General features: G+C 49.8%; 2 protein-coding genes across 7 annotated transcripts; one reads left to right on the top strand and one right to left on the bottom strand.

The window, feature by feature from the left end:
* Nucleotides 1–541: 541 nt before the first annotated feature.
* On the bottom strand, nt 542–9,666 carry LOC122377826 (cationic amino acid transporter 4-like). Its single transcript, XM_043358279.1, has 10 exons — nt 9,246–9,666; nt 7,867–8,115; nt 7,428–7,622; nt 6,915–7,121; nt 6,505–6,650; nt 6,111–6,266; nt 4,555–4,734; nt 2,569–2,782; nt 2,131–2,289; nt 542–1,780 (listed from the first exon to the last, which is right to left on the bottom strand). Exons 1-10 carry the CDS (start codon nt 9,376–9,378, stop codon nt 1,056–1,058), a joined length of 2,364 nt encoding a protein of 787 aa, XP_043214214.1. The 5' UTR covers nt 9,379–9,666; the 3' UTR covers nt 542–1,055.
* A 3,500-nt stretch (nt 9,667–13,166) lies between these two features.
* LOC122377827 (transcription initiation factor TFIID subunit 4-like) lies at nt 13,167–39,493 on the top strand. 6 transcript variants are annotated; one of them, XM_043358284.1, is made up of 11 exons: nt 13,175–13,197; nt 19,968–20,018; nt 20,244–20,385; nt 23,760–23,934; nt 31,707–31,869; nt 32,860–32,986; nt 33,265–33,427; nt 34,709–35,098; nt 35,144–36,046; nt 37,331–37,372; nt 38,307–39,493. In XM_043358284.1, the coding sequence occupies exons 1-11, from the start codon at nt 13,194–13,196 to the stop codon at nt 38,469–38,471; spliced, it is 2,325 nt and encodes a 774-aa protein (XP_043214219.1). In that variant the 5' UTR covers nt 13,175–13,193; the 3' UTR covers nt 38,472–39,493. The 6 variants fall into 6 exon arrangements, with proteins under 6 accessions (XP_043214218.1, XP_043214219.1, XP_043214215.1 ...); XM_043358280.1 differs by having other exon boundaries at nt 34,709–36,046; XM_043358281.1 differs by lacking the exon at nt 13,175–13,197 and adding an exon at nt 19,153–19,293 and having other exon boundaries at nt 34,709–36,046.
* Nucleotides 39,494–62,283: the final 22,790 nt, after the last annotated feature.

The raw sequence follows: 62,283 nt of genomic DNA on the forward strand, positions 1-62,283 counted from the left end.
AAAAAACAAAAAAAAATAGATAATCAAACTCAACTGTTTGATTATCAGCACAAACAAATTTTTGAATGCGGTGGATCAGATATTCAGTTGGCAGACTAACATTGGTTGACTGGCTGCAAAAGCTGCCGATAAGCGGGCCAAGAGTCAAACGTATGTACCTATTTATTATTCTTCATCTTTCTAATAATCGTATGTACCTATCTAAAAAAGAAGTGTAGCATACGTTCTAAAGCGGTGACCAAAATGTCCCGTTTAGCCCTTGGTGGCCTGTGGGCATCTCAGAAAGATTCGTTACAAAGACAGTCACTGTGCAATAATAATTCTTTGATTAAATGATTTGACAACACAAGCATATTTATCCATTAAAAAAAGTTTTCCATGCATTTTACAGATAATTGCAACTCTATTTGTGCCTCTAATGTTGCATGACATACAGCCTACAACAACTAAAGTGGGTTTCTGTTTCTTTTTACCCAGCGCTCCCGTCGCCCTGGTTACTTGATAATATCTACCGTAAATGTTGAATCGTTACCATAACAACCGACATGAATAAACCAAGAATAAACAGGTGTGCTAGTTGATGAATGGAGTAGCGGTAATGGTGCGTATTGATTATCACACTGGCATGACCCTCGTTTATTCGTGCAACTGCGAGCCACTCGATTGCCGTTCCATTGCAAATAAGGTCAAAGCGAGGGTATCTAACTAGCAACAAACAATTTTTTTCAAGCAATCTTTTTTATCTTTTTTAAAATAAATTGACAAACTTTCTATGTATTGAATGACACTTCACGTAACACACTATATTCGAGGCATACTTACATCGTTTACCGAACACTCTAAACACTGAATGCTCAGCGGACACTACGAAAACACTCAAGACGATCGAAAAAATAAAAGTTAGACTGTAATAAACCCAATATGCACACAACTTACTTCTGGCTTACCCTAACCAAGCCGAGTTAGAGGCATCACGTCGGTAATCCGCCCTTCAAAAGTTTGTCAAAACACTGCTTTTAATCAGCTCTCAAACCATTCCAAAGAAGCGACTGGACTTAGTAGGCGGTGCGGTACATTTCGTCATACTGCAGGCTTGGAAGGCTTTCTGTGTCCGTAACGCTCTGCCGCCTCAGCTCAGGTCGAACATCCGACTCCTTCCGCCGGATGTCGGGCGTTTCCGCCCCGCTCTGTGCCGCCCTCTGACTCCGAATCGGCTTTGGACTCGCACTGGGACTCGGAACTGGACTAGGGATTGGACTCGGGTTTGGACTCTGTGCTGGACTCGGACTCAGAGTCGGCAGTGGACTCGGTGTCGGGTTTGGAATCACACTCGAGTTAGGCAATCGCCAGGACTCCGCGGAGGGACTTGGTGTGCGACTTCGGGGAGGCACCCTCCACTTGTCGCCAGCTCTTGGTAGACTATCATCTATTCCAATATCCATTCTACTCTGCGTCGATCCCAACGACGAGGTGTCCCACTGCTTTCCTGTAGAAAACTGACTGTATCTGCTGTCCCTTCGTGAGTGCTTTCCCTCCAGAGGGTACCGCTGGCTGTCTGGAGTTTCGGGACAGTACTCCAGGGTACCCGGACGGAACTCGGGTGTACTCGGCGGGTACTCGGGTACAGATGGCGCTGACAAACCGCACGGGTTCGGAGTGGTACCCGGCGGAGCGGTACCGTACCACTGAGGTATAGAGTCCGTCTCGGAGAGGGGTCGAACACGCCACGCCTCATCCACCGTGCTGTGGCGCAGGCCGTAGCTGAAGTAGGTCAACAATCCTGCAGAAAAGAATAAAACAGAACATGCTAAGTAACGGATGTCGGCGGTTTTTCGTGAGACATGACTGGGCTTACTCGAAAAATAATTGCACAATTAAAAACAACAATCAAGCATGAAAAGTGAATGAAATCATGAAAAGCATGAAAAGCATGAAATCAAGCATGCATCGAAGGCCGTAAAAAGTGAGCAATCCATGAAAAATGATGTAGGTATATACATACGTATTACGTACATACCAATGAAACATTCATCCTAAAATTACGATTCATTTTGATAAACAGCTGCGCTTTTCCACTAGATGGTTTCGACTATATCTCTCTCTGTTTTACAGCCCGTCCCACAGACGTACCCAGTAACATCCAGATGAAGAACCCGAGGAAGGTGCTGGGTCGGAGGAACGTCAGCAGCAGCATGTTCAGCCAGATGGCCAGCAGCGGCACCATCGGACAGAACGGCACCGCGAACGAGTGGGGCACCGTCTGCTCAAACGCCAGTAACGTCGCGAGACCTGCAACGACGAACGATATTAGAATTGGTTATATGAGCTCCATGAACAATACCTTTTAGGGCTGTCTAATATCATGCATAATTGTCTTAATAATTCTAATGAGCTACTATGCGCCCTTTGTTACTGTCGAGCAACACATGTTGCATATAACACCCGAACGACGTTATTTGCTTTCTTGTATGCATTTGTGTACCTGATATGCAGTTCAAGAGTTAGCAAATATATGTTTTTGCAATGATGATCATGCATAGATCATGCATTATCTCGTTATTCCCTTACAGCAGGCCAGGACAATGCTGAGCAGCAGTATGACGATGACCCCAGCTGCGCTGGCCGAGTCCGACGTATGCGCCACCAAGTAACTCAGCAGAAAACTGGCTGCCGTGAACGCATAGATGGCGCTGGTGGGCACGGCGCCGTACGGCAGCCGGGCGATGAACGGGTCCAGAAAGTGGCAGCTCTCCTTGAGCTCGCCTCCGATACAGTCTGTGGTCTGAGGATGGAAAAAGGTAGTTAGTTTCAGAGTTAGTCGGTAAATCAGTAGGTCAACCAAGTCATTGAGACCAAACTTAGGTTGATACTGGATGCATTGTCAGTTTACGTTGATTCCCTGGCACCTTTTCATCGTCATCAGCAGGGTCCCGGGAACGATTTTCAAGTTGGGGGGGCGAGCCTAAAATACCTGACATGATGCATATGAAACAGTGGCGTAGCTAGGGGTCTAGGGGAACACGTACCCCCCCCCCCCCCCACCGGTTCAAAGGGACCTTCGGGTCCGAGTGGCTCTGCGGCGCCATTTGACCGCTGAAGGTCAAACCGCTGACCGCCCCATGGGGCTCGTTAGAGCACCTCATGGGCCCTAAATAGCCACACTAAGATCTCCATAAGGGCCCCACGCCGGCTTCTGAGCGCCTCTTGCGCCTTTTCAGGGCACCTCGGTGGTCTCCAAAGTCCAAAGGCCCGTTACTGGCCTCTGAGAGTCCTTACCGGCCTATGAGGGGCCAGTTCTAGAGGCATTTCCCGCCTGTGATGGTCCCACACTTATTTTTCTGAGGGCCCCATAACGGCAACTATGGGCCCTCATCGGCGCCTATGAGGGCCCACACCGGTGTCTCTGAGGGTTTCACACCCCCAACTCTGAGTGCCTACACCAGTGCCTATTAAAATTAAGCCCTGTATCGGCGGCTCTGAGGACCCAACCAACACCTGTGCATCTGAAGGCCACCCACTGGTGACTTTTGAGGGTCCCACACCGGTGAGTCTGAGGGCCCCACCGGCGTCTGACAGTATATACCATGCCGGTCTCTAAGGACCCCACAGGACTTCTTCTACCGGCCTAAGGACCCCTTGCCGGTCACTGAGACCCCCTGCCGGCTTGTAGAGAGTTCGCGTCAGCAGCTTTAAAGCCCCCACACCCGTCTGTAACGGCTCCACACCAGCTTCTATGAGGGCCCACAGCAACGCCTGTAAGGACCCTCATCGGCGCCTCTGAGAGAATCACACTAGCACCTCTGAGCGCCCACACCGGCACCTGCATAACGGCCCCACACCGGTGCCTCTAAAGGCCCCTTACCGGCGGCTCTGAGGGCCCTAGGCCGGTGATTCTGAGGGTGCTGCCGATAACGGAAGGCACCACATAAGCCCTAAGTGTCGCTGAGCTTTAATCCCATACCGGCCCTCTAATGTATCCCATGCATCCCATCCCATACCGAGGGCGCCACGTCAGTGCACTCATTGCCCGGCCCACACCCCTCCCTCACACCCGGAGGGGTAAACTGTGTTATACGAGTACCTATAGCAACGATTTTACCACCGTTGTACGTTATGCATTTCTCACAGTTGACTCAAAATGGTCCAGTATAAAACTGGTCTGCCAAGCTTATGGCCACGGTCAGGCCCAAATCAAAGCGGGATGACAATAGCAGATGTCAAATCGTTACTGTATCAGCAGAAACCATTCAGATGGCAAGGAAAATGCCGAGTGTTAATGTTTAGATGTATAAAGGAAACAAGAAGGAAAGAAGTCCGGAAAAGGGAGGAAAGACCTTTTCTCGCTGCCTCAATGTTGAGGGGGCGCCGCCCCCTCGGCTCCCAAGTTGGGGGGGGGGGGCAAGCGCCCCCGCTGCCCCCCCTGTTCCCGGGTCTATGGTCATCAGGCTATTGATCTAACATATCTGATATTGTCAAACTAAGATGCTAGGTAAGCTCTACGTTGCTCTAACTGATTGTCTTCAATCCATCCAACTTTCAATTTCAACATCTTACCTCCGTGCCGTCGCTGTTGAGAAGAGTGGCCCGATAGCGAAGATGAAGCACCGCCAGAGCGACCATGCTGTATCCGACCAGCGTGCCCATGGCCAGGTAATCTACGAGGCGTGCGATGTCCATAGACAGCGCTAGGAAGGCTGCTACGCCGCCGAGCAGGAACGTGTTCAGGACGGGTACCTGAGGCAGGCGAAGACATACAGTGTGGATATGAGCTTGAACGAATACCATTCTTCAACCTGATATTGCAGTTGCAGGCCCGAGTCATGTCCTTGGTGAAACGGTGCCAATGCTCAAATACATTCGAAGTTAATTACAATAAAGCAGCTTAGGAAAGCATATAATTTGTTTTGCATTCTGCATATAGCATATGGTTATGATCGATGTTTTTTCTTGCTAATGAAACTACAAAATTTATGATCGATTAAAGTTCTGCTATATTTATAGTACCGGCATTTCATATGTAATACAGAGCTGACATTTCTGGGCCATAGCTGACAATCGTATTAACCCGCGCACCGACGGGGGGCGGATATCCGCCCCCCCCTGAGGTTTTTCGCGAATAGCGGGAAAACCGCGGCGCGTAGCGCCGCAAAATTTGGTATGACTATTCCCTCATTAATTTTACACATGGTGTGCAAGTTTGAACCTCCTACCTTTTAAGGTCAGGTCACCAGGTCACTTTGAATGACCCAACCTCAAGTCACTTTTTTGCAACTTTGTCACCGTGCCAGAGCTACAGTAGATGTCGGAGGCCTTTGAAAGTCGCAGGATGTTATAAGGCCATTAGTAGCTACAATTTGTATATCTCGGAATTTTGATATCGGTGACCTAAGGTCAGGTCAATTTCGCGACCTCCCCATTATAAGTCAATGGGGGAAAAATCAACTCCCTGTTTTTACCACTAAAACGGGTCGGAATGGCCACATATACCATACATGACTTCATATACGATCAACCGACACTACCTTGAGGTCTGTTTTGCTGTTGGACAGCTGTGAGGTCATGTGACGTCATCAAAGGTCACCAAAGGTTTTTGGCCAATAACTCCGTACAGGAACAAGATACAGCCACGTGGATGGTCTCATTGTGTTCAGCTCGTCAAGACGCATCGAATGATATACATGATGACCTCGAGGTCACGTGACCTGCGGTCAACCTTTGACCTTGACCTTTCTAGGTCAACATATATATCATTCGATGCGGATTGACGAGAGGATCACGATGATGCCCTTAGTTTGTTCCTATCTTGACTAATTCGAAAGTTAGTCGAGAAAAACTCTCTCCATATCTGGCGCCGCCATTTTGACTTTTTCGACCCCTGTGACGTCATCTTTGACCTGACCTGAAAATGACCGTTGTAAAAATTGTAGATCTTGACCGTGCGTATCCGATGCCGTTTACCGCTTGTCGCTTTTTCGCTTCGTTCTCGAGATCTCAGGGGGGGCGGTCATCCGCCCCCCCCCCGTCGGTGCGAAGTTGGCGCAGACCCCCGTCGGTGCGCGGGTTAAAAGTACTTTATAGGTTAGTTCATTTTACATCCGCTGACCGTTTACCTGGTTTCGATTGCTGACTCTGCCGAAGAATCGGAAGACCAGTCCGTCTGTCGCCATGATACACATGTACCGCGGTAGGGAGTACATGTGGGCGAAGAGTACACCGCCCAGACCGGAGAGCGATAGCACTGAGAGCAGGTACTGCGCCCAACCCACCTGTGAAGTACAGATTACAGAGCTAAATTGTCGCTTCGGCAAAAGGAGGAGAAACGTATTTAAAACGGTCACCTGAGCTGATGCAAGGAGACATATTTATCCTTGGAATGATCGCAAGTGAATAGCCAGGCTACTTCACTGAATTTTTACTTTTTCAAGGTGATTACCGCGCTTTATTTTATTAGCGATTGATCGGAAAAAATCCGCTGCCCAGCCTATCGTGGAAGTTGACACCTACGTTGTGGAAGGCGAAGGCGGCGGTGAGCGCGGCCCTGACGCTGACCAAGTTGAACGGAACCATCAGCGTTAGAGCCACCGAGAGAGCCACGTAGCCGAAGGTCACGATGCCCAGCGCGTAGAACGCCGCTCGTGGGACCGAATAACCTGTAAGAGACGGGCAGATTTTAATCTACCAATTGATGAAACAGACTGTTTTAATAACCGCATCAACAAATACATTCGATTGAAGTCATTATATCAAATATTTTTCTCGTGTACATATCTATCGACCATAACCGCTAAAAACCGATCACAACTCAAATTACGGCCACCATTACTGAAAAAAGAAAAGAAACTTTTATCAAACGTTTGTATGTTTTTACAGCAAATAATATTATTCAGGCTATAACAAAGCCAGGCGGGACCAACCAGGATCTTTGGCCTCCTCAGCAGCGATGGCCATGCTGTCCAGGCCGGCGAAGGCGAAGAAGCAGCTGCTGGCTCCGGAGAGCAGGCCGGACACGCCGTACGGAGTGAAGTCGTTCCAGTTAGAGAGGCTGGCGAACCACAGGCCGTACGTGGACACGAACAAAATGACAGCGACGTTCACCAGTGAGAACAGACTGCAGATGTTGGCTGGAATGGGGAAGGCGCATATGAAATGAAATGGGATCGACAAGGTTGTTTTCCTGAACGTAATGACTTACTATGGTCATCACTCATCATCATATCACTCAGCTGGAGCTGGGGAAATAGCAACGTATTTACATAAAATTCTACTTCTGTCAAGTGGTGGGAAACACTATTTTATTCACATTTTACGACTACGAACAACAGCAAGACATTATAACGTAAATAGTTATAATGACAATGCATAAGCAAGCATATACAAAATGCGTGATATCATACACAAAAAAGGCTGTCAATGGATAGTTCACGTACTGGAGCACCTGGCCCCGATGGCCTGCAGCAGGGTGACCAGGATGACCACGCCGGCGGCCAGGAAGTCCAGCTGGTCGGCCCACTCGGCGTGGTGGGAGCCACTGCCGGACAAACTGCCGGACGTGGCGTTGTGGATGGCGCCGCGGGCCAGGCTGTCCACATAGCCACTCCAGGCGCGGGCCGCTGCGGCTGTGCCTGGAATGATCATGGGTGGTTTTGATGGCTACCGTTCAAAAATGCCTTTAAATCAATCTGAGAGGAAAAATAATGGGAAAACGCCGAAATACCAGTGATAAAATGAAATGACTTTTTTTCTTGAGTACCGTGAAGGTGTTAAAATTTGTGACCATACGATATGTGCGTAAAATCACCTCTCTCCCTCTCCCCTCTCCACCTCTCCCTCCCCTCTCTCTTTCTTTCTCTCCCTCCCTCCTCTCACCGATCAACTGCTCGAGCACCATATTCCAGCCGACGACGAACGCTGGCAGCTCTCCTAGCGTGATGTATGAGTAGACGTAGGTGCTGCCGCAGCGGGGGACTCGCGAGGCGAACTCGGCGAAGCAGAGGGCGGCCAGCAGCGCCACCGAAGCGGCCACTAGGAAGGAGATGATGATGCTCGGCCCGGCGACGTCGCGGGTTACAGTGCCCGTGAGGACGTACATTCCCGTGCCGATCATGTGGCCGACGCCTGAGGGGTGGAAGAGTGGGCTGAGCATATTTTAACTCTACAAGTGGACAAGCTGCTCATGTATTTGAATTAGTAGATATGGAATCCCTGGCCCTAAGGGTGCCATATCATGCATGCGATGTACATAAGTAAGGTTAGTTGTGGACTGTGGACTGCGGCATAATGTAACTTTTCATACCTGTTCTTCTCATAGATTAGAAACCTACTCTAAACCTGTTCTTCTCATACTCAGAAACGCTCATCAGCTTGCTTGCCATGGCTAATTTTATAAGTTGCGCCCCAGTGACTGAATCCATCTCGCTTTGGGTTAGAAATGTACCGTTGTCCCTAAGTCAGTGGGCCACCTTTCGTGGCAGAGAAGCTTTTCTGATTTTCCCTTTATCGATGCCCGAATGAGGCGACCGCCAGATCTGACCGAAAACACGGGCAAAATGTGACTGAGCGTCTTAGGATTCGAAAGACGGGTGGTAGACTGAATAAAAATCCGACGACAATGTTGTTAATGACAGGAATTTGGATGCGGGATCACTTGATAGAGGGAATAATTTGGCCCAGTTCAGGATGCATTTCCAATAACTTTGACACGACGATTCCATACACCTTTCATGGCGCGCCAAGGTCGACCTAATTTACATGCACTGAGCGTTTGAGCTCAGCGTTCGACCACCCAACTGCCTCGTTCCGGCAGTATCTGCCTTGCGGTACAGTATACCACCCAGGCGCTAACGCCTGCGACATCTATCGGCAAAACTGTAACTAGGAAATACAGGCTCTCCGCCAGGTGGTTGCGCGGTAAAACGCCTGAAGTTATGCTGTACCGCATTGCTTTGGCAACTCCGAAGTGTTTTGTGGCGAATAGCACGGTGACGAGGCGTGCCAAACACATAATTTGAGTTTCATAAATCAAAAAAATGTACATTTTTAGAGACATTGTGCCCGAGTGGGTGAATGGGTTACTGGGCCTGTGAGCCCGGGCGTCCAGCAAACTTATTGCGTGGAGTAAATGGCACGCCTAAGTTGTATGTGTAGCAGGCAGGATAATAAAAGAATGCCCATTGCTGTTAACCCATTATTGAATTGTGCGGATTATAGACCCCTCATCGTAATAACGAGAGCAGCAAGTACCTTACCAAGTAGGGTGAGGTCGAAAGTTGTAAGATTCCTTTTCAGTAACGGATCCTCGCGTGAAGTTTTCGCAATAACCGGCCGTTTTCGCGTTATTTTGTACCCAAGCTCCGATAGTCGTGTTCCAAGTCCCTCCATGGTGTGATGGGTAGCTGATTTCAGGAAGTTCAGTTGCAGAGGTCAACCTGCCGTGCTGCACATCATGAAGTCACCATCGTCTTGGCATTTGGTAATGTAATGCGGCATGCTGATCCGTTGAAAATGTCTCTCGAATCATCAGCATGAGCAACAGCGGAAGAAGATGCTCTTTAGACACCGTCTTAAACACTGCTGGTTAACCCTCGCCCGCACATGCCATTTTCCCATCCTAGAACGCACATGGGGGGGGGGGGGTGGTTGCCACCCCCCCCCCGCGCCATTTCGTTCCTGTTGGAGATAGAGCTTAGCAGTAAAGACCAAAAAGATTCTTTGGGAAGAGACGAATCCAATGATACCCAGTTTTACCTTCTCAGGTCAGTCATTGACCTTCCAGGTCAGGTCAAACTAAAAAATGTTGCTGTTTTGGGTCACCGTTGGATATCAAGTGCGCTGCTTATCAAATACCGATGACGATGCTGTTTTCTGGTGCCAAGCCAGCTAGAACCTCTTTGTCACACTATCCGACCAGAATTTTGCTGCTGAGGTCATTTCAGGTCAAGTTAGGTCAAGGTCAATTATATGTGTTTGTATGTCTGTGTGTGTCTGTGTGTATACTGATGTGTGCACCGATTGTTTTTGGGTCCATATCACATGAAATCATGATCTGAGAAGCTTTTACCAAAAATGCAGTCAAAAAACTTCACAAAAAGTAAATTCAGCTTGCCTAAAACGCAATTATCTTAGATGACCTAGGTTGACCTTGACCCTGACCTTGACCCCTGTACATCGTCGAACAACATGTTCCATGATAGGTGGGAGGTAAGACTGGCAAAAAAGGCCGAAATCAGGGTGTCAAAAGCTCACAAGGCCCATGGCAAACGCAAGATGTTGAGAATTGGCCATTTGGGTCATGACATGACCTGAAAAACAAGGTCATATCTCCGAAACCAAAAATCACAGAAACTTGAAATTTTCAGTGGACATCAAGAAAGGACAGACGAGCAGCTATACGAAAAATCAGCCTTCTAGCTCTAAAAATGTTGAGTGCAGAGCAGAAAGACTGCCTGGGGGGGGTGGCAACCACCCCCCCCCCATGTGCGGGCGAGGGTTAAGGCTGGCACATAAAGCAAAAATATTTTCGCCTATACTTATTCCACTTCTCACGTGTACCTCCACGATACCACCACAACGCCAAAGTCTACATGATCTTCGCCTTTTTTCTCACACCGTGTCGTTATTCCTCTTTTTCTCTCGTCGTTCTTCGATCTTTCACCACTCTGTCGCCGTCACAAGCTCCGAGCTCCCACTGGCTGGCCGCAGGTCTCTCGACTTCCCCACAGCTGTGGCAGCGGTGAGGACAGCGGCGCGTCAGCACCGCAGACGCAGCCGACAATCCAACAGACTGTTCACACCTGAACGCCGATCGATATCGACCAAAAATGCGGCGTCGACAGTGGCGCAAATGTGGCCGACAGTGGCACGAATGTGGCCCATCGTGAATAGGTAGAGCGGAGACGGTGCTTTGGGAGACGTTTGCATCGATCGATGGGCATGATCTGTGACCACCGATCAAGTGATATTGCATCCTCGTATATGGCTAATATCGGGTCAAAATGGAACGGGATGTGATAAGAGAATTCCAGCCATCAATATGGGCAGGCTAAATGCTAGATCATTGTTTTGCTAGTTACATAGGTAAAACGTTCCAGAAATGTATAAATATTTGAAATAGCTGTATAAGCCCTCGAGTCGTACATAAAGGTGTAAGCCAACGTTGAACCAACGATGAATAAGATCACATCCTCTGATAGGGACACTATTACCTCCATTATCATGAAATGTATTCATCCAAATTCCAATAGTTATCAAACGGAACGGTACCTATCAGTTGTCGCATTTTCGCGAAGTGACGTTGTTTCTCCGATGCCGCATGGACGGCACTCGAGGGAGGCATGTAGTGTAGCTTCATTGCCACCTATACGCCCCTGGAGACGTTCAAATGACTGCCTTCTTTTTGCATATTGTAGTGTTATGCTCAATACGCAGGCTCATGCCATTTATGCAGTGGGCTATCTATACATTCGGGCACCTGAGACACATTTTCATTGGGTTGCCACTTGCCAATCATGGACCGATTGGTCCAATCCATTCATCTAGTCTTTGGTCAATCTAAACGGGAAGGGGGGGGGGCTTTTGAGTAGTTGCTTCTGTCGCATGATCGAGAATCCGTGTTTATTTGATGAAGCTGAACATTTTTCCCCGAGGGCAGTCTTTTCTTGCTTAGCAGCATGCATTAGCAAGTGAAAGCAGAGTAGTTCACTGGAAATAGGGAATATTAGGTATGTCCCAAAAATAATGTCAACCCTTCGCGCCCATTGCATGAAAATAACAAACATGAGGGTTTCGCTTTTTTACATATGTATTACCCCTTCTCCCTGATACAAACAAGAATACGGTCCGGCACGCCAGACTTCAACTTGTCCAGCTTGTACGGACTGATCCTGGAACAGGCAGATCGAACGTTCCGGTCAGCGTGCCGTCGAATGTTCGGCCGTGCCATTTTGTTCACCTCTCACCGGACGATCGCCCCGAGCTTTTCTATCGGCGATAGGTCTTGGCTAATCCCTGACAATTTGTCCTTCTCCCATAATGCCGGGAAGATGATCGACATTGATCCTGCGTCGTTCTAGCTTGATGAGCTGGGGTACCGTCCTGTTGAAAGATGGCCCTGGACATGTTCAGCAGAAGTTTTCGGCTAGAGACGTGGCTTGGTGGGCTTCAGGTTTAGAGGCAACCTCAGGTATCGATGGACTGTTGACTTGGATACTAGATGACCGTTGGCAGTCAGCCTTCTTGCCAGTTTCCATGAGCCGATTGGCCCGTCTTTAGCACCGTGCTTTGCGATGACTATTTGCGCTATACCCGGCCGACGGAAGTCTTCCTGCCGCGACCCAGCTTGCTCTCAAGCGTCTATCCGCCTCTGTCGCGTGATAGCCAGCGCCAAATCGTGCGGCGACTCACGCCCAGTGACTCGGCGTCGGCGACCTGACCGTGGGTCATGCCGCCGGCAACCATGCCTACTGCCCTGCTGCGGGTCGATTTGCGCTGAGGCTTTGCCATCCTTGACACCTGGTACGTGCGCGCCGGGTACTGCCCTGGAAAAGACCTTCGTGACCGGTCAGGGTCACAAAAATTCGAAGGTCACGTGACTAGAATGTAACCAATATGGTTTGGGAGCCGTTACCGGCGAAATTCTATTGGTATTGCGCCGTAGAAGGCAAAATGAAAGTTGTGGAAGGTTCTGACATTAATTTTGGGACGCCCTGTATGTACCGTCTCAGCTCCCAGATCCTATTCAATGGTACCTACTTCTAGATTCACCAACCAGTCAGTGGGTGGTGTATCGTACGTGGTGTGAGTGTTAGATAAGAAAAATTGTCAATAGTTACATCTATGGTTACATCTATAAGCATGCAGCCAAGTTTTTTTGCTTCAGAGTGTGGAAAAAGCCAGGTGTTGTCCATCTGAACTGCACAGTCACGTGACCCATTTGACCTTCGGATCCAATTCTGGTAGTCAATTCTGGCGCTTTTGTTACCGTAGCGAAAAATGTAGCCCCGTGTTCACAGTTTTCCTGACGACGAAGATTCTGCGTAATCTGGCCAATGGCGTTCGAGAACCGCGGCCAAGCCCCGCTGATCTTAAACGTGATTGGTCGAACGGTGTATAGAATCTTCGTCGTCCGGGAGACTGCAAACACGGGGTAAACCAAGAGGTAAACAATCTGTGCGTGGAATGGGGATTGGGAGTGGTGAATGTGTAGGGGCGATGATAGGTCGATTCGTCGATTTTTATTTATACTATTATCCTTATTATTTATTCTGATCATTTTGTTTATGTTCAGGAGTTTTTTTTCTGTTGATTTAACATCAAAAAACGGTGTGTTTTATTGTCAATGCCAAGTGCCATGTTGATATCAGTAGGCGGAACTATGGTCATGAGTACCCAAATATAGGAACGTTCCCATTTTTGGGAACGGAGTTCCCAAATATGGGAACGGGCGTTCCCATTTATGAGAACGGAAGGCAATTTTTCGGCCGTTCTCCCACTAAAACTCAAAAGTGCATCACGTCTCAAAAAAGTGCACGCTGATTTAAGTGTCTACTAAATCTCCATAAAGTTATCTTTAATCTGACCGTGGAACAAGGAAATTGACCGTGGAATGATATTTTTAATGATTTTTTGAAAATGACAGAATGGTGGAAATATGGGTTATACGACATTTAACATGCAATTTTAAGGAAAATGAAGCATTTTTTAGTTTGAGGTAAAGTATAATAATTTTCGCCTGGTTATGAACTTTCATACTATCGACACCAGATGCTGACAAATGCAAGCGAAGACGCGGACGGTCCCGAGGTAATATTGTTGACTTTTGTGTCGGGGCGGACGACCGCGTGGAACGTGAGTGAATTTACCGAGCTACTGTTGTAAACTCAGTTTAAGCGGTTGAAAATTATCCAGCTGTATTTTATCATCCCGGAAAGACATATTTTATTTGGATGCTAGCTGTTTAGAGTTGTTTTATAAGGAGCGTCATGAGCGTGGTTTTGTCTTCCGTGTTTCTAAGCGTGATCGTTTTGGGGGAATTTCTCTTATATAGCTCGCTCTGTGTGGCTTATTTATAATTTTTATGCTGATTTCGATAATTCCTCGTGCTCATCCTACCAGGCCTTTTGCCACTTACACTCATCAAGAAAGGAAAAAACTAGATTTTCATTGGGACTAGGTGTTTTGAGGGTGTAACATATTCAGCGTTCCCATTTTTAGATACTTCCTTGTACTCGTCAACTATCGGTGATAAACAGACAGGTGCTTGACATGTCTCCACCCTCAGCGCGGACGGTGGATATAGGTATGGAAGACCTTGTTGAACATCGCTGAGCGTTGTGAATTACGAAATCCTGCAGAGGGGGGCGTGCCCGCTGCGAGATCGACGGGAATAAAAGCGCAGAAGACCGGGCGAAACATGCGACGGTCTTGCCGGAAAGGTCATCTGATGATTGTTGCGTTAACAATAATTTGCGGCGTTGGACGTGATGCTTGTTAATGAAAAGAGCCCCTGAAAGGCGTCGGTGAAATCGTTCCCAATTTTGGGTACGCCGTTCCCATAATAAGGAACGCTTGCAGCGCCAGTGTACGAGAGCGTTCCCAAATTTGGGCTCGCGGCCCGGATGATGGACTGCTTTAGAAATAGGGGAACGATTTGAAACTACGATGGGCCTTACAATATCAAACTCTTTCCCAACAATATTGAGACAAATATCAGGCGGTTCACGATCGTTTTATATTTTTTGGACGTCATTTAACGGTTCTTTTTCTTGTTTTAAATAATGCCTACATGGCGTTCCCATATTTGGGTTTATCGTTCCCAAACATGGGAACGAAAATGCGTTCCCGAAAATGGGTACGCTTGACCATAGTTCCGCCTACTGATATTGAAATTGGGTTACAATTCAACATTCACCGGTTTTTCTATGGCCTGTTGTGCATCATATGGTAATGTGAACATAGGTACTCCATACACTGCCTCTTTTGGTTATATATTAATGTTTGACCTGATTTTACTTCATTTCACCTTATGTGTTCTTGCAGGAACAGTTATCACACCATTTTTGTGCAAAAATAAGGGTGGTGTTTCGCGGCACTCTGCCAGCCATTTTTGGCTTACATAGAGACATCAACAAGCCTATGCCTCCGACACTACCAGAGGTTGACGCTAGCTCACGGAATGCGCTGGCAGCGGCTGGTAGCACGCCGGTGAAACACAGCCAGGGATTTCCTCTGTAACGTCATTGTTGTCTAGGTAGATGGGTCTTCATCAATTTTTAACAACTACAAAAATTGGAATGAAAAATGTTGAGGTATTATGAGCATCAGCTAAACAGGAAAGAGAATTTGGCTACAGCCCATCTTGCAACGCCTCAATGAAATTTCACGAGAAACTTAAATTAAGGGAGCAGCTACATAATTGAGGTGAAGTCGATAAATCCTTGTGTATTTACCTACATAACTGGGGTAAATCCACAAGGCACCTTGAATTCAAACTATGAAGTGACTCCAAACGAAATATAGCAGAAATTGGGACTTAGTGGAGGTTAGAAATAATCTGCTTAGTGCTGGATGAATGTTTTCACTTAAAATGAACACCACCATATTCGAGTCATGAAAAAAGTGTTGAGTAGGCATAAGCTTGTAGCATGAAAGATGTTTGTGAAAAGTCTGTAGATTTTACAGTGTTAGTCTTTGCACATTGATTCTCTGTTTGAATGATGAAGTCTCTGCACGGTCTCTGATTGACTGAATGAGCTCTGCAGTCACAATAGTGAAATTCATGGGATTTTATTTGTAATAAAAGAAGGTAATATTTTGAGTTGATTTTTCGTATTCTGAGAAGATCATAGCATGTTTAACAGCATTCCAAACAGGGCATGTCAAAGGTTGGATGGATCTTGGCATTTCCTTGAATTGTGTTTACCATATGTTGTTTTTTATTCAAAGTTATTGTAGAAGCCAACCAACTTTTACAACATTGAGGATCATACTTTAGCTTTGGAAACAAGACATATGTAGTCTACATATCTATGGTTATGCTGATCTTCTTTTCCAGAGTCTTTGATTATCACTTAATTTCATTCACTTTTGATGTAGTGAAATCCATGATCATTTTAATGCAAGCTACATTTGAAATGTATTGTTGCTCCCTTTTTTACCATGCATATTTTTGTGTCTTGTGAGGTCTCATATAGGAATAACAAGAGCAGTAACATGCATTGTTTGCTTGTATTGTCATAACTTTGTACAATATTTCCAGCTTTATAATATGCAGTTACCAGTCACTTGGGCATCACACATATATTTTTCCTGCAGGAGGAAAGACACAGAGCTAACAAGTGACTCATGTTTGTGCTCCTATCACTTCACCCCTGGGGGATCAGTGCCTACACCCCTTGAGTATAATGGTCACCAAGTGGTGCTGTCCTGACATGTTCACTTTCTGTTGAGAAGGTTAGAACAAACACCATGTGTGTCATTTAGTTGCATATATAATATTTTAATGTTAAGTCTGCATAAAGTCTGAAGTCTGTAGCCACTCTTAATCCTAGTTTGTCATTACCTTAATCTAGCCTGGGTGGATATTTTGCTGTGCTGAAAGCACGGACTGCGCTACGCCCCGGCACGGCGGCCGGGACACCTCCCCTGGAAGAAAACGGCACCGGGGAGGGGGGACGGACGGCGAGGAGCCGGGGAAGGAGCGCGGCACCGTCACCCCACAAGCCGCCCGCAGCACCGCCGTTATTCTTGTGCCTCTTGGGCGCCGCCGACGCCCTGCGGATGGGGAGCGCATCCCAGACGGGCAGGAGCCGGGAGGGCCGCCCGCACCACCCGGCCGGCGAAGCAGCAGCCCGGCCAGGCGCGGCGGGCGGCTGGGTGGCGGCCGGACTGAGACGAGTCCCGAGTCGCTCCATGTCTCTGTCTCTTGCGAAACTAGTACCGCCGCCGCCCAGCCTTCATGGGTCACTACGAGGAAAAGGCGAGCCCGCTCCCAGTACCTGTCGTGGAGCTCCCGCCTCACCGATGGCCCCTGGTCTTTATCTCTCTCTCTCTCTCTCTCTCTCTCTCTCTCTCTCTCTCTCTCTCTCTCTCTCTCTCTCTCTCTCTCTCTCTCTCTCTCTCTCTCTCTCTCCTCTCTCTCTCTCTCTCTCTCTCTCTCTCTCTCTCTCTCTCTCTCTCTCTCTCTCTCTCTCTCTCTCTCTCTCTCTCTCTCTCTCTCTCTCTCTCTCTCTCTCTCTCTCTCTCTCTCTCTCTCTCTCTCTCTCTCTCTCTCTCTCTCTCTCTCTCTCTCTCTCTCTCTCTCTCTCTCTCTCTCTCTCTCTCTCTCTCTCTCTCTCTCTCTCTCTCTCTCTCTCTCTCTCTCTCTCTCTCTCTCTCTCTCTCTCTCTCTCTCTCTCTCTCTCTCTCTCTCTCTCTCTCTCTCTCTCTCTCTCTCTCTCTCTCTCTCTCTCTCTCTCTCTCTCTCTCTCTCTCTCTCTCTCTCTCTCTCTCTCTCTCTCTCTCTCTCTCTCTCTCTCTCTCTCTCTCTCTCTCTCTCTCTCTCTCTCTCTCTCTCTCTCTCTCTCTCTCTCTCTCTCTCTCTCTCTCTCTCTCTCTCTCTCTCTCTCTCTCTCCCCCGTCTCCGTCTCCGTCTCCGTCTCCGTCTCCGTCTCCGTCTCCGTCTCCGTCTCCGTCTCTCTCTCTCTCTCTCTCTCTCTCTCTCTCTCTCTCTCTCTCTCTCTCTCTCCCCGACGCCAAAACCGGCTCACAACGGCGTCCATGTCGGCCGGGGCGAAATTACTTGAATAATTATTTCATAAATGCATTAACAGTGACACAAGACAAAAGTTCAACAAATTCTACGCATGAATCATCCAGTAGGTACTAACTTCGAGAACAGTTAAAATGAAGATGCACAAGAAAGCGTAATTTCCCAATGACATGATATGGCTGTCACAATGCTTAGCCGCAATCACCTCTTTTGGTAGTTTAAATGGTAAGTAATTTTTGAAATTATCCGATAAAAATCTAAAATTGATACCATATTAAAGACCAATCAATTCTACATATGAATCAGGGTGAATCTTTGAGAAAAACTTGAAAGTTTAGGTGTGATAAGAAAAACAAATAAAAATGGACCATTTTCCCATAGACTTTACATTGGCTCCAAAATCGCATGGATCCAGAATTTCTGGAAGTGCCCTCGCCACAACTGCACGTGCGCTGCGCTCGAAAATGATCACGTGACCAAATCCAGATGAGATCACCGTATTTATAGTCACCGTGGAAAAAGCTTGGAAAAAAGCAAAGAAATTAGCTGTGACCTTGAATGACCTTGATCATTTATTCACAAATTTAAGAGTGAATATTCAAGATCATACTACTAGGTTTGACTGGTTTTGAAGCCAATTGGTAGTCTTATCCACCGATATGTTTCTATATCCAAAGACATGCATTTATCTTCGCAAATTTGCATTTTCAAAGTCTTTCTTCACGAATGCATTTGGAACGATAAAAAGAAGAAAAGATTCAGTATGATCAGCTGGGTGGTTTGTCTTGTCTGCATGAATTTCCTCTTCCTTGAAATGGCGAGAGTTCTCTTCGCGTGCGCAGTGCTGCCAGATTTGGAGGATTTCCGCAAATCTGGAGGATTTTGAACTCTATTTGCGGACAAATTTCGCTTTTGGAGGATTTTTGATTCTGGAGGAAAATCTGGAGGATTTGTCGCCCGATTATTATATTCAATTTCATGGAAAAATATAACACATTCAAGACTAAAAAGGCATTTTCCTGCCCAGCGTCACCCTACCCGTTAGGATATATCACGTCCTTTATCACCGTGAGACTGCAGAATGTCTGTCTGTACTTGTAGCTATATCTACGAGGGTACCAAACTACTGGCGGATCTAAGGGGGACATTTGGTGGCAAATGCCCCCGGTTCCCCTGCAGCGCCCGAAATCGACGAAAATTTTCGTTTCTTTTTGGAGGATAAAACGAAAACTAAACTTTAATAAGAAAAAGTATCTTTTAAACTGCACAGCAGTGCGAAAGGATTCGAAATCCGATGAGTTTTTAGAATTTGGTGAAACTTTTTTGGGGGTATAGCCCCCGCAGACTCCAAGACCGCCTTTCTATATCTACCAATAGGATTTGGAGGAATCTAGAGGATTTTTGTAACTGATCTGGAGGATTACAGCCTTCCCCATCTGGCAGCACTGCGCGTGCGTCGTCGAAGGGGGCGGGTGCTTTGCGTGATTGTGGTGGGCGGTGCTGCACGTGGACAACGATTTTGAGTGATTTGCGAAATCTCTCACGTCAAGGTAGGAGGATAAAATACCCCGAGCCGGTTGTGACCTGTTGCAGAGTCCCATTTTACCCGGTTTAGGCAGGCCGCGGTCACGTCACAGTCACAGTCGTGGTTGAGTGACCATCCATGACACTTTAATTTTGATTTCTTTGGCGCTTCTTCAGCTCAGGTTGGGAACGTTGACCTTTGGTGTCACTTTCTAGCTAAAACCAACCGAATTAATATTCTGATGCTTGAATGGTTGCACAGTATGATCGTATTTCAATTTCAATTCAATTTCAATTGAATTTCATACTCTAAGTTTGGTCTCAAATTTCGGACGACGGTGAAAACAGGGCGCCTGGGGCGATTTGATCAAGGTTCGTGAAATTTACACGTGACGTTTGGCACATGGAAGGCCCATGGAGCGGGAGAAGTTCCAAATGTCATGTGACTAATATGCCCTCCGGCGCCCTGTTTTCACCGGCGTCCCAAATTTCAGAGTTTGTGGCTCTTTATCTAAAATTGAAGACTTTGTTACCTACCAAATTTTATGTGTTTTTAGTGTCACAGCATGGCAGTTTTATCAGTTTAATTGTAATTACGCTGTTTTCATATTTATTTGGCCCACTGCAACTGTGACTCTGACTGTTTGCATGCCTTGTTTGGCTGCTGTGGCTCATTCATAGTGAATATGTTGTTTTTCAGACTTGCTGACAGAACAGGGCAAAGAGAAAATACACACAATGGCCAGTCAAGGTAAGTTCACTAGCTGAAATTTTGCTATTGGTTTAAAATTTTCTACCATGTCAAGCTGGAAAATCACTTAGTTTAAAAATTAAGATTAAAAATTAATGATAAAGTTGACTGTGACCTTCAAAATACTATCCACTTGACATTGAATTGCATTGTTGTTGCATGTCATGAATGAATTGCATGGTATAGAGCCAGAATTGCTATCAACTTGCTTATTTACTGTTGCAGGAAAGCCAATGGCATGGGTGACGCTGGCCACCACAGACGCATACGCACTGGGCGCGCTGGTGCTGGCCCACTCCCTGCGCCAGGCAGGCACCGCTCACCGGCTGGTGGTCATGATCACACCTGGTGTTACAGACACCATGAGGTCAGTTGCTGTTCTCAAGGTTCATGGGCTGGAGTCTGAGAGTGGTGTGGAAAGGAAAATACAGACCCTGCTCAACGAACCAACAAGTATCCTTACAATACCCTTCATATATATTTATCATTGTGACACTGCAAGGCACAAATTATCATGAATTCCATCAACAAACAGTTACAGATGATATATGATTTGAATTTTTTAGTCCAAACCTTTTTTAATTGAAGGATTCACAAGTATAGAGCCAATGCTATGCAGCACTTGTGTTGGCCCTGCCCTCTACCATCTTATTGCACAATTCCTGATCTATGGCAGAACAATTCCTGATCTATGGCAGACGTCAGTCCAAAGTTTAACGTGCGCACATAGCCGAGCACGACCGGTCCCTCACTGACTTCGCCTGGCTATGGCCTGCCACCAACCGCAACCATACCAGTCATGAGGCTCATACCTATCGTGCGCCCGTCGCGCTTCGAAGCCGAACTGTTGTAACTGGGACGCGTGCTCTCAACACGCCGAGACCAATGCTCTACCGACTGAGCTACGGGACCGAAGCCAAAATGATGAATGTAAATGAGCTTTACAAAGAGATAACAATGCAGTGTGCAATAGAAAATGTGTTAGTAACAGGTGTCAATTTGTCATGTATCCCGGCCCTGTCAGTATCATCAGACAGCAGACCGTCCTCTAGGCCGGTGGAAGGGCCCCTTGTTTTACGTCCGGCGCGGTGGGGCGGGCCCGCCCACATAGGCTGTTTCTGGACCAAGCGTTGTTGCTTCTGGAACCCTTGTCGCCGTCGTGCGCTAAAATTAGCTCAGCTGATCAGGGGAACGGTGCCGTTCGACTTCTGATGCTCATCCCTGCCGTGGGGGATGAACATAGTTTTGGTCATTGTATGCTGGGTTTGCAGATGCAGCTTCCATTTGTTTTCCTAATAGACCGAGAACGGCGGTGTAAAAGACTTTTATACCTAGATGCTGCTGCTGGCATATATACTTTTAAATTGCATGCTTTATGGTTGTTCTCAATCTGCAAGTAAGTCGAATAATTTTGACAATGATGGAAAAGTTAATCTGCGTTTTCGGTCGCTCAGAGAGCGAATCATAATGCAAACGGAGACGTTTCTGCGTGTTTTGCTGCAGTCGAGTATCACCTACTCCACTCATGCATGTAGAAAAACTCTTCTTATCTGAAGTCTAGATCTAAACAGCGTAGGTTTTCCTGTTGTACAAAATGCCCGAACTTGTACGGTAGCGAGTCGCACAAAACATCTGAGCAAAACATACGAGTCACCGTAAAATGTCGTCTCGTGGAAGTCATGTTGACTGAGGCAGGCACATTTCATCTTTTCAGATAGTAAGTGTGAATAGTGTGTTATATGTTTACTTGTTGTTTTCTTTGAAATCATGATACTCGGATAGCTGAAGCTCAGTACAGACAACTCACTTAGGCTATTACATTTTAACCCTATTAGTGGCAGGCTCCTGGTATACCCCTATTAGTGGCAGGGGGGGGGGGGGCTGTTTACGACCCCCCCTTGATATCTCGAGATCTAACGGGCCGATTTTCAAAATTCAAATGGCATTCGATTTCGCTCAACGTGATCTACATTTCTAAAAAATAAAAATTGAAAAATGTCAATAGGGGGGGGGGGGGGTAGAGGGGGGTAAAAACGGGCAAATTGCAGATACATTTTAGACTGTTTATCACGGCCAGGTTTCTGAACCAATCTTAACGCAACTTTTGCCGATCGATAGAGAATGAACCAGGAATTCACATGGATCCTAAAAATATGCATTTTCAAAAATCATAGGCGGATACAGATCATTGAGATTGGGGGTACACAAAAAGTATAGTAAATAAGGTTTTTGTTGGTACTGTTTCTAAAAAGGGTGGTAATGGTCTTGTTATGTTACAATTTTCTTATGAGAGAACGACTACAATTGTATTGGTCATGCATAGGCGGTGTCAGGGCACCTATGTTGGGAGGTAAAACATAACCCCCCTTTTTGGACGCCTGGATCCGCCTATTATAGCAAAAACGTGTCAAAAGAGGATGCACAATAACTGTATATGTTATCACATGATACCTTTCACTCACTGTTCGTAAAACTGGTGCAGCATCGTGATCTTCGCCCAAATGACTCGCTTCACGAATAGGACCCCCAATTCCCAGTGCTCTGGAGCCGCCCCTGGTAAAGTTATGAACTTGAAATTTTCAGGGAATGTGCCCAATTTAGTTTTAGGAAAAGTCAGAAAATTTCAGCATCGTAGCTTCAGCGGTTTCGGAGATATTCCCGAAAAACCTGAGGGGTGGATAAAAACAACCCCCCCTGCCACTAATAGGGTTAAGAGAAGGTTTCTCTGAAGCTAGAGTTGATCGCGTTAAATGCGGCTGGCTGTACTACCTGATGGATGGCGTTTTTTTTTTTTTTGCCTACTCCATGGTAAAAAAGGCGCACCTATCCGCTAATAAACACGTCAGGTCTGGCCAGCCGCTGACCCAGATCGAAGGTGGTGCCACATTTGTCAGGCTGGCGGCGTTGACAGATCGCCGGCCCTGCCCTGACCACCGCTTCCTCAACCCTACTTGTCCTCTTTCCATGGTCGTTTAGCTTGGGCAATGTCAACCGGTAAATTTTGAGCCGGAAGCTGCGTTAATGCTCCTCTAGTTTTGAACGGAGAACCTACCAGTTCGTATCATCAAACATCTCAATATTTTGGTCACGTCGAGCAGGTAATAGTTTAACTGCATCATTTTATACATGTTTATTTTATTTATCGTTCCGACTTGTAAAATTCGTTACCAATAAGGTGTCTTTTGGTCGACGAAGGAATAAGTGCATTGACGGGCTCTGCTAGTGCGCACGCGGTAATTGCTACCCCATCTGACTTTAGTGGGCCACCCTTCTTACCGGTCCCTAACAACATCCGAACTTTTGAGACCGGTCGGCCCAGCCGCTCTGGATTAGGTACCCCAGTCGTGACGCGTGGAAAGGCATCGCCTCGTAGGGAGCCCACTGATGCTCCAAGTCGTTACGACGCCCGGCCGGCTGACCACTTGTTCTCAGCCCTTTTTCGTTTGTCTACTATAAATGAGCTTGGCGCCCGTTCGTAATAATGCGACCTTGTGCCTCCTTCCAGCGCGATGACGATGAATAAATAACTGTTTTGTCTTGATAGCATCACGGGTGACGGCACTAGAGAACCATTTATCGCCGTTGACAGACGTGTTACGTCGCCATAACTTGACTAACGAACAATGGATGCCAACCGACTCAAAACACATCCTATCTCGGAGCGAACATGCTTCCTGACCCATGACAACCGTAACAACACAAACAACAGCATCATCACCATGCTTCCCTGTCGTCCGCCAGGACTCAGCTTTCGGGTGCCTTCGATGACGTCATCAGTGTTGATGTGATGGACTCGGGTGACGCGGCACACCTGGCCCTGATGTCACGGCCCGAGCTGGGTGTCACGCTGACAAAGCTGCACTGCTGGACTCTCACTCAGTTCTCCAAGTGTGTCTTCCTCGACGCCGACTGCTTGGTGAGTGTTCATACTGGGGTGACTCTTGCGTGTGGCGGCCCTATTGTCCTCTCCGACTCCATTGTCCTCATCGATGTGATGTCCAGCACAATTCGCCCAACAGGCATAGACTTAATCCCCGAAGTCAATTTTCAGGCTCATCTCAAACCTTTTAGTGCGGAAAGATCCATTCTTGTGGTTTGTGGATTATAACTGCTTGTGTTAGGTTCCGAGTTCTGTCAGGCATGATACGAGTGCCGTCTTTCCGTTTCTCACTACGAATTTCGGATGGATGGCATATGATGGCCTTAAAGCCTCTTCTAGTTGTCATTAGGATGCCAATATCTTGTCATATATTAGCCATATATCGACAGCAACACGTTCGTCACGCTCATCACGCTCGGCCACGCTCGAGCTGACCCTGAACGATACGTAGTGTTTAGCCGTGATAAATGGGTTATTGGCGGCCTGCGAGGACCGATACGCATGCTTTACGCATGATCTGAGGAACGTTTTAATAGCCTTCGTTTCGGGCATCATGAGACGATTGAAACAAATTTCTTGGAGAAGCGTAGGTCACTTTGTATGCACAATGAACATTGCATACAACACATCTAACTGCTCATTCATCACCAATATGGAATAGTTGGCTGTAATATATTCCTTGCTTGGGTGTTAAATTACCTCGCACTATCAATGCCAGCAAAACGGAGTTGAGTCGAACACCATCTGCTGTGACGGAAAGTCACCAGCCAGCCTTCCGGCACTCCTTATCGTAACCGCAGTGTTCCGAGTTCCGGTGCAATTTGTGTCTGTCGCAGCCGGGTCGGTCGGGGGCCGTCGGTGGGAGGTCCTCGCTGGACTCTGGTCCTCGCTGGTCTCCTGGTCCCGCTGGTCCCCTGGACCACGCCTCCCTTCTGCGACCGGCTGGCGTCAGTTCTTACCACATTAGCTAGCCGTCAACGGCACACAGCTGTGTCCACTGTGCACTGACGTGACGTCACCAGCTGGGGAGACCGCCCGCACTGCCACTGTCAGCTTGGCCTGAGGGAGAGCTTGGTGGGCGGGGAAGGGAGTGGAGGGGAGGGAAGAGTGGGCAGGGGAAGGCGGGGCAGGTCGTCGGGAGTGCTGGGTAGAGTGGGAGGGAGGAGGGTAACACGCCAGCACACCTGTGGCCGACAGCGGTAGACCTCGGCGCCAGCCCAGGGCTGCGGCAGCTCGCCGGCTGCTGAGAGCTGACACAGCCCGCCCCCGCCGACCGGAGCTTGGAGAGCGGCCAGTCGCCGTGAACTTGGCGAGGTGGTCTGGAGCGCTGATGTTGGCGACTAGATTGCGGCCGGTCGGGGCATAGCTAGAGTGGATGTGTGATACTGGGCTATTAGCGGGAACAGAGGCAGAGCTGCCGTCAGCTCGTGATGGCAGCGAATAGATGCTCCCATGTTTCTACTACCTATGGCGCAATTGCCCTTGGGCGGTGGCGCGGTGTTAGTTTCTAGTTCCAGTTCATGAGTGGATGGCCACGTGTATTCGCCTGCAGAGCATTTACCCCGTTTTGAGGCTCCAATGTCCCGTGAAGCTCCCATCCCGCGGCCGGTTTGCAGTGGTTGCAGCTCCAAATTTGTCGTCTCAGCTCAGATTCACATACCAGAGTGCACTGCTGTCGGCCATGAGGCCGGTTCTTGATGGGTGCAGTCGTCGTTGTAGCAAACCATCACGGCTGTCTATCGGACAACTGCACTGGGGAGGCATGCGATGGCTCACAGGCTCACAGAGGCCAGAATCGGTTGGAGTTTCGGATGAGTTTTCCATCATCACATGGCTTCACGCTACCACCGCCACGACGTCTGAATTATGCCACACGTCTGTCGGCACGAAGCTTTTTGTTGTTATTGTTTAGCCTGTCGGCTGGCAAGTGCCATATTTATTATGTGTGTGTATGTTGAGTCTTATAAGGCAACGATAATTGCAAACCGAGCTGCATCTATCGTATTGCCAATAAATACCAGGCACAGCAAACAAGCTCTTGTAAATAAATAACATACAGCAAACAATCTCATCTCGTGTGGAATTCCAACAGCAGAGTCCTGTTGACCCGGCTCCGGCTCGCTGGCGGAGCGCCGAGCCAGCCGTCGAATCGGTCGCGACCTGACCTTGCCGAATCATATCGGTGGGGCTATTTTTATCATTTGGACCGTCGTCGACCCAGCGAAGGGCAAATTGTGACGCAATCGTAACCCGTGACTGCCTGAGATTCTTCATTGACCAAACAAACAACTTGTAACTGCAAGACAATCGCCTGGTCGCTTGATTTCGCAAGATTCGTTTCCGTTCCGTGTGCTGGATGTACTCTGGCTGACGTCTTCAGCCGTCAGGGACTTGCAATGCAGATTGCTCTTTTTGCGATGATTGTCTGGTTTCTTCGTTCTGTGGTATGGTTCATTTGTTACTTGTTAGGGCGTCTTACTTGAGCCTCGAGACCCGAAGTGATGGACTTTGGAAGCTCTTTGCGAATAGTATCGCTCCAGGACATCTGGTTTGATTGGCGGCGTCTGGCTGAATACTTCTGTATTGCGTGCTTTGATAAATATTTGGCTTTTTGTTTAATGTATCGGCTAGATAGTGCGCTCAACATGCGTATTGCGTATTTCGAAATGTTTGTCCTTCCAATTTTCTTTATACCTTTGAACGACCTAAAAATTATGGCGTGTCTAGTTTTCAAACTGATATTCATTCTACGCGGCATCAACTGACTTGGTGTATTTATCATATCGGCACTCCTCATATTTCCCTCAACGCGAGACGGCCGTGACAACTCTCGTATATTCTGCCTTTTGTGTCATTAATCACACTCCACAGTGCCGAGTTACACGCCTGTCTCTGTGGCGTTTTTGCTGCGGGTGACACAATCCTGACACGACATGTGTCGTCTGGCGGGCCGCGACGTCTGAGGGGCTCGTCTCCAGGCCCGCGGGCCTAGTTCTGCCTCCGGTCAACAGTTCATGGAAACTTATTTGGCTATGGCTATAGGCAACGCCCAATGTTTGGTCACAGCCTGTATTCAAGACGTGTTATATTTCGCAATTATTTTTGCGAGACGATGTTATAGTTGTGTAGCAATGGACTATGGCATTATCGGCTTCTTTTTTCTCATTGTTTGTGTTTTATTTTTCTCAATCGTACATCAGTTTTTTTTGCATTTTTTTTAGGAGTCCTAACTTGATCTCCTACACCTGCTTCAAGCAGACATCCTCCGGGGCAGTGTCGTCTCTATCGCCTTCTTTCGTTGATTGTATCCTCCATCCATCCCTGTCTGATCTTTTGTCTCTCCAGCCACCGACCAGTCGTAACTCGTATGTCTCTGTCTCGCGCGTGTCTGTCTCGCAAGGTCACACGTCTGATGATCTCCAGATCTGGCGACAGTCAGGCGGTGGAATTTAGGACTTGGGACTGTATTCTGCTAAACACACATTGAACGTTAGCGCTCTGCTAAGGCGCTATTGAACGTTGGCTTGGCGTAGGCTGCGACTGGAATCTTTGGACATCATCATGGGCTCGTTGTAGACATCGTTCACTTGGAATGGTCTTACGACGAGCACGGAGCATGGTATCGTATTTTACCCCGGCTACCTGAATCGGGCCGGTTGCCAAGCGCCTCCGGCTGTGGTCACATGACCCGTGGCCGCGGCCGTAGGCGACCAATCAGGTCACAGGTCGCTTGACATTGCTCAGTGGCGCCTCCAGGCCACCCGGTACGGCAGCTTGTCGACTGTGCGTCAATATGAGACGCTTCAAAAGGGATTTTGGCCTTTTGCCATGACGTTCCCTGGTGTTCTATCCACATTCTTCTCAAACTTTACCAAGGCTGGTTTCTGGTTATCCAGTCCCACTTATTCTTATTTTGAATTTATTTCTAGTGAGTTATGAAACACCCATCTCGACTCAGTACAGCTGAAGATACATCCAGTCGCTCTCTGGCGCCGCCGTATAGACAGCTCCAGCCGACCATTTGTCCATCAGACGTGCCATGGGTATCAATGGCTGAGGCCGGGTGGCGGAACCGGGCAGGTGGGGTGGCGTGGGCCGGGCGAGGTCGAACCTTAGCGGTACTGCGCCATTGGTGAAGTCCGCTGGAGCGTCTGCTGTAATAGGTGGACGGGGAGGTCTGGTAGCGATGAGCTGTGTTACGTAATGATAAACACAGACAATCGTTTGGCAGACAGCCTGGATAGTTTATTTTGTTATGCGCTTTTCATGTCCCAGTCCTGGTGGGTTATAGAAATGCCAATGGCCAATGGGCCAAGGCCTTCGGCAAGCAGCAATCAGATAGGAGACGTAACCGCGTCATAAACAACGCTGATTTAATTCTATTGCCTGGGAGATGTAGAATGCTCAAATCTTTAGCGTATTTTTTTTTTCAGCGGTGCAACCATGGCTTCGCTGATGAAAATTACATTATAGGGGGCTTTCCCACGTTCCCCTCTGGATCTAAGAACATCTAAAGCTCGAAAAGAATTCCTTCCAAAGCGCTTTGAACAAAGAAGAAACAACAAATGCACGCCTACGGACCGTTTCACGCCAATTCTGTTTCTAGTCTGTAGCTGCACGGTCCAGCCGAGGCCCGCATTCAGCTATGCCGTGGCACGACTTTGATTTGGCGATTACCTGTGTGCAATGCATCACAACTGGCTGGTTCAAGAACACGACGTAGGATATGTATCGTAATGCATTGGAGGTAATATCACCGTGTAGTGAATCGAGCCGTGTCGTTTTAGGCACGTGCTGAGAGTCCCGTTTCCATTTGATCTTACAAGCCTAGTGAGTCAGTTGACATGAGGGACGCCGTAACTCTTCAGTTCTTCAACCTGTCGTAAATGAGATATTAGTAGGTATTTAACTCCCTACATGTCTGTGCATTCTGATGGGCAGAACGTTTTCAAAATATCGCAAATCAGATGTTTTGGGGTAACTGTTAGCAGACACACTCGCCTTACAGGTGGATCCACAGTCTCATCAAGTCAGCCCAGTCTGGACGGTAACTTTCCCTCCGCTGCTGGGTAGGCAGTGGGACCGGGAATGACTCGGCCGCTCCGCTCCTGTGCCAACGCCTGGGGCGGTAACCCAGACAGCCGCAGCCGCCGCGGTCGGCCGCCGCTTTTTACACACAGACACACACGGCGGCGTCTGGTGGAGCTCCAGAGGATACGATTGCCATAGAAGTTCTTGAACTCTTCCTTAGTTGGGTTTTATTACATCATAACGCATCTGATGTGCTGTGCAGTGTGCACGGAGCCTCGCCTCCGGGTACAGCGCTGCGGCCGGCAAGGTCAGGCTCGGAGAATCGATTTAGAAATAAAATATCAAACTTTACTGCAACTCCATGGCTGCATGGTGTTTTGAATCGCATCAATTGCACGGCGCTCGACGCTTGAGAATAATAATTCCTGCTCACCTGTTAGTCGCACAACCATTCAGGAGTCTGCGTTACTACCCACCCTTTGAACTTGACGCGACCATCATGATTCCATTTATCTCCCAGCGTTATAAGTCACCCCCGGTCGGCCTCGTGGCAGCGTGTCGCCGGGCGTCATGTCTGCAAATGGCATGTCTGGAATGGTCCCGTCTGTTTACGTTCGGTTGGTGCCCCTCTACGGTCACGCCGTTAGTCGCCCCCGGTTTCCATGGTGAGCTGAGGAGCATGTGCAAAGAGCATGGCTAGTTGACAGAACACGTTGCCGCCCTCGTGGTGGCCCCTCATAGCCCCTCGCCGGCCCCTGATTCGCGGGTGGGGTGCTTAGGGGTCGGACCTCGAACAGCCCGAGCGCCTTGGGGTATGCCAGGTCGGCAGCCGATGGCCCGGGGTGCCTGCTGCGGGGGCGGAGGCGGGGATGGGATGGGGTGGTGGTCTATTTGCAGACTGGGTCCGGTCGCACCGCGCGACCGGCGCTATAATTCGGTCGGTTGGACGGCGGAGGCGCAGGGTGGGGTGGCTGATCTCTGGCTAAGTTGGAGATCAGGGAGAATGACCGTGGCTGGGTCAACTCGTATAGACCAATCGATCACCGTGACCCTGGTGGTTACCGGATCCCTTAAAATTTGGCTGGTCCCTCATGGTGTGGCAATCGTGTTTTAGACTTTATGCAAAGTGCGAGAAGTCTGGCCCTTGTTTAGACATCATCACCTCATCAAAATGCGCCACCAAAACCAGGATAAAAAGCTTCATTGTATAGCTTGTCTGGTCAATACGGTCACATATCAATTGATGTTGGTTTCGGCTGATGTGGGACAACAGATCGACTGATGCCAGTAATGCTAGTTGAAACTATTGATCGGCGGTCTACCAACGCGCCGGTGGGATGACGAAAATGACGATCCGGGGCTAACGCCACGTGATCTATGTGTCCTGTTGCATCATCTCTTGGTGATAGGACGATCTGGTTGGCTTGATAAAGTTGATTTTTATTTTGTACGGTTGATGTCGCCATCATTGATATTTTCAAGATTACATCTGAAATCCTATGTAGTTTTACATACTCTTTATCCGATTTTAACGCCCATCTTCCGGCCGTTATGCCTCACTATCAAGTGGTGTCCCTCGGGTCATACATTGCGCCCTGAACAGCCTCATCCCAGACGTCACTGCCCGTTTGTCTGGGCTCTGGGCTATGTCAGTCTGGTGGCCGGAGGCCGGCGAATTACACATATTGGCCCGGTGCCAGCCGAACCTTCGGCACCTTGCCAACTGATCTCCGCACGCGCTTCGGGCGTGCTGGGGTCAACGGATGCCGAGCGACGGTACGAAAGGGGTGTGGCAAAAAGAAAGCGTCTCTCCGGGACGCGTTCTGGTATTTTTGGACAGGGCGTCGGAACTGGCCATACGGAAGAATCGATTCGCCTGCCATGTGAATGCAGCTTAATGACGTGGGAATGAGAGAGCGTAGGACCGCAGTGTCCAGGAATAGCGTGGGAAGGGGATTGTTACGAACTGTGGTATCCAAGCGAACACGGAACAACTGAGTTATTGTGTGCCCTCTGCCTGAATGGATGACGGAACATCATGCTAGCTCGGCTTCTCTACTCGTGTCCATCGCATAGCCCTATCACTGTCCGGCATCACGCGCGCACGTGGTGTCTAGGGGCGGCGTGGGCTGTCTGGAGCGCTACCCTCCCCTCCTGCCCCTCCCCTCTGCCCCTGCCCCTGCCCCTGCCCCTGTCCCGCCGGCGGACCCGACTCCTTGCCAACCCACACGGGCGCCCTTGTAGGTCAGACGGGCGGCGGTGGCCAGACATGAAGCCTGACGATGTGGTCAGGGAGTCAGGGAGTAGGGAGAAGAGATGGTCTGCTGGTGACATAACATGATGATTGATGAAGGCTCACAACTCCCGTCAGTGATGTGCTCGGGGTTGTAACGTCCATGGTGGTTAGCGAGGCGCCAAATTATCTTGGTGGCTATTTCGGTTGTCTACCTGCGATAACTTGATGATGATGATGCATGATGCAATCCCTTCTACATACAAAAGTCTCTTTTGTACATACAAAAGAGACGTTTTTATTCCTGTTGACATTGTTGTTGGAAAGGAATTTCACTCATGACGTTACACTGCTGATTCGTATGCTCAGATTCTTTTGGAAAATTCCTTATCCTTCCTCAAACCTGCATCTGCCATAACTGAAACCGTCGCTTTTGGCACCCTCGAACATCGTGTCTGCTTTTTGAACTAGGAACTCAACGCGCTCGCTTCCCTCGCTGCACACCCGACCCCTGACAGCCCCCCCCCACTCCCTCTTCCATCAGGTGATGACCAACTGTGACGAGCTATTCGAGCGAGAGGAGCTGTCCGCGGCGCCCGACATCGGCTGGCCCGACTGCTTCAACTCTGGCGTGTTCGTCTTCACACCCAGCCAGGAGACGTTCAGGGCGCTCGTCCAGCTGGCCGCCGAGACGGGCAGCTTCGACGGTAAGATGATGACGAACGTGAGGAAGCGAACGTGAGGAAGGTAGTTGTTGGATGAAGACGCTGAGGACGTGTGCTAAAATTTGTAGTTTTCTGGCCAAGTGATGCTGAATGGGTACGGTTCTCCAGAAGTTTGCAGTGTGGAATGTGTAGTTGTCTTCGAATGTCTGTGAATTATGAGGAGAACTAATGTGATTCCCTCAGTCGATTTGTAGTTTCTTATTAGGACTGTCTGGTGCTTGAGCTCTGTATTTGCTGTATATTGATAGTGCATGTGTCTATTTGCTCTAGCTGTGCAATTTATAATGCGACTGAGCAGGCACATTGTTTACTTCTTAAAGACCTGCATTAGTTTAAAGCATTTCCCGTTTCATGCGATACCAAGTGTTATTAGCAGGTAAGTCGAGAATGACGGAAGTTATGGTCAGATTTGTTACGCTTGTTTGTCAATGTCCCGTCGAAAATTGTTTGGTTTCAAAAATGTTGTTCATGTTCGTTTTTCTGTATACGTTTTCCATGTTTAGCCCGCCGATACTTTTCATCAGTTAACAGTTATGTGGCTTGTCATGACGTAGTGCCTAGATTTTACTTCTCACATGTCCCTCAATGTCGTGGTTTTTATTTACACGGTTTTTATTGTAGGGCTTCATCCGGCCGGTTTAACATTCACAGAACTTACAGAATGCGAGTACCTCACCATGTTCTGTTTCTGATTTAGCCAAATGTGACACGGGCATTTTGCACCTTCCATGTCATTTATTGCTTTGCTCACAACACGCGTGATTATGTATCGAACGTCCTATGTGTTTTGTGTAAAATATGATGCAATGGTCAGACAGATGAAGCGCATGCTCCTTCCTCGTTAGGTTATTTATTTTGCGCTGCTCGTAAGGTCCAAGATAACTGAAAAACAGAAGCGTCAAACGCATCGGCTACCGACTTGTTTGCAGGTTGTCTTTCATTAACATATTGTTCGTGTATTTTGTCCGTCAGGCGGAGACCAGGGCCTGTTGAACACCCACTTTAGCGACTGGGCGACGCGCGACATTAGTCGACACCTGCCGTTTGTGTACAACATGACCGCCAGCGCCACCTACACGTACCTGCCCGCCTTCCTAAGGTCAGTGCAGGCCGTGGAGGGGAGAGGGCGAACGAGCCGAGGTCTGAAGGGCGTGGGGATGGTGGCTTATGATCAATGTTTTCTTATGATGGTGTCTTGTTTAAGTAATCTAACAGTAGGTCATAATATTCATATTTAAATTGTCGATGCTGTTAACAAGGATTATTTTTCACTGTTGCTGTGTTGTTCGTCCCCTATTTTGTGCCATACCCACTCCCTAAACAATGCTATGCCACCTTACTAACCGTATTCTCGACTCTCCCGTCTCCCCTTTACAGGTTCGGCAAGGACGTGAAGATCGTCCACTTCCTGGGCTCCAACAAGCCGTGGATGAACCCCCAGGCGGGCGACGCCAGCTCACCGGCCGGCCGGTTCCACGCCGCCTGGTGGGACATCTACCAGAGCCGCGTGCGGCGAGCCGACGGCGGACACCACTTCTTGGTGAGGACTGGAGCAGAGAGGGGTGGGGGCGGGGGGCAACAGCGGGGAGGGGTCGGGGAAGGGGGCTGCACGGACACATGAAGGCTTACCAATGCACGTGATGGCTGAGACAAACACACGGGCGCAACAGACACTACCAATTTTTACATATAGGCACTGAGGCTTGGTTAGTTCAGCAGCTGACCACGTGTCCGTATTTTGGGCTGTAGATTAGCCAGTTATACCGCGGACTCATGGACCAGATAAATGCGCATTTCAAATGGATTTTGTGTTGGAAATTCGTTTGCAATGCGCATTTTCTCTGTTCGTGTCCGATATCAATGTGTCGATGTCATTTTTGTGGCGTCTGATTTTTTCTCGCAGCAGCATCAGCACATTGTTTCGCTTGCTTCGCAGTCAGTTTTCTTACGTTTTTAGAAGCATAATATGTATCCTAATTCTTTGATATTTTTTAATCGAATATTTTGGCATTTTTCACCTAATTTTGTTGATAAATATCCACTGGTTGGTGCCAGTTGTCTATTCACAATTTAACCGGTTTAACTTTTGGTCTTGAGTTTGTTGAAAGTGAACTTTTTTTTTTTTGCTGATACGTAACACTTCGGATGGCGCTGTTTGTTATCTCCACCGAACCATATGTGCTGTAATTCAGTCATGTTAGGATAAAAGATACATTCCACAACCATTGCTGGTGAGTTGTTTGTACTAATGGCTCAAGCCCAAGTGCTTACTGAAGTGTGTCATGTCTTGCATTTGTTTCCCCATCGTCTCGTGCACTCTGACTTGGTGAGATGTTTGCCGTGTGATTTTTGCACTAACCACATTCTGGTGACTAAGCCGAACAGTGCTTGTTTTTAGGGCAGTTGCTTGTCGTTTTCAGAACATTGTTTATTGAAGGACTCTTGTATGATGCAGGCGTGGATATTTCGTGTCTTTTTACTCAGCTTATCAACAGTGCTGCCCAAAACAGGCACTGTTCGGACATGCTGCCGTGCCACCACGACCGCTTCTCTACACGAACCTATCACTGATTTTATTTTCTCTCGTTCCTGTCTCGGGGGGACTGCATTTCTGAGTTTCTGGCTGCCGGCGGGGTGTGATGGGGGCCGTTTTCTCCCTGGTAGCTCTGTCTGCGTGGTCGGCTGCCGGGTGGGACTGCGCTGTCCGGCACGGGGTGGTGGTCGGTTGTCTGGTCTGGCTCTGCGTCTCACTTCTGTCCCCCTCTGTTCTTTCTCTGTCTTTCTGCCGCTCTGCTCCTCGCTCTGCGTGGCTGGCTCTCAGGAGCTGTCGGCCGGACCGGCGTGTGAGGTACTGTCGGCGGCCGCGCCGCCGCCGACCCTGGCGCCCCACCTGGCCACCGGCGCCGACTGCCCGGCCAATGTGTTCAGGGAGAGGGCCGTCGAGCCGCTGTGGGCGGGAGACCAGAGACAGAGCGGGCCGCGGCGGCCCACGCCGCTCTTCGACTACACGCACACACCCACTGCCAGCAGCCACACCGCTCCGCCGCCGCCGCCGCCGCCGGCTCCTGTCCACCACGTGTGGACGCCGCCGCCACCGCCACCGCCTCAGCCGGCTCCCGCTCCTGTGTGGAACCCTCCTCCGCCGCCACCGGCTCCTGCTTGGAGCCCTCCGACTCCTGCCTGGACTCCGCCGACCCCTGCTTGGACTCCGCCGCCGCCGCCGGCTCCTGCACCGGCTCCTGTTTGGAATCCTCCACCGCCGGCTCCTGCTCCGGCTCCTGTCTGGAATCCTCCGCCTCCGCAACCGGCTCCGGCCCCTGCCTGGAACCCTCCCGCTCCTGCAGCTCCCGCCCCAGCTCCTGCTTGGACTCCTAAACCGGCTCCTGCTGCCCCCGCTCCTGCTCCCGCTCCCGCTCCCGCTCAGCCTCAGCCCAAGCCGTGGACGCCACCGGGGCCGCCGCCACCTCACCGTCCTTGGAGCGCCGAACCGCCGCGTCCAAGGTCCAGTCACGGGGCGCACAGATCCAGGCAGACCGGGGCACCGGCCGCACCCAAACCCTCAGCCAGTGCGGAGGGAATTCCGATACAGGGTAAACGGGCACAAAGTTCCGCTACGAAAGGTACGATAGGATCGACTGGGATGAAAGCACAGACCGCCAAGCAGCCAGCGGGGCAAGACGGGCACCAAGCGCCAGGGGCCAAAGTTTCAGGGACTAAGACAGGGTCTAGAATGGTTGCGGGTAGTAGGAGGATAAGGACTAAGTCGCCGGGGACTACGGTGACGAAGATTTCAGGCGCTAACGCAACGAGAGTTTCAGGGAGTAACGCATCAGGGACTAGAGCTACGGGTAGTGGGACTAAAATGGCGGGTGTTGGGGCTAAGATGACGGGTAGTGGGACTAAACCGACGGGTAGCCGACTGCCAGGGGGGAGGGGCACGCCAGGGACCAAACCGGCGCACGGGTCGCTGTCCAACGGCGCGGCGGCGGCGGCGGCGGCTCGCGCGGCCGACCCCGAGTCTCAGGAGCAGCGCCGCCGCTGGGAGGAGGGCCGCATCGACTTCACCGGCGCCGACCGGTTTGACAATGTGTGGCGCCGCATTACGGAGAACCTGGAGCGTCCCGAGCAGCCCGCTGCCACCCAGGAGGCCGGCGCGCACGTGAGTGGCACTGCGCACACGCACACACGCTGGCAGCGCGCCCCGACACGCACACGCACCCCTCCAGGGCAGCGGCAGCATGGCCGGGACGCTTGGTGGCTGGTGGCGCCGCGACGCGCGGCAGTAGGGTGCCTGGCAGGCGCCGCTGACTGGGTGTTGGCTGTAGTGGATGCCTCCGCAGGGGACGCGCGCACGCACCGCCCTCCGCCTCACACCGCCCTCCGCTCACCGCCTCACGCCGTCCTCTGCACTGACACAATGCCGCCGCCTACCGCCCGGTCTATGTCGTCAACCTTTACCTTCCCGTCGGCACCACCCACCGATCTTCCAGCATTTCCTCCGAGATCCTCGACACTCAAACCCTCGCCATTTTCTATCCTTCGTCCTCCCGTCCCTGGTCATCCATCAGGCCATAGTTTCTGTGTGCCTCGCTGCGCTTTTCTATGTAAGCTCGGCCACGCAGTCCGTTCGCTGGCACCAGTTCCGCTCCGGCCGACCCAGTCGCCATCTGTGACATTTCGCTGATCGTGGCCCGCGTACAGCGCGCAACGGGCGTGGAAGAAGAAAACGCCGGCTTGCCTCTGTGTTTAGAGGTAGTACGTGTCGTCAAGGGGAGATTCAGCTTTACCGCTGCATCTGTGTTGTCTGTCCCTCACCATTAGCACTCTCCCTCCCGAGCCTCGCCCCTGCCGCTCTGTAGTAACCCGCCTGAACCCTCTCCCTGTCTCACTACCCCTCTCCCCGTGGCTGATTGTGGCGTGCGGCTGAGCTGCCTTTCCATGTGTCGCTCACCGCTCCAACAGTTACTAACTGTTCTTACTCAACACTGAGTGGGGGAACCGGGACGGCCGGCGCGGGGCGCTAGGGCCGTGTGTGCGCGGCTGATCCGTCACTCGTAACACGTGAGACCGGAGTCACTGCAGTGTAACTTTGGTGTAATGGCGGAGTAACGTTATTGCGACTCCATAGTTACACTGCAAGTATGCTGAGGTAGTAGCAGAGTGACTCGGTCTCATCACAGTCATACCGTCACTGTCATAACTCTGTCGCTACACCGCCTTGGCATCTTAGTTACAAGGTCGTAACACGCTAGTAATACCCTCGTATCACAGTTGTGGCACGTTGGTAACACCCTAATAACACACTTGTAACAGTATCATACGTATCTAACACCAGCACGTAACTTGTGGGACTACTAATAGTAACCAACTGACCGGGCCCTCATGTGTGATCGAGTGTAGTGGACTAACCCTTGGGACTAACGAACGCTTCCTTCCATTTAAGGTCAGTCCCGGTCATTCGGAGCAGCCCCTAGAAGCAACAAGCGTAAGTGGTCGTGCCTCGCAGATGTAGCTAGAATGAGGTAGTGGGCGGCGATGTGGTCGGGTTGTATGGTAGAAGGTTGTAAGACGCTGTCACCACATACAATTATATGGTGGTATGGTTGACCGCAATGATTGAAATTTGGAGCAGATATTGTTTGAATCTGAACGTAAAACAGTTAAACAGTTAAACGGTTCAACAGCTCTTATTAGAATCGTTTTTTCATAGGACACATTTGATTTTTATTCAGCTAGTCCACTTAGTTGTTGTGTGATGTGTAATTGTTAGACCTTGAATTAAGCCTCAACTTGGGCATTTATCATTCATTGTTAGAGTTAGTCTCATTGCACATTTGAAATACATCCATTTCGTGGCACGTTCATATGTGGTGACAATAGAAGCTCTAACCGAGCCATGGGGTTATTATGGGTGTAGTAGCACGCTTAACTCCTGCACCTCTCCACGGAACCTGTCATGTTCCGTACTGACTGCCCTCAATAGGTGCCTCCAACACTGGTCTAGACTTAGAATCTGCAAATAGTCGAATGACGCATTTCAGATCAGATAGTAGCTCTGAAATATATACGTAGCGATGGGCACTACTCAGAAAATGATACTGCGACGCTGTCTGTAGTTGTTTTGTCATCAGTGATCGCCATATTGGAACTCTGTGATTCTTTTTGCGAAGTGCAATGCACGCTCTTGATTGTCCCCCCCCCCTCTATTTTTCCCCAAACCTTTTTTCATTTCTCACTGCGGGAGTGTTTTTATTTATTTCTCCAGCACCATTCGTCATGACCTCATTTTTTTGCGCCGTGTAGCGATAACGCTAATTCCCTTGTGAGCCCCCAATCACCACACCATTGATTCGCACGAGCACGACGTCCGTCATCTCTCGGCCAGTTTTGTAACCTCTGTTTCGACTGTCGTCCGACAGAGCGAGCTGGTGAGCGGCCTGGCCAAGGTGTCCCTATCGCCGGCGGAGCCCTCGCCCGAGGACTCGGCGCGCCGCGCCGCCTGGGAGCGAGGCCAGATGGACTACATGGGCTCGGACAGCTTCGAGAACATCATGAGCAAGATGAATCAGACGCTGAAGAAGTAGTGACTCCGGCGGCCAGTGACAAGGGAAGATGCTGGAGACCGGACTCGTGTGGTTCGCGGCGTGGGCCGTGTGGGGGTACGGCTGTTGTGTCTCGAATGGAAAGTGGCCCCTCTACCCCTCCTCTGTCCTGTCTGTCTATAATCCATATTTGGTGACGTGACTGCTCTTTGTTATACCCTCACTTACTTTTTCCCCACTATCCTCTTTTCTGTGTGTCTGACTCGCGGTCCTCTCTTATTTTTCTCGGGTGTTTGTCTCTGTGTGTGTATGATGTGTGGTTTTCTGAAACCGGCGATACCGCCGTCTCTGGCTCGTCCTCTGGGACTTTGCACCGTTCTAGACCTGTACCGGACGCATTATGATCTGATATTGGTTCAGGAGACTCAATAGTCTGATATTCGCTCCACTGGGCTCGCGGCTTGGACGCCCTTCTCTGCTCTCGCTCACGCGCGGTGCCGACGTAACGTTGAAGGCCGCCGTCTAACTCTCACCGGATCGCTCGTGTTTAGATGCTGTTACGTCGCTCAGTCCCGTCTGTTAGCAGAGGCCCGGGGTCTTAGAACTGCCGCGTGGCGATGCATTCGCATTAAATACTGAGCAACGCCGCCGAGAGGTTAGGTCAGTCATGTACGAACGGTGCTGCGATTTCATGCCAGTCTCCCCTCCCCGGCGCCTGCGCTAACGTTTTCTCTACGGCTGGCGGGCGTTTCCCGGCTACGCTCCAACTCAGGAGAAGATTACAGTATATGGGCCTGGATCTGCGCGCTCTTGCCAATCGGTGCAATATAGGGCACTGGGACGAGGGTTAGCACGCCGCTGCGGGCTGATACGCCCTCGTATCTGCCCCCTAGCTGGGGTACCCCCCCCCCCCTCCTCCCCCGTGAGAGTGATAGGGGTGTGTGTTAGAGGCTAAACGACGCGACCCAAGACGCCGGCGGTGGATTGTTAATGCTTTTGTACGCTCTAATTATGTTTTATAAAACCTTTCTATTAACCGAGTGAAATATATTGAAGTAGGCTGAGCTGTATTGTTTTCGGGCCAGTGAAGGGCTCGCAGATTGGCATGGCGTGAAACTGCCTTCTCTGCGACGACAAGCTGAATTAGGAAGCACTGTTATCTATCTGCGTTCTGAGAATCGGGTGATTCATTGTCGCGAGGATAGCTTCCGGAGACGTTACTCCGAACCACTCATGAACATTTCCTGGAAGTTCGATTGACACCCGCATAATGTGAAATGGGCTTTAATCGAGATGTGAGGTGAAATTAGACGGTTAAATTCGACACAGACTCAGACGTAAAATCCAACAATGTTCAACTAAATTGACTTCAACTGAACTGAAGTTAGCTGTTGGCAGGAAATGTTCGCATCGCGACTATGTGATATGCAGCATCTGTCAATTTTCGCTACAGTCCTTTCATCCCGTCAATGCTATTTTCCGTTCTGTGCCTCCTCGCGAATATAGCGCTAAGCTAACCACTGACGCCTCTCCTTTCCAGCAACATCCGGTCTCCACTCCTCCGTCTCTCTCCCTGGTCTCCTTCGGCTCTCCGGCTCTCCCACACCGAGTCTCGCGGCTATCCGTCTCTTCTAGACCGAGTCGGACCATACCAGACAGCTCGGTCCATTGACCGCCCGTCACTCTGACATCAGGTGGGTTTCCCGGCCTAGCTCACTCACTGTCGGTCACTTTCGCTGGCAGTCGGCTCACGCAGATCATTCCCTACTGCGAGCCGCTCATCCCACCTACGTCATAGACTTTCTGACGTCATTGTTCGGCTGCCAACCTGCCAACCGACTTTCAGTTTCAACACCATCCTCCCACGGATGATGGCTGTCAATATCCTCGAACTTAATCCTCCACGTCCCGAATTGGACACCTCGCGACTCCGTCCCGTCTCATCTCCCGTCCCCATCCCCCAGGATTCACCGGCGCCCCCTCGTCTTCCGAAGCCCCGGCCGGCGCCGGCCGCCGACTGGCCGGCTGCGTCGCGTCGCCGCCGGCTCAGCTGGCGGCCGGTCGCCATAGCAACCGTGTATCGATCGCGTCAGGTTGGCCAGCACTGGAGGCGACTGGACCGGCTGCGGCAGAATTTGGGCCGGAAATTTCGGGGGTGGCCGGCGCGGTCGACCGGAGCACGTTCTGCTCTCCTGTGATCGGCAGGATTGACCTGAGGACGGCTACCGGGCAACGCAGACATGCGGACAGGTCAGTTCGGTGGTGGGGATGGGACACGGGGCTGTGTGGGCCAGTGAATGGGGTTGTTCAGGGCAGTAGGCAGCCATGGATCGTAGTCACGTGATAAGGGTTCATCCAGATGCGGGTTTCGGGGCGATGCTGGGGTTTTATTTCGGGCTTTATGGAACGGTATGGGCCGGTTTCGTCGGCGTGTCCAGATTTTTTCCCTTAGAAACCTACGCAAGCATATTTTCTCTGGATTTTCTAATAAACTTGTCCGGTGCCCATATTATGCGTACGGGTCAGGTTATTTATCTTTCTGAAAGAGTGTTACGAAAAAGATTATTATGGTATGATCAATGCCTACCCATCGAAGGAGTCGGCACAAGTCGATTATGGAAATGTCCAAGTCGCTGTTTGCTGATGTCAAGTGGTTATTACCATCAAAGTTCTTGCAGCACATCCAAGCTTCCTCTCCAAGGCCTGTTTATATAATTGTTGTACCACGACGACCCACACTTATTCCCAAGTTGCTAGAGTTCAATGGTAACCAAGGGCTTTCCATACGACAGGTGCGCATACACCCGAGTTATTTTCTCCCATTTCCCAGTATTGCCACCACCTGTGGACAATGCTATTTATTCTGCGCTGCGTTTGTTGGTCGAGGCAGGTTTTATGGCGGTGGCCGTTCGGAGCGAGGGGAATGACGTTTATAGCGTCATAAAGGTTACTGGATCATAATGTCAGCATTATGTCGGCCCGTGCTCACTGCTTAGTATCAGCGTGGGCGGTGTATCACAAGTGTTCAGAGGGCTGTCGACGTGCTGCTTTTTGTGGGCGATTGACAGTTAGGAACATACTATATGTATGATTGGTCCAGCGATCTTTGGAGGCTGAACTGTATTGGCTGAAGTGAAAGCCGATTGGCTGCCAGCTGCCAAGCATTTTCACTGCAATATCAATAGTATATGATGCATCCGTATTTGTCTCGCGCATACTTTGTTACGGCTACTAAAATGCTGGCGAGGCGCTGGCGGGCTTATTATGCTCTAGTGTATTGTATTGTATTGTATTGTATTGAACAATCATGAGCGATCCACATTCTGAAAGTGCGTGGCGATTACTGCTCAGAAATCAGAATCCGTATCCGCGGTTACTAATCTAGACATTCAAAGCATTCACACATTCACTCACGTCAAAGCACGGACAGAGACACTTTCGTAGTACCACAGGTATATACAACTCACCCACCCACCAACCCGTTGGTCAGCGGCGATCAGTTGATGCCCCGTCCACTATCGCGGCTTTGACAGAGCGGGCAAAGCGGGCGGGAGGCAGCTGCGACAGCTGAGTTGGGAGACTGTTGAGCAGAGCTGCGGCTCGATAGCCAAACCGCCGCCTACCCGTTTCCAGCCGTGGTCGCGGAAGGTGAAAGAGGTGGTCTTGCCTGGAGTGTCTCTCCCGGACAGCGCTGTTTGTGACGAACATGGTTGCCAATTCCTCGGGTTCGCCGCGCTGTATGGCTTTGTGGGCGATAACGAGGGTTTGGTAATCAGCCATATGACGCGGGGACAACCACCCGAGCTTTTTTCTCAGGTCAGAGACATGGGCAAATATACGGCGACCGAAAATGACTCCAGCAGCGAAGTTCAAAATTTTTTGGAGACGATTGATTTTTTTTTTTTGACCCATTGCCATAAACTGAGAGGCAGTACTGGATGCGTGAGATAACGAGTGCAGTCACGAGCGTTCTAATGATGCCATCCGGGAGACTGTGGCGCGCATGGGAGAGACCAATCAACAGTCCCGTACACCGGCGGTTGAGTTAGAAGACCTGAGCGTCCCAGGAGAGAGTGATGTCAAAAGTGACGCCCAGGTTCCCCACCTGCGCGCACGGCTGCAACGCTGCGTCACGGAACGATACCCTGAAATCTGGCAATTTGCGTAAATTCTGACGACTGCCGAAGACGAGCTGTGTTTTACTGGCGTTGACCTTCAGGGCGTTAGCGCAGAACCATTCGTTGAGTGACGCGAGCGAAACCTCCATGCGCGCGAGATGAGAACTCCAAGGTCCCTGGCAGGACCGCTAACCAATACTTGGGTGTCGTCGGCATATTGAAAGACTACTGCGTCACCCTCGTACAGCGATAAGTTGTTAGAGAAGATGGTGAAAAGTAACGGCCCTAACGCAGAGCCCTGGAAGACACCCATGGTATTAGGAAGAGGCCGAGACAGCACTCTACTTCCGGACCCATTGTTCAGCGACACGCCCTGGGTGTGTCCATGAAGATACTAGATAGGCGGCGAACCAGGAAATTTCGATACCGTGCAGCATAAGTTTTTGCATCAGAAGCTCGTGGTCTATCACGTCAAAACATTTACTAAGATCGAGAAGGCATAGCATTGAGATCTCTCCCCTGTCGATGGCAGCCAGGATGCGTTCAGTGACGGACAACAACGCGGTTTCAGTAGAGTGCCGGGGGCGGAAACCGTGCTGTGAGGATGCCAGAATCCGGTGATCAATCCTTTCCCAGGTGAAGGAAATATAGAGACTAGGTAATTCCTCAGAGCATCGCCGCCTGACGAACCTCGGCTAAATTGTCCTCTATTCTCTTCCAGTGTCGGGCACCTGTAGCTATGCTGTACCGCAATACAGTTACACCCGGTTACGACCCAAGCTGACATTTGAATTCAGCAGCCAAAGTGAGAACGTCCTGCTTGGCCGTGAAATTGATATTTTTAGATCAATGTTTCGGTTTGAAGACATTTTGGTTATTGAAAGTGTTTCCAAATGTGGTTGCTCGTCGATAAGACTAGAGAGCTTAGACATTACCTGACTGCATATCTGATGACTATTTCCATTCAAAATGTCTTTTCGACACGGCCATGCCAATGGTATGACATGGTCCCAAGGTTCGGGGACTGCGTGCCTTATCTTACGAACACTTAGCTTAGCTCATCTGTCTGTTTCTTTATTCAGGGCTTTCTCATCCTTATCATTGATTCCTCGATCCTTATTCGTTGACTGGCGGTGGCTCACCAGACATTCGGCGAGGGTACCTCTAATAGGAGGGGCACAGTCCTTCTGGGTGACTGTTCGATCGGTGTGAGCAATATTCTCACTCTTACTAACTACGTGTGGCTTGTCTCATGCTAGACTTGCTTTTCTGACTACTTTGATGCTGTAAAGGTTCCCTGGATGTTGATCCGGGTCCAAACATGATTTCGCTCCCGCGTGCGTCTCACGGATGTCCCCGAGGGCGCTAAATATAGGTCCCAGACATCCGGCCCCCAATTGGATTGGTTGCTGTGTGCAGGATGAGCTCAGTCTAATTATAGGTTTACGCGCAGAAAGCCAGCAGTTTCCCCGAGTGGTGCCTGAGACGGTTTCTAAGACAACGAAGCATTTTACTATGCTGATGTTTGATAAAAGCATTGCAATGATTATTACAATTGCAACCTATGGAGTAAAACATTCAAGCTTTATGACTAAATGAACTAAATGAACTTGCAGAAATCATCTATCTGAATTATGCCAATTGCAAATTTTCGTAGAAGTTTGTATTTTGTTTCATTTGTCATTGAAATGAACATAAACCATTTGCACATTGGGCTTACTCTGCTCCACTTGATAAAAATTTGGCGCAAAAGACGGCAACAACTTGTGACAAAACATTTCTCGGTGATATGTTGTTTGCCACAAGCAGTAGCCAGTCAGTGACGCATGGAGAGGTTCTTACGAGGCTCTACAGAAAGACGGAAATGATGTAATCTCACTGTAGTCGGTTGCGTTCATTCGACTCAAAGATGATTCAAACGACTCCTAAACGGTCCCCTGTGGCTGTAAACCGATCATATCGAATTTCGACAAAGCCTCTCGTCATAAAAGTCGCGGTATGGTTTAAAATAAATAGCGAAATGCCTCAGCGATGCGTTGTAGCCCGGATGTGCGCCGTATTCACTTTGACAACACACCATCCCGACATTGCAGAGGGTGGTGCGGGCCAGACCTGCCTGCAATTCAAAGAGTCCAAGTTGTCAATGTCTACATAAGTCATATGAATTGAACTGAAATTGTGTCGCAAAACTGCTAGGCATGTTTTTTGTTTGACCAAACGCCTTTTGCCGTAGGTGTTGACCTAATCCATTTAGATAATTCGGTGCTGAATTGTCTCGTGCCCCTCTTTCAAGAACATGTAGTCTGTGGAGCGATATCGACTCACGCGTCATTCGGTTCAAAGGCCGAAGAGCTGACAAAAGGTTTGTCATGTTTGCGCTGCCGTCGACGTCTGCTGCCGGGGGCTTGCTTGATGATCCGTGTCGCGATGTTCCATCGGGTCAGAAGTGCTACCGAGTCCACCACCAGTGCTGGCCCGATGGAGGAGCACCGCGGAGGTCTGACGCTGCTGGGACCGGGCTGGTCCGCCGAACCGGGACCGGAATGGTCCGTCGGACCGGGATCGGAGTGGTCCGTCGGAACGCCAGATCGACCCCTGCGGGTCGTCGCCATCAACGACTCCCCGTACCTCTCCGTACAGCAGCAGTCTGATGGCTCCGTCACTTATGGTGGCTACCTCTTCCAGTTGTGGCATATCATCGCCGAAGAGTTAAGCCTCAGCTATAATATCTCGGCTCCGCTCACCGACGGCTACGGCAGTCAAACCACAAACGGCACCTGGACAGGGGTGATTGGAGACCTGGTCTACGGGCGCGCCGACCTGGCCCTAAACTGGCTGACCGCCACACCCGAAAGGGCCGCCGTGGTTGATTTTCTGGACGGGGTTCCTTGCGCGTCCGCATTATCCACGTTCCTGGTGCGTCGCGACACGGCGGTGACGCCGTCCCTGTCACCTGCCGTGTTCGCCGGCCTGCTGCGGCCGCTGGGCGCCGACGTCTGGTGGACGCTGGCCGCCGCGCTGCTGGCGCTCTCGCTGGTGCTGCGCCTCTCGCTGCGGTTCAACAGCCCCCGAGCGGAGGACGGCCGGCTGGTGCGCGACATGGGCTGGGGTTCGTGTCTGCTCGCCGTTGTCATGACCGTGCTGGGCCAGGGCTGGGACAGAACGCCGCGGTCGCTGGCAGGACGCATTGTCACCATCTTCGGCTGGATGCTGGGAATCCTGATCTACATCAACTACACGGCCAACTTGATGTCGTTTTTGACCGTGCACACCGTCAGCAAACCCATCAGCAGTGTGCGCGAGTTTGTCGAACAGCCCGACTGGACTCTGGCCATGCACCCAGGCTCGCAGAAACTGGTTGAGCTTCGATCCAGTAAGGATACCTACGAACGAGAATTGTATCGACGGTCGGTAACTGGTGACCGCTTCATTACCCTATACAGGACCGAACAAAACGTAGCTCAGGTCTTTAAACCGAAAGTCATGGCGTTTTTCGATTGGACCATGCTGCATTATTTTATAGGCCAGGAGTCATGCAAGTATGTTCCATTGCAAAGCACACCGGTCAAGCCTGTCTCACTTTACATGGCGATCCCAAAAGGAAGAGACGCTTTCAAGCGAGCCATCACCAGTGTCCTTCTGAGGCTATCCGAAACGGGTTCGATGTCGCGACTGAAGGCCACTACTAAAGAACCAGGCCAGGGAAGGTGCAAATCACTGAAACTAAACGAAGAGCTCTCCATTCATGATCTGCTGCCAGTTTTGTGTTTGATTCCTCTCGGAGTGGTCGCCAGCCTTGTGATGCTAGGATTGGAGATGTACTTGAAAAGAAGCGGACCTACAGGACACCGACAAATGCTCAGCGCGGCAGAGTCGAAGGTGGCAAATGATGCCGAGTCGCCTGCTGCCCAGCGCTGCGAGCGGTGCTGCTCGGCCCGAAGCCTCGAGGAACGTCGGGTCGGTCAGAGCCGCAGTGACGCGTCCACACAGACGGAGACACACCGCGCGACGTCTGCCGCAGCGGTGACCGGTGGGGTCCTACCGGCACTAGAGTAGCTCACCGTTCGGCGTCTGTAACAGCGGTGACCGGTGGGGTCCTACCGGCACTAGAGTAGCTCACCGTTCGGCGTCTGTAACAGCGGTGACCGGCGCGGTGCTATCGGCACTAGAGTAGCTCACCGTTCTGCGTCTGCCGCAGCGGGGACCGGCGCGGTGCTACCGGCACTAGAGTAGCTCACCGTTCGGCGTCTGCAGCAGCGGTGACCGGTGGGGTCCTACCAGCACTAGAGTAGCTCACCGTTCTGCGTCTGTAACAGCGGTTACCGGTGGGGTCCTACCGGCACTAGAGTAGCTCACCGTTCGGCGTCTGTAACAGCGATGACCGGTGGGGTCCTACCGGCACTAGAGTAGCTCACCGTTCTGCGTCTGCCGCAGCGGCCACCGGCGGCGGAGTACTACCGACGTAGTAACATACCGTACAGCATCTGTAGCAGCGGGGCCCCGGCGGGGCCCTGCTGACCATGGCCGTGGCCAACACACTGCTCGGCCTCTACCGCAGCGGCGACCGGCGGAAATCTGCTACCGGCAGAGTAACGCACCGCACGCCAGGACTGGTCATGGCGACGCCGACATATCGGGTCAGAGGGCACCATAACATTTAACGATATAATCGTAAATAGGACACATGGCACACAATCACACTTAAGTAATAATCATTGGCACAAGAAGCTCACTTTTGGTCCGACTGCTGCATTTGTGCCTCAGAAGTGCCTATTGTGCATCCCTATGATAGGCCTAAAATTAATTAGAATGTATCGCAAGTCTAAGGATAGATTAACGATTACTTCACTCTAAGGCGAACTGGAGGTAGATAGCTTATATCTGGACCTAACTATTTATCATCCTGTCTAGTCAACGTAATTTAGCAGCCGCAGCCGCTCTTCTTTCAGTTGTTGAAAGTAAACGATTGCCGGTGACAACTGCGAATGGCATCCCCGGCTGGGCCACGGGCCGGGCAGAGCGGCCTGCGCCGTGCAGCTACCGAACCCTCATCAAGGGCTGGCATATGTGCGCGGCCAAGCATTACTGCTGGGTAAACGCGAATCCTAACCAGTTGCGATCTTCGAACAATCGGACCTTTCGTTTGTGGAGCTGCTGCTGCTAGTGTAAAATATATAAAAGGAAAAAAGACGGGTGTGGTGATGCAACGATATGGAATGACTGGCTGCAGTACGGCTTAGCCGACCCCGTTCCTTTTCCCATGCTGTAACCTGCTAGTGCCTCTTCTGAGAGCTCGTGTGCAATACGTTTCCCTGTAATCGCTGGGCTGCTGCGTCCCGCCTCGGCCTTGTAGTCGGGAAGTTCAGTGAGGAATCTGTGATATTGCCAACGGGAAGAACTACTATGTACGTTATTTGACCATTGAGCAATGATTGCTCAGATAATACCTACGGTACGAACTACGAAGCATGTATACGAAAGACTTGGGTATGACTATGCAATTTTGAGAGCCTTGTGCTTTTTTTAAGTGCGTTAACCCGCGCCCGGCTGGGGGTCCTGGATTTCCACGCCCTGCTGGGGGGGGGGGTGTTTGAACACCCCCCCCTTCTAACTCGGCTCCTGGGCCACGTAGCGATACGCGGAAGGCGGCGTTCGAAAGGGCGTCAAAAATAATGAGGAAATCACTTCGATCAATTTTTTGGTCAGGTCAAAGGTCAGGTCACCAGAGGTCATTGAAGGCAAAATTTCGCCGATTTCCAGGTCGAATGTCGAAAATTTCCAAGAAGCCAACGCATAACTCGGGAACCAATAGAGCTACAGCGCCGCGGAAAAGCGCATTCGATAGCCCTATTAACGCCCTTTCTGAGTAATTCTCTCAGATTTGACCTAACGTCAACGGTTTTGCCTGCAGGGGGCAAAAACTGCAAAAATAGCCGATTTTTTCGGAAACAGTTTTTCTGCAATAACTTTTGACCCAAGCATTGTACGAGCTTACTTTTACCGGCATCGTGTTCCTCTCGTCAAGACGCATCGAATGAACTATAACTTGACCTTGAAAGGTCAACTTGAAAATTTGACCTCAGGTCAAGGTCATGACCTGACCGGAAAGGGTCATGTTGCATATCAGTCGATCCGTATCGTCGAGCTGAACACATCTAAGGCGTTTTCATCGCTCTAGCATGCCTCTATCAAAAGTTATTTGCGAAAAACTGTTAGATACCATTCGTGACCTAAGATGACCTCAGGGCATAAACAGGGGTCACGGACACCATTTTCATGTTCAGTGTGTCTAAACCACTTGTAATTCAGTGTTTGGGAGTGTTTGTAATGTCTTTCGTCCAAAAGAGGCGCATTTCAATTTTCTCCCATTGACTTATAATGGGGAGGTCGCAAAATTGACCTGACCTTAGGTCATCGATATCAAAATTCTGAGATATACATTTTGTACATACTATTGCTCTTAGCAATCGCTGAAAGTTTCAAAGCGATCGGTCACTCGGTGTAGCTATGACAGACATTGAAACTTTTTATGAGGTGAGGTCACTTCAAGTGACCTGGTGACCTGACCTTGAATGAACTTGGTCTGAAATTTTCACAACATGTGTAGAATTGATGTATGATAAGGTGTACCAAAAACGGCGGCGCTCCGCGCCGCCGTTTTTGAGATATTCGCGAAAAACCACAAGGGGGGGGGGTGTTCAAACACCCCCCCCCAGCAGGGCGCGGGTTAAACAAGAATTCCGGCACGGCCGCTGAGTGTGATTACGATCTCCAGAGTAGCGCGGGATATTAGTCTAATATTCTCACTTCTCAGCTACCCCAACTGGCCACTTTAGCTGGCCCCCATCGCTGAGAGATCGCCACTGAGAAGATCATTGATGGCTCTTCATTGAATGACACTGATTCAGATTAACGAGAGCTCGTTGGAATTATGTCGTTAACGAACCTTTGACTCAAGCAACCCATATGTGGCTGTTCAATTCAACCGAAGTCTAGTTCGATGCTTACGAGATGCGGTAAACTGCTGAAGTTTGTCGACACTCATATTTACTTCGCGCTTAGCCTAAGTGTCGTTATTGATACTACCTGCGTCCTACTCCTGCATTGCATGTATCAACACAAGCTTTGAGATTTGAAATAATATTTCATTTGTCTATCCCTAAAAAAGCATATAAAATACATATATATATAAGATTCAACTGTCTTATTTCGCAATGAATAATAGCTGACATGCATTTATATCATTCTGAAAATGCATTGCCTAACCTTTCTATGTAGAAGCTCAGGTCATATTTACAATGTCACAACGGGCCCGCCGATAGGCTATTCAGAAACCTTGTCCTCAATGGCTTCACCCTAATGCCTGAAACAGACTCTTTCCGCAGTCAGAAAATCGCATGCGAGAGCCTATTCAAATGCATGGAAGCTCGCTCGCATCAATCGCACGCACCTCCCGGATGCGATTGATGCGGGAAAATTATAATGTATTTGAATAGGCTCTCGCATGCGATTTCCTGAACGCGGAAAGAGTCTGTTTCAGCCTTAAGTCTGGTGTGAATCCGTTTGGAAGTTCCCCGCTGGGCGCTCCATACAGACTCTGAATCGACTGCGCTGCGGGGCACCAAAGCAATCAGACCAGTCGAGTGAACCGGTTATTGGTTGGGCTCGCTTGGTCCACTTCCGTGACATTCTAGTGCTAGTATTTGGGTTGGGTTTTGGTCAGGTCGCTGCTTGCAGAGCCATGCATTTCAGAAATTGGAACTCAAGCGTGTAAGCTTCATGAATGTGTTGACTGGATGCCTCTTATCATACGATTCATATGTCTTTGGGAGGCTGGGTCACCGAAAATGACACAGCGGGCCTCTGTCTGACGGTCTGCAGTCTAAGCGAATTACATTTCAGTTCTGGCGTGGACATTCTGCGGAGTTTCTCTAGTAGCCAATTTACCCGGACTCTCTTTCCCCTGCGCGGGTAAACAAAGCAGTGAACTAGCCTTGCGGGCTAAAGCTGGGGTCGAAGCTCCGTTTGACCTGCACGTATCTACGCTGTGTTTCTTGCGATCTTTTTGTCAATCGCTATGTTTTGTCTGGAGCCTTCAAGGAATAGCAGCATTGTTTACCAGCGAGAACTTGCAGAAGCAATGCGGTAATACCGCCCCGGGATCTCCACTGCTCATCGACCAATGTTCTCAATAGACCTGGGACTTAGCTGGCTTTTCTCGTAATGTTTCCATACGAGCGGATCCCTCTGTTTGCTGCCTTATCCATCTTCGCGTTGCCTTTTTCCGTTCGCGACTATTACTTCCTTCCTCCGGGCTTAACGTCCTTAGGAGAGGGCGCGATCGGTATGTACCGAGACGCCCGCATCTGCTGAGTGGTGAGGGCTCTCCGGCGGCAGCTGAGGGAATCATTACCACTCACCGCCCGCAGCCTGCTGCATCCCAGTTGGCCATCAGACGCCGAGATTGGACTCGCCCGGTTACCATGGTAACCACTGACGGCTGACGTCACCGCCATTGTGAGCCCCCAAATGATCCCGGCTCGGGCCGCCGATTGCCCTGGCTCGCCCGAGGCGGCGTCACGCCACCCAATCATCACCGGCTGTTGGGCTACTGGTGGTCGGCTCATGACCCCGGCTCACCACCCCTGGTCACAGTACTGCGCCAAGCAATGGTTACACTATAGATGTGAACAAGGGGAAACTCGTTACTTTCATGTCATTGAGGGTATCGCCAGAGGTCTATCGCATCGCTGCTACGCTGCACTTCGACTGGACGAGTCGAAAGTGCAGCCTTTTGCGGCTTCTCAGGAAATGTAGCGACGGGGCGGCGCTCTGCCCTTTCACGGTGATATAACCGTCTGGGCCGGCCACCTCTCACGCCCGGTTCGGCGGTCTCTTGGGGTCGAGCCCGCTGACTGCTGAGTCACGACCGATGCTCGGTTTGGATCTGGATGACGTCATCAGAGCTGTCTGAAGACGGCCGTCGCCCGCCTGGAAATTGGTGGAGCGGAGTTAATGGGACACTGCCGAAGACGGCTGGAGAGGTCAGGTTTTATGTGAGTGGTTTATACGTTGAAAGGTTGTGGTTTTCGCGGACAAGGTGCCTCTGTATGTGTAACTGGTCATTGTTCTGATGTAATATTTTTTACATTTAGTTGTTGATTTATTAGCGTGAAACGGTTAAAGGCACACTCATACCTTATATGAGCCATTGTAGCCTCCTTGACCAACTCCGAAAGACATAACATTTGTTCTGCGACGCTGCCCGCCGATATGTGCTGCTTGGTGTCGTTACAGTCGACATAACTGGTATTTTATTGCAACTCAAACACCCATGCGTCTCCCGCGGAATGGCAGACGGTGCTCGAAGTTTGGCGAGAAACTTTCCTCGATAGCTTCATCTTGTTCGAATAAACTTCTGCAAACAGTGTCGCCGGACCTGGTGATCATATTTTGATAATCTGGTTTCCGTGTTAGTTTATAAAGTTATCAGTCATCTCAAAGTTTTACCACATGAATAGAACCTGTAGATCGAAATGATAAAAAAATTGCGCACACTGTGACGAGCTTGAGTACACCCTGGATTCTGTGATGAGCGCGTGAAATCACTGGCTCGTCTTCGAGTTTGGACTTGGAGCATAGCTCTTATTTCCCCAAAAACTAAAGCCGAATCCGACTGAGAAAAAAAAAAGTTTCGCTTACGTATGCATCGTAAGTTTTAATTACCTATGATAATTGGTTTGGAATTTTATCGTTCCCACATGATTCGGTACGATATACATTCCGGCGCAAACTACGAGGGCTCGTATAGTGTCATCACACGGCGTTCGGCAGCGGTCCGACATAGGCGTGGAGATGTGCGGTGCAGCATATAGCTTCAGGCGCACACTGTAGTGACATCTAGCGGCAACGAGGATGGTGGATAGAAAGTGGAAACTTGTTTCCGCCTCAGCAGGGTTGTGCTCGACTCAAAGAAATTTGCCGACTCGACTCATCATTCAACTTCAGAAAGCCCTGACTCAACTCTGACTCAAACAAGGATCTGAATTTTTCCCTTGACTCGACTCATGACTCAAGCGGCTTAAAGGGACTATCCCACCTTTAACATGGGGTTTGAGTTGAGATAGCCAAGTTTGCGGCTAGGTTCAGAAACCACTATCTATCTAGGTTGCAACCCCCGCGGCCTCTTGGTGTTGAAGAAATTCGTTCCCTTCATTTGAAAATGGGCCTTGTACAAGGCCCTATCTTCAACATGGAGCGACCGTTAGTGTGACGTCACCTCGTTTAGTCATTCTGATTTAAATGGGTTTGTTCGTTGAAAAATCGCTTAAAACCTGGTCTGAACTTTGTTGTGGTGCCTACAGAGTAAAAAGAATCAGCTTTATGACAGTAATGTGGCCTGGGGAAGGAGGTAATTTTGGGCTGTGACGTCACATATTTGAAAGTTTGTGTTTGGAATATGGGAAGCCTAAGATGTTTAACCCTCGCCGGCCGAGGGGGGGGGGCGGGTGCCGCCCCCCCATAGGGTTTTTTCGCGATAGCTCCGAACACGCTGGCGATAGAGAGCCGAGACTTGGCATACCTGACCTTTGATCCAAGCCGCATCTTTTGACACCAACCGCATTTTTGGGTCAGGTCAGGTCACTGACCTATGACGTCACAAGTGAACCTCTGCACGGTCTTCAGATGTCGCAACTTCGCAACGCCCTCACTGCCAGAGGAGATGTCACAGGGAAATGAAACTTGCAGGATCTAATATCCATTATGAGTCCCACAACTTGTATATCTCGGATTTTTCCTAAAGGTCATATGAGGTCAGGTCATTTTCGTGACCTCACCATTATAAGTCAATGGGGAAAAATGAAAACTGCTATTCTGGCGCCGGGAATGATCTCCAACTATCTCAAGCACACAGAATCGTGATTTGATGCACTCCTTGCAAGGTTAGATGCGTCACTTTTGCAATGTTGACCTTTCGTGACGTCATTTATGACGTCATCAAGGTCATATTAGTTTTTCGTCAATAACTCTTGATCAAATTGAGCTAGCGAGTCGGGAAAGCCACCAATGGACTCAGGAAGACCTGCCGAATCGAATGATATGCGACATGACCTCTTTCGACCAACTTCGTGACCTGGGGGTGCTGACCTGACCTTGACCTGAGGTCAACACCCCAAGTTGACCTGACCCGGACGAAAAGTATATCATTCGACGCGCCTGAGCGAGGCGAACACGATGCTGCCAAAATCGGCGCTCTGCGGCCGTTTTTTGCGAAGTTATTCACCAAAAACTGAACCGTACCTTGGGGCACTTGACCTGACCTCAGAGGTCACCGGTTGACCTAGGACCTTAAAATCGGGTACCAATCTCTGCGTCTCGTAACGGCGCACACGCTCGTTTTTTCCGCGACGCGCTAGCTCCACCAGGGGCGAAACGGCGAGGGGGGGGGGTCGTACCCGCCCCCCCCCCCCCCTCGGCCGGCGCGTATGTAGAAAACCAATAGGTCCGGCGAGGGAAAACACGGTTCTGGCACGGTTCTGGCATGAAAAATAAATGCCAGAACCGTGTTCCTGGTCATCCAATCTATAAAGTCGGGCACAATTTAACTGGTTTTAACAACATTTTAGAAGGTGGGATAGTCCCTTTAATGAAAATATGAGTTGACTCAAACTTGACTCAAAATTTTTGTTGAGTCAAGCGTGTTGACTCAAAATTGACTCAGATAAAAAAGTTGTTGAGCGGGGGAGTGAAAAAAAAAATCCGGCAGCAGGGCCAGGCCTAAGTTGTTGAGCGGGGGGACAATGAAAAGCTTAGGTAGGTATATATTATTTCTAGAAAGACGAGTCAGCTGACTCATGTTCCTAAATGCTTTTGACTCAACTCAATGTCAAAAGTTATTTTACTGACTCAACTCTGACTCAACTCAACACCTTAATATTTTTGTCTGACTCAACTCAACAGTTCAACATTTTATCCGACTCGACTCAAACCTGACTCATCTGAGTCAAAGTTGAGTCAAATCGCTGACTCGACTCATGAGTCAAGCACAACCCTGCGCCTCGGTATTCGTCCGCCGCTGCGAGTCGGCTGGGAGCGGAGCAGGTGTCTGCCGCCGTCAGACCCTATTCAATAACCGTCAGACATGTGTTATGAACGACATGGTCGGTCCCTAAAGGTCAGACATGACTCGAGCGCCACCCGAGGGCTGCGGGACAGGCGGTAAGCTCGAGTTACCGTTGGTGGTAGCAGATGGCGCTGGTGTCGGCGACTCGAGGCCTGTCGGTCAGGGTCGATATCGCCCCTGAGGCAGTGTCATTGGTATAGCACGGACGGCTGGATTTCACAGAGCGTTGCTTCGTTAGTCAAATAGCTGACGCTTGTTGACGTAAAGCCTGGCTTAGTGTGATTTTATTTTTAGCATGACGTCTAAGACGACATTAATCGGTATCGGGCACTAATCCAAGTAACATTTTGTTTTGCTTTTCGTCTCCTGAGTCCTGAATTAACTTCCCACTTCTGATAAGGCGGTTACAGCTTTAATCCGCCTACTCTATCACGACTCAAGCTAGACCTGAGAGGCTCGTGTTAGACCCTGTTTTGTTGTACGGCAATCAGCAGGAGACAATTGTAAGGCCGTTAATCATTACCAGAAGCCGTTGATCATTCTGCAACAAAACTGATAACAGCCCCAAGGGAAGGGCAAAATCAAACCTGCTTCTTATCTTACATGACAATGTCTTCTCATTTTTGATGCCCTTCTATGCAGGGCCGTCGTGGACACTGGACAGTTCTACCTAAGCCGCTGTGCAAATGAAACGATGTGCTAGTGATCGTCTGTTCAGAATGCAGCAAATTAATCAGCTCCCGCTGGGTCAGAGTGTTGACTAACCCGGCGGATTTCGTAGAACCGACGTGACGGTGCCATTGGTGGACCAGGGTCGATCGCTTGAACCCGGCACAGTCGGGTCTACTGCCAGGTGGGGGCGGACGCCCTGCCACGCCCTGGGTCGAGGGCGCCGGCGCCCCCAGCTGGTCGATCGTTCATGTCTGCAGGACAGCAGAGGAATTAAACCTGGTCCCTGGTCGGCGTTAGTTTGAACGATTGAAAGGAGTTCATGTGTGTGCCGGGAATAATAATATATAAGGGTATATGACTTCCCCGTGTATGATCTAACCTCACCTTCCCTGCTATAAATAGGTGATTCATGCAGGCAAGCGTAGAGAGAATGCCCGACAAACCAGATGGCAGAGAAAACCGGCGACAGTCGTTTTGACGTCTACCAGACGCCCTCCGCACCACACTCCCATCTCCTCTAACCGCACTTTTCCATTCCATTCCATTTATTCCCACTATCCGCTGGGGGACTGTTTTCTGCTCCCGGCGGCTGGTCCGCTCCACCGCATAGAGCAGTGTCTGGCCGACATGTGGCCCGGTGACGGCTGCGGCGGCGACACGGAGCTCTCTGGCTGATTAACTGTCACGAACGGGGGCGCCTGTCACGGCGGCGCTGTCATGACGGCTGGCCAGTGTCCACTGTCAACTGACAGCTGGGGGTGATGCTGGGTAGTGGCGTATTTGTGGTTGAGAATATGTTAGGCTCGGTGCGCTTTTTTGCACGCGTATTGGTGCTTGTAAGCTGACGTTGGCTTTCGGTGTTCTGACTGTCGAGAACCACTAATGTGTGTAAAAAGGCATCCAAACCGCTGTTTTGATACAGACCGATGGCTGACTACCATTTACCAACGCCGCGGAATTCAAAGGTGCAATGCGGTACAGCATCGTTTGAGTCAGGCGTTAACTGCTAGTGACATCTTGGGCAGATATACAAAGCTACAGTGCAAAGCCGGCCGCCGGGCATAGAGAACGGCGTGTAGTGCGGCGCAGCATCATTTCAGGCACTTACTGCTAGTGACATCTAGGAGATGTACAAAGTTACAGTCACAGTACCTGCCGCCGAATATCGAGTGAACTGGATACACCGCGGCACAGCATCATTACAGGCATCCACTGCTAGTGACATCGTGTGGCAGACAAGCAAAGTTGCAGTCCAGTGCTGAGTGCAGTATGGATCCGATGGTTTTCAATTCAGTCATCCTTTAGGGCACGTCACGGACGAAATCAGAAAATTGTATTTTGACAGATGCAAATGATGGAAGTATATGGGATGGAGACTTCCACTGGCGTCTAACTGAGCAGACGTCTAACTTGGCGTCTAACTGTTGGACGGAGACTTCCGGGCTAGACGCGTCTAAAGTTACGGCTGTCGCTAGATAGACGCAGCCGCCGTCCAGCTAGACGCGTCTCAGACTTTGTAGACGCGTCCAGCTAGACGCGAAATAGAAGTGTCCACCCATAGTGATTATGCCTTTTTGAGGCAATGAGGAAATGTGACACTTTTTCTAATGATGCATTGATGCATTATGACAGCATGACAATTTACCTCTCTCTTCAAGAATCTTTCAAGCGATTCTGAATCGGATTGATTCAAATATGCAACTAGGTCACTTGTCGGTAGATAAAGATTTCCACGCCTGACGTTTGCGTGCCCATCCTCGCTCATATAAATATTGAATGCGAACAGCATGTCAACAGAAATTGAGGGCATTTGAGACGGTCGTTTGGTGCCTACAAGGCACTATTCACTGCACTATGCAGGCACTGTGCACTCGCTACCTTCGTGTCAGCCCTAAAATGTTCATCGCTGGTGGCTTTGTCTAGGCTTTACCATGCGTGTCTGGGGCCAAACGTTTGATATATAGTCTCGTAGAAGTCGGCTCCTTTGGGAGAGGATCGCCCGAGGAGCCATTTTCTGAGAAGTTCAGTAGTTCATGGCCGTACGTTGGGACATGGAAAGTGACGGCTATCGACCGGTCCTGCGTCACGAAAAGGTAGGAACTTAGAAAGGGCCATCGCCGCTTGATGGGTTTGATACATTCCTCGGCAGTTTGAAGCATGCAGCTAGGTATTGTGTTTGCTCATGAAGTCGAGTGATACAGTCGTAGAACGGGACCGATGCCAACCTAATTGATCGGAAACGGAAGAAATGTCTCTGTCCTTGAACTTTGTTGCTAGTTCCGTATTTATTTTATAGATGAATTATTATGTAAAACTCATCCTTACGTGCCACTTAGCATCACTTCTCCATATGCGGATATTCGTTTCTTTAAAGGTAGTGTGCCAGCTTTCTTGGACCATATGGAGTTAATGACCCGGATAAGGAGAACCGGATTTTTAGAACTTATCCATACCTTCAAAACTTATGGAAACGTCTTAAATTCTTCAAATTTTGAGTACCCCAGTGCGAAATTCGCCCCGACGGGTTGTCGGTCGTACCCCAACCACATTTCACACCACTATGAACAATAAATGCACACACTAAAATCGCTTTTACCGATAGGCTCATCCAATCAAGTTTCGATAAACCCGTTCATCATCATCTCCTGCGGTTTCGAACACGCCTGTTAGGTGGCTTCTGATGCTCGTCGAGGTCGGAATTTCCAAATACGCGTGGTGCGTCGGGCCGCGCGCTCTGACTTCGGCCAAGAAAAATGCGTCAGCTGATCATTGTCATTTCTGCCACTTGCGTGTGGTGTAATGGGGTCATAACTTAAGAGACGGCTGTTTCATATCAATTATTTTACATAAAATCATATTTCAAACCACAAATTAATGTTCGACAGCCAAATTTAAGAAACAATACCAATACAGGCTTACAGTTTAAGGCTCGACATTGTGTTGTCTACGATTAGACAGCTGATAACTCATTCCCGTACGTCGTATGGTCGTAACACTATAATGACCTTTGCTTATTGTCACAAGTGCGCCGCATTCGCGATTGTTGCCCGACGCCTGTTTGCAGGTGAGCCCACTACAGTTGTTATACATATCTAAAAACCGATAAACTTTTAGGCGAAAAAGGCACTATTCCAGGCCCATTTTTGATTTTTTTTGCGATATTAGGTAAAAACAGAAGCTTCTTATCCTAGGAAAAATAAAACGGGAAATCTTTCAAAGGTGGCACACTACCTTTAACTCTTCATCAGGAATTGTGGTCATCGCGCCGTTATCCTTATATAGGTACTTCTAACAACGTGGAGTCGGTGTCCGCTCACGGCTCATCGCCCATTTAATTTGGATGGCGCGTTTCATAGGTCTGACTTTTTATACACCTGATCTTTAGTTTGTATAGGTTTAAATGTTGGTTCACCCTCTACTTGAGAAGTGCCCCTCTGCCCGTCTTTCCATCCGCCAGCCTCCCTTCACCCCTCCCCTCCCCCTCATCGGGGCGGCGCCGGCCGTGACAGGGTCCCGTTGGACTCCCAGTTCCCCTTTGGGCCGCCGGCGGCGCTCATCAAAGTTGCAGCGGTGCGCGGCGCGGTCCGTCCGCACGCCGCCGACGCCGACGCGCCGGTGCCGACGCAGTCGACGCGCCGCTAGCGATGCGACCCGGCGGACGCGCGCGCCGCGGGCCATGTCCAGACGTGTGAGAGGACAGTGACGAGGCCCTCACACGAGACAGTGACGATGACTTAGGCGGACAGTGCGTGACGGGTTCGGTGTTGTCCGTTTTGGTGGTGTTGAGTTTCTCCCCTCGGTTGCCAGTTTGGTGTTGATGATCGGTTGTGGTTACTAGCTGTGGAAAGGGAGTCTTGGTGCTGGTGAGAAGTCTGGTATTGTGCGAGGATTTGTGCTGGTGCTGCTCCATTTTAACGCCTTCAAAATGAAGTGCCTACAATTAAACTAGTGCTGCGATAACGGAGGTAGAAGAGCACATATCTCAAGACTCGACTTTTGTGGCGTGTGCGCCTGAATCTGCCCACAAAAAGAAAATCCATTTAACCTGGTTCAAGTTAATGTCAGAAGTACGTGTTTTATATGGTCTTTAACAAGTTTTGATAGCATAAAGTCCATTAGAAGTTTCCAAGTGGGCCGTTGCATCAGGCGCAGCAAAGTCGAGACATTTCACATCCGACGCTCAAGCTAATACGACTTACCCGACTTCCTGTGCCCAGCAGTGAAAGAGGGTGTCTTTCTTAGCACGCCTTTATCTCCGAGGGAATTCGATCGCAACTTTGATTTGATCCAACATAATTTGAAAAGCTGCTCAATTTTGTGATACACCTTTCAAACTTATCAAACATATCAAACGCTCCGGACTCCTTAGAAACGCTTTGGATAAGCTTCTGCACCAGCTCATTCTTGAAGAAATCGTCAACAGCCATCCGAGACTGAACTCAACCGCTTTCCACACCTAGCCGCGCTCGGCCGCCCACCAGCCCTTTCGACGAGTCTCTCGACACCACCACCGATGCCGGCACCGAGTCATGAACCTGCTGGCCGTCTCCCTCATCTTCATCGGCCTCATGGGCGGTATGCTGGTGGTGCTGTTTGCCTTGAGCACGCCGTGTTGCTTCAACTATCTGTTTGATCGCGACCCGAAGACACCGGCGCCTGCAGCGGCTGCTGCAGCGACCACAGTGACCACTGCGGGGGAAGGAGCGGCCGGTGAGGCTGTATAGAGAAGCAGGTTAGTTGAGAGGAGAAAAGAGGATGGGTTGAGGTTTGATGGCAAGCAAAGCTAAGGAGATAAATGCTTTGGTGTGTCAATGTGTCTTTTAGGTACTCGATCCGTTTGATGAGTTATTTGTGATTGATGACATTCTGATGCGGTTAAATCACTCTTTTCTTCAGGTTTCGAGTGGTGTGGAGACGTTAATCATACGGTATTTTGCGTTTACCTATTTTGTACGGTGTATCACAAAATTTTACGTAACCTGTAGTTATGCCATTGGCATTTAGCCAGTAGTTTGCTTTTGCCCTCGAGCTTTTAGTTACTGAGGGAATATATGCTCTTGTTTTACATCATCAACAAGTATTGACATTGCAACCACTTAACACTAGCGAATGTCTGGTCGCCGGGCTTCGAGCTAAGTGGGTATGAGACGCCATTTGCTGATGAGACAGGATGGGGAAAGAGTTTCTTCCGCCGCGCCGGCACTGCGCACTTGCTAATTAACCGAGTTATCTGGCATAAGTTAATTAACCCCGTCCCAGGCGGCACTCAGCCGCTAGCGTGCTGCTGCCATGGCCATTCTCCTGATCGTCCCATACGCCATGGTCGAGTCTGCTTGAGTACATCGTGTCGGAACTCGCCTCTTAGTTGTGCCGTGAAACGTTCAGCTTAAAGTCTCAACTTGGCTGTTCAGGCATTCTGAGAACGACGGGCTGATAAAGAAGTCATGTAAATTGTTTTTGGTTAACGGTGGTCCGTTTTCAGAACTTGGCATCAGATTCAGGTGGACCTGACAAGGAGTTAGTCAGAATTTAGAAAGCCTTGAATGAAGAGCATTCCTGACAAGTATTAGAAGCGTCCTATTTTGATGTCTCGCCATCGTTAGATGCGTCCTATTCTGAAGTCTCGTAAGGCGTTCAAGCCGTCTTGTTCGGATTTGACAAGATTTTTTATCTCAGATGAGTCCGAATTATTAGTATATTCAATTAATTTTGAACAGAGAACAGAAATCAGACAAAAATGCCGAGATACTTGAACAGGAGATGCACCACCGCAGCCCACATGTCCGGTTGTTCATTGTTTCCGGCTCTCGATCGTTGGATTGGAAGTGTGGTTTTCCCGATAGAGTTGCTGGCGGGCCCTGTGCCAGACAGACATGAGGCGGCATACCGAGCTACTCAATCTCTTATTTCCAGCCTCAGGGCCCGGTGTTCTCCTAATATCCTTAGCCAGAACACGGTGTTCTGCCCCGTACGATATAGTACATAGTCAGAACCCTTCACCGTCTCCCCAGGGCATATGACACTGAGCCAGACACTAAATAATGGAACATGGCACGGCGGAGCCGGCGGTGGACACACGGGAGACTCGGTCCGGCTCGTGCCTGGACTCTGTCCGCTGTGTCATGTCACCGTATGTCAGTCCTACAGATCCCCACTTCCCCTGAGAGCAGCACGACTCACCAGTTCATGGCACAGTGTCATTACGCTAGGAACGCTGGTGGCACGGCATGGGACTCTGCCATGTCCCAGGGGTGTTTATTTGAAGGCTATTGTTGGAGCTGTATGCCTCGGAAAAGTTTTGGGCTTTCGCTGCTCATCCAGTCTTTTGAACCTTCATTGGTGTCAATGGTGACGTACGAGTGGGCCATTATAAACAAATAATACATAGGGAATGCGATCGGATTTGACATAGATAGAGTTTGGGCGCCAGGCTTCATCTCTAATATCGAAATCAACAGAGAACTACGCACTTCGGAGGCACCACATCTTATTACATTTCGACAGATTGGCCGGTGTGGTATCAAGACGACCAACATGCCGGGCTTTGAAAACCCGGCAATCAGCACACCGAGTGTCCCTTCTGCTCCTCCCCTCCGGTCTCCCTCCCTCCCTTCCCCCTAGCCGGGATGTTTGTATGGCCACATTTCAGAGATTTCAGAGAACATTTCTGTTCTCAGAATCCGTCTCACCCTGCTTCTCTCGGAGTGGTCCCATTGTGTGGCAGCTGGCCGATCGAACCAGCTCGCCACTCGCATTTCCTTTGTGGTCATAGCTCCAAATGACAGCTGACAGTTCAGTGAAACTAGTCGGTGTTTCTCACGGCTTATGTATAGCCGCTTTGTAATGTGAATTGACGTGATATTTTAGATTGGGGAAATTTTGTCGATGTGTAAGCCCCGAATAAAAGTAGGTATATTAGTGGAATGCCCCGGTAGGTATA

This window comes from Amphibalanus amphitrite, unplaced genomic scaffold, assembly GCF_019059575.1.
Source record: "Amphibalanus amphitrite isolate SeventyFive unplaced genomic scaffold, NRLGWU_Aamphi_draft 000051F_arrow, whole genome shotgun sequence".
Lineage (NCBI taxonomy): Eukaryota > Metazoa > Arthropoda > Thecostraca > Balanomorpha > Balanidae > Amphibalanus > Amphibalanus amphitrite.

What these genes read in the sequence shown, in the direction of transcription:
- LOC122377826 (XM_043358279.1), bottom strand. Translation starts at nt 9,378, where the DNA reads ATGGAGGGACTTGGAACACGACTATCGGAGCTTGGGTACAAAATAACG. An exon ending in GGTGCTCGAGCAGTTGATCG is followed by an intron (nt 7,623 to 7,866) that starts GTGAGAGGAGGG and finishes TGATCATTCCAG; the next exon opens with GCACAGCCGCAGCGGCCCGC. An exon ending in CCGCCTTCGCCTTCCACAAC is followed by an intron (nt 6,267 to 6,504) that starts GTAGGTGTCAAC and finishes TGTACTTCACAG; the next exon opens with GTGGGTTGGGCGCAGTACCT.
- LOC122377827 (XM_043358280.1), top strand. An exon ending in CCCAGGAGGCCGGCGCGCAC is followed by an intron (nt 36,047 to 37,330) that starts GTGAGTGGCACT and finishes CTTCCATTTAAG; the next exon opens with GTCAGTCCCGGTCATTCGGA. An exon ending in AGCCCCTAGAAGCAACAAGC is followed by an intron (nt 37,373 to 38,306) that starts GTAAGTGGTCGT and finishes GTCGTCCGACAG; the next exon opens with AGCGAGCTGGTGAGCGGCCT.